General features: G+C 37.3%; 3 protein-coding genes and 1 long non-coding RNA gene across 4 annotated transcripts; 2 read left to right on the top strand and 2 right to left on the bottom strand.

Annotated features, from left to right (window-relative positions):
* Positions 1-5,386: 5,386 nt before the first annotated feature.
* On the bottom strand, positions 5,387-5,896 carry LOC149655822 (ATP-dependent DNA helicase PIF1-like). Its single transcript, XM_089845046.1, has one exon. It carries the CDS (start codon positions 5,894-5,896, stop codon positions 5,387-5,389), a length of 510 nt encoding a protein of 169 aa, XP_089701172.1.
* Positions 5,897-6,083: 187 nt separating this feature from the next.
* Positions 6,084-6,755, bottom strand: LOC149655821 (uncharacterized). The gene has a single exon (XM_089845045.1). It carries the CDS (start codon positions 6,753-6,755, stop codon positions 6,084-6,086), a length of 672 nt encoding a protein of 223 aa, XP_089701171.1.
* A 7,927-nt stretch (positions 6,756-14,682) lies between these two features.
* Positions 14,683-17,005, top strand: LOC149655820 (uncharacterized). The gene is made up of 3 exons (XR_016370403.1): positions 14,683-14,824; positions 15,019-15,296; positions 16,470-17,005. It is a non-coding gene; the product is annotated as an uncharacterized LOC149655820 (long non-coding RNA).
* A 14,131-nt stretch (positions 17,006-31,136) lies between these two features.
* LOC149655819 (uncharacterized) lies at positions 31,137-32,717 on the top strand. The gene is made up of 3 exons (XM_089845044.1): positions 31,137-31,220; positions 32,140-32,420; positions 32,474-32,717. Exons 2-3 carry the CDS (start codon positions 32,245-32,247, stop codon positions 32,715-32,717), a joined length of 420 nt encoding a protein of 139 aa, XP_089701170.1. The 5' UTR covers positions 31,137-31,220; positions 32,140-32,244.
* The last annotated feature ends 28,231 nt before the right edge of the window (positions 32,718-60,948 follow it).

The following is a 60,948-nucleotide window of genomic DNA, read 5'->3' as shown; positions in this document are numbered from 1 at the left end:
ATAAAATTAAGAGGGTATGCAATATTGCACGTCGCACTCAAGAATTGTCCAAGAAACCTTCGAAAATCTAGGCAACTTTGGTTTTGTTCTATCAGTAGTGGTCCCGTCTCGGACACATTCTCAACTATTTCAGTTTTCAATGTACATTGGACATTTGAAAAATATTTGAATGTTATATAAAATTAAGAGGGTATGCAATAAGTAGTAGGGACTATACAGATTCGCAGAGATCCAAGATGGCCGCCACCCCAAGATGGCGGCCAGACCCTCATCCTCCAGACTCAAACCAAACTTCCAACCAAAGATTAGGCTAAAATCTTACCTGACCAACCCTGCCTTCCACAGTGCTATGCCTATTTAGGAGGATTTTTACACATTTAAGAGCTTGGGGTCCTTTGAAAAATATGGTAAAATTATTCGTAGCATCAACTATTACGATCCGATAATGGGGAGCTAAATAATTTTGAAATTTTTGAATATCTTCTAGAGTAACGAAACCTCCGGCTTTTCGGTGCAAGACTTTCGCAGTATTACCTTGAAGGGTGCTATTGCGTTTCAGTTTGTTAAAATTGTCCTGGTTAAAGGGCTGACCTTGCTTATTTTGTTTATAAAAATTGCGATCGGCCAACTCTTTACCCAGAACTAAACTCCGAGCAAAACAGAGATTATCATTATTCTCCATAAAAATAAATTGGTTATTTTGTTTAACGAAATAATCCAAATTAACCAAAGTTCTATTTTTAATGGATTTATAATAAGTCCCTATATTTGCATCCAAGTTTAGAAAAATTATGTCAAACTGAAAATCTTCGCCATTAAAGACAAAGTCCCGACTAGATTGCGTCACTCTATAGATGGTGCGCATAATTCGCTTACTAGTGAATTTGTCAATTTTTATAAATTTAATATTTACGGGGGTCGTCAATCCGGGGGAGCTTAAAACAAATCGAACTCGATTATACCCGGGGTTCTCGGTTACTAATTTGCGTATAACTTCATCGAGAATTTTTCGAAAAATTCGAAAAAAGTCTCGCGTTGGAATGTCTTCCAGATTTTTGAAAGCTATACGCAAATCGATTTGTTTACAGTGCCACTTGCGACTCGTTTTGTCTATTTGCCGCTCAATTGTGTAGTACCGGTTTACCTGCGCGTGTTCCTCCTCCCTTTCGCTACCCTCCGAGTCGCTGCCGCTGCTGCTCCTGCTCATTTTTTAAATCTCTATCAGAAAATAAAACAATTAGAAAAAAGCTTGGTTTTCAGATTTATTGTTAAATAGATACGTACTTTGCTGGGCGGCTGCTGCGTGGCCTCAGCGTCACCCTTTACGTCTTCCACCAAGCGGTGGAATGCGTTCAGCAACTTAACGCCGTCCCGGCTTTTAGCGTCAATGACTCGCTTGAGTCGTTTATGGGAACACTCCCAGAGCTTGTCAGCCTGGGCGTCCTCAATGTCTTTGAATTTGTAGACGCTAACGTCTACAAAATAATCCCCCTTTCGCGCTGGTATTTTGGTTTCAAAGTACTGGCCGTCGCTCCTCAGCCGGTACGACCCCTCAATTCCGTGGATTCCGACGACGTGCTTTTGCAGCACCTCCTGGACGAACGTCTCGTCGTCGGAATCGATCAGCACTTCTACAGGTTCCGGTTTTAAGAACTGATGTATTTTGTGGTGGCCGCTACTGGATCCTTGTCGAGCACCGGGAGACGTTGGCGGTGAATCAATAAGTGACTGGGAGAGGGACTGTGATTCCTGATACTTGTTCATTGTTGATAGTTCGATTGTGAAAATCCAATGCCCATGCTCGAGCTTTTATACCAAAATCTCAGGGCCATTTTTTTTAGAATACAGGCCCAGACATGGTTTTTTTATAACACAACCTGATTCTATTCTTATTAAGAGTTTTAAAAAATATAATTATGTCTGATACGCTATTTTTTAATTTAACCTAAAATACATTTTTTTATTGCGGAGTTGATACTAAAGATTAAAGAGGACATTAATATATCTATCTATATAAAAAATAACCTATATAGTTTAATATTAATATACATTTATTTAGATTTAAATCATGTTAAAAAACAATTTCCGTCCCTCCCAAAGTAATTACTTTTAACCTTCACTAATAAATTGTTTTTCTTATATAAAGCGATCTCGTGAGAATTATTCAAATTTAATTACTCGAAACACGAATAAAAAAACTTTTGCATACGAATAATATTTGTCCCCTCAGGCATCTATCAAAGTAACTCCTTTTTAACCTTCGCTAAAGGGGTTTTTTATATAACACGATCTCGTTTGAATTATTTAAAACACGCCTAGACAACGTTTTTGCATACGAAAAAAAACTTAGACCTCGGAGAGATTTTGTAATTTTATGCCTATATATCTAATTAACTTTTTGCTATTTATTGAATTTTAAGAATCTTGAAAGTATTGGCTAGACACTATTAGATTTGACCTCGCTAATTTAGTATATAAGCCCGTGTTTCAAAATGAAAGTTATCAGTTGTTTTCTAAAGACTTCAACAGTACCTCTTTAAAATGTCTTTTTCCAACGCCTCTCGTTTGCCCTGCCTGCCTGTCATCAAAATCCATCCGGCAGCGCTTACTCCCCATCGTGCCACTCCCCAGTCGGCCGGACTGGACTTATATTGTCCAGTCGATACCGTAATTGACCCTCACGGTATCAAAATTGTGTCGACTGGGTTAGGCGTTATGCTGCCGGCGGACAGCTACGGCCGCATTGTTGGCCGTAGCAGCTTGACGTCCCAAGGGCTGTTAGTCGCCGAGGGGACGATAGGTATGTTTATTAATAATGCCCAAAAATATAATATTTCTTAACAATAATAGACGCCGACTATCGGGGACCCCTAAAAGTGGTCATTGCCAACGTCGGTGACACCGCCTACACTGTTCGGCGTGGCGATAGAGTCGCCCAATTGATAGTTACGCCGGTTATATTGCTAAGACCGGTGGAAGCGGCGGTAAATATTTTCAAGTTTTTTAATTTGGGTTTTTAAGTTGTTTCTAGAGTCTGACCCCTACGTCACGCGGCAGTGGGGGGTTTGGCTCAACTGGTGTTTAGTCTTTTTAAATGGTGGTGGGGTTATTTTTTTGTGTAAATATTTGTTATTTTATATTTTATTGTATATATTGTATGTTATTAAAATTTTTTATTCGTATATTTGTTATTCTTTTCAGACTTATAATAATAGGCTTATTTTCTAACTCCGCCTTAATTAACCTATCCAATGAAATTATCTCTTTACTTACTCGCTGCCTAATAAGCCAAGTAGGGACCAATTAAAACTGCCGCCTAACTCGCTAGTATGTTACATATAGCACGTACTAGCTATTTAAATATCATTTGCTATCATAGCTTTCCCAATATGCTGTGCCTCATTTTCTTTTTTGTTTACGGGTTAATAGTCAACGTTTTGTTAACTCTTTACGAAATTGAGCGGCGAAGCAGAAAACAATTGTAAAATAAACCGAAACGTCCCTCCACTGAAAACCCTTCCGAGTCAAATAACGATACGAGGTCAACGTGAAAAATGAACTCATTAAAACATGTTTGTTTATCCCTGCTGGTTGTTGACTATTTTGTAGTATATATTTTGTATTTGTTTATTACGCATATCTGTACCTCTTATAAAGAGTAAATATCTGATGTCTTAAAATCTGTGTTTTATTAACTTTAGGCCTACAGAGAGCTGGTTCGGGCCAGCAGGCAAAGGATGACGTCAAGGTTGAATATAGCTTTTAGTTTTGGTTTAAGTTAAGAAGATGATGTCATGAAACTAACAGGCAGGAGCTCGGGCTAGTCCGGACTTGTCTGAAAAGTTTGGTTTGAGTTTGGAGGATGAGGGCTTGGCAGCCATCTTGGGGTGGCGGCCATCTTGGATCTCTACATATCTAGGTAGTCCCTACTACTGACAATAAGGGTTTCACGCAATAAATCATCCCGCTCCCCGATTTCAAAATTCAAAGAAATCGAGGGAAATTTTTAAGAAGCAAAAGCAAGTAAATACCGACGTTATATATAGAATGGTGTTTATTATTAGAATTTACGTGTATTTCTCCTCAAATCGAGAAGAATTTTAAAAGAACGTCCGAGCGGGCGAGAGTTCTAGAAGCGCGTTTTGGAAATGTTTTAGTTTCTTCTTAGCTACAAGGTATCGATGGGACTAATACTTTTACCTGAGTAGCAGTGGTAGTAGTAGTAGTATTAGTAATTTAGTAACGGGCGTTGGTGATATTTAGTTCTCTTTGCCAAGCAGTCATTGAAAAATTATTCCCTCTGACCGGTATATTATAGGATATTTTATTAGAAGTATATTAATTGTAGTAGGGATAGCGAGAGTACGTAAACGATGTGGCTTAATTATTGGCTAGACCATCTTGATTACTTAAAACTAGACGCGCCAACAAACTGTCATGAATAGAAGTAGCGTAAAACCTAGGCCCAAGGGTTGGGATTTATTTGTAGCATGAATCGAAGCAGACTACGTATTTTGTAATTTCAAAACAGCTGGAAATTAGCTTTCTTATAATCTTTAAAAGGAAAGACACTATAAACACTATATTACATAGACAAACTAAAATACAACTTAAGCCTTGGCCGTAAAGAACGTCGAAAAGCTTACTTTAAATGATATAAAAACTTCTATTAACTGTAATTATTTACCTGAATTACTTTTCTAGACGAAAATTCGACCTGATAACGACGTATTTCTTATTAAGGTGGCTACAGTTATTTAGAAAATACATATAAAGGTGCTCAAGCTCGGATGAAATACCTATTAATTTGTTAGCGTCCACTGCTAAGAAATTAGGAAAATCAGCAAGAAAGACAACATTTGCCATATGTCAACGTAACTTGTTAGCACCCACAAACCTAGGCCCTCTAGTTGTCAACGAGAACGAAATGTAGAATTAGGTTTAAGCGTGCTATAAGGTTAGGCTGACTTCTGACCCAAAAGTAATTTTTTGACGTACTATGTTAATTAGTTAAATTACAAAAATTAGAATTCATTAATTAAAAATCGAAACAGGTAAGTTTCCCATTTAATAAATGCTTGTTAATTTAGAAGTATTCCGAAAACTAACTTCGCTATACTTTTTCCGTATGGCCTATGACAATTTCGTTAAAAAAACGAAAAAATTTTAATGCTTTTTCTATGGGACGCTAACCCTAAAAACTGTGAATTATCCTTTAATATTACGGAATGGTGTCATGTCTAATCTTTTTATTTGGTCTTTCTTTTGCCGTTTCATCAGGTCGCTCTCCTTCACCTTCTAAAATACTCTTCGACGTCGGCCTTTTTGTACCTCTCTTTGCTTCCGATCCCACAATTTCTATAAGCGGTAGATCAGGTCTGTGTTTTTAACGCAGCCTGTTATACTCCACGATGGCCCGTCCTTCTGCTATAATTTTATTCGGGTCTAATTGCAAGAGATGTAGACCGGCCAATGAAGTTACTCGCGATAAAGCAACGTATGCCATGCCGGTTCCAAATAAACTTGATCCCAAATCCATTATTGCGCATTTTAAACTCATTCCCTGGCTTTTGTGAATAGTAATGGCGTATGCCAAGATTACGGGGAACTGCGTTCGTTTCACGTATAAATTGGTCATTAGCAAGAACTTGACGCTCATTTTCTCGACTAGAAAGTCGGGCTTATTTTTGTCGTCGTTTGGTTCCCGATCTACTCTGATCCGGATACCAATGATGTTACCAGGCTCGTTCTTTTGGAATCCCGTTATAACGGCCATGGTGCCGTAAATAACACCTTCTTCGAAATATATGTTTCTCCTAACCATTATTCGAGATCCAACGCATAGATACAGCTTGCTCTCAAGACCTCCGGTTCTAGACGGCTCATTGTCTAACATTTTGAGTCTCCTGACAATGTTTTTGGTAATTTTTTGTCGTAATCAACGAGTTTGTCTTCGCATTCAACGCATTCAACTTTTTGTCGGCTTTCTTCGAGCATTTTTATGTTCAATTTATCGCACATGGCCAATTTCGGCATCAAACAGATGGGTTGAAATCCTTCTTTAACCAGCTTAACGTAAAGATTCATAGCCACCTCAATTTTGTTCCCTCCGGAACTAGTCTACTTTCTAAGGTTGAAACATCATCTTTTGTAACAGTTCCAATTCTAATTCGGTTAAGTAGGTCGCCATAAACTCTGTCGTCGGCCTGACGTACGTTTTGCGTTAGTTCATCGTATTGGAAATACTTCCAAAGATCAGTGCCACCAATGGTATTAAATCTTAGTCTCGCTTCCTGGGAAGTGACTTTTAAAAACGCGGGATTACCCTGTACAGGCGGCAATTGGAAGAAATCTCCAAAAACGAGAATGCAAACGACACCGCCGAAAGGCTTGTTCATTTCCCAAAATTCATTTAACCTCAAATGAACGTAAGTAAGTAAGACCGAAGACACCATAGAGATCTCATCGACTATCAAGAGTTTCAAATTTCCCAGAGTTTGTTTCATAATGGAAATATTTTCAGAATTGAGGGAATGGTATTCTGTGGTACGCCCATGTTCTACTGGCAACATAAGTAATCTATGCAACGTTACGCCGTTGACATTTAGAGCAGCCAAGCCCGTGGGAGCGGCGATCGCGACACTACCGGCATTTTTAAAGTGGCGTCTAACGGCGTTGGTGATCGCGCCACCCGGACAAGACACAAAATGGCAAAAATTTTCATTTTGCCCTCCCTCTTGGGTGAAGTGATCCATGACTTTGATCAGTGTTGAGCATACCTGTCCACCATCGCTTGGGCTCAGCTCAGCTCACGTTATTTTATAGAAATTGACAACGAGCTCACCTCAAGCTCAAAATTGAAACAATGTTTCCTTAGAGCTCAATGTGAGCTCAAGCTCAGTTAGTTTTTATAAATGAGCTCGCCTCGGGCTCGGGTTCATTTCGCATAATTTTGATGGGCTAAGCTCGAGCTCAAGCTCTCTCTAATATCTTTCGTGGGCTCAGCTCGGGCTCAAAATCGATAGAATTTAAGGCTCACCTCGAGCTTGGGCTCATTCAATTTAGTAAGCTCAAGCTCTAGCTTGGTCTCATATTTCCGGAGAATATTTCTTCCAAACAGTGTAGATGTTGAAATAAATAATTTTGCAACTATTTTTACGCGATAAATGCAAAACTACAATACATATTTACTATCCAAATGACTTGCACTACATTTGTATTAAAAAAATTTCAAAACTTCATCTACCCATGAGTTACGCTAGTTTCTGTTGGCACTGAATACGGCGCTGAGCCAAGCTGAGCGCAGTCTCAAAACAGTGAGCGCCCTTTTAAAATGATTGGTCTCATAGTTTTCAGTTGGCCTCGCTCGAGCTCAGGAAAGCCAAAACATTTGTAAGAGAGCTCAGCGCAAGCTCTCGTTAATTTTACAGTTGAACCTGGGCTCAGCTCAAGGCTCACTTTGTTTGTGACGTATTGTGAGCCCGGACTCAAGCTCAGAAAACTTTTTCATAAACTTTCGGGCTCGGCTCGGGCTCGTGACTTTATCAATTACTTCGAAGAGCCTCGCTCAATTCGCGCTCGGGCTCGCTAAATTGAGGTGAGCGCGGACAGCTATGGTGTTGAGTAACGCAACTTAGTCTAGTGTCGTGCCCTCGTAATCAATTTCCATAGCGGCTTCGACATCGTGCATCGCATTTTCCGTTTCAACGACGATTTCTTACCCTTGAAGGGCATTTTCATCGTCATAGCTTTCTGCATCAGAAATAGTTGAAGTCTCTTTAGCTTTTTCGGAGGCTTTGCGCTTATTTTCAACTTCTTTGGAAACCGAAAATTTCTCATGGTATTCTCTCATGGGTTTTAGCGTCGTTAATGAGCTTTTGAAAGCTTCAGCGAAGGTTGCAAATTCGCCCAATAACTCAGTTTCGTTTCGCCATGGTTTGAACAGAATTAGTAGAGCGTGGCAGTACTTTTCTGGTTCCTCTATTGGGACGTGAACGTAATGTTCTATTATGTAGGGCTTAATCCTCTTTCTCATTCCTTCTTTACATGGTGGCAGAACTGTACCAACAAGCGCAGCGTTACCACCAGTTGGTTTTGATTGGATTGCTGTTTCATTATCATCAAAAGCTTGAGCATGTAGTAAATTTATATCTTCATGTACTGTTAGTAAAAGTTTAGAATTTGAGCTTTCTAGAAGGTCTTTATCTAAACTTGTTCCATGAATTGGTATTGAATGTGGTTTCAGTAACATCCTTTTTTCCCTTTAGTAACGATAACATCATCTTGAATAAAATGTTTTGAACAAATAACGGACACTTTGTTCGGTCTCCACTCTTTACCACGATTTGTAGCCAAAATCCACATTTTAATTAGATCATCATTACCTTTACATTGGAGAAAACTTAGCCAAATACCCCAGTCGCCCAATAGGGCACTTTTTGTTAGGGTTTACAGTACCTTTCGGGAATAAATGTAAACTGTAGGAACCGTCTTGGGCTAGATTGTCACTACAACTTGAACATCCAAGAACCACGCATCGTTTATTATATGGCATCGTAAATAGATTCTGAAGAGATGCTTATTACTCGCAAGTCGCAACAGGTAGTTTAGTTTTGAAAATACTCAAACCGACTAAACTTTATATTAAGCTCAAGATTAACGTTACGAATAGAGTTTTAGAAATCATATAGTGAAAATCATTTTTAAAATAACAATCATGCCGAAATTATACTCTTTATGCCTCCTTTACTAAAGTAAAGGAGGTAGTGATTCCTTCTAAGAGATCAGATAAACATATTTTTTTAACACCTTTTCCTCGAGATGTCGCTTTAAACAGAACAAACTTCCTATACCGCCACTTTTAAAATTATGTAGTTGTGATTGTTTGCTGCCATATAAATAAAGAAATATTGTAAACCTGTCTGTTAACTGTTGTTCTTTCAATTATCTTATATTTTTGTTTTAAAACCACTGGAAAAGCTATATTAATGAAGAAAGTAGATTTACCGTATTCCCCGGTTTTATTCGCTGCGTTTAGCTACGTCCACCATAAAAGCGCTTTAGGTTACCGGTTACGTAGAACGATTGCAATCTGGTACTAAACCGAGAACTTGGTAGTGGTTGCTGAACGCACTTAGAATTTTCAAACAAGGAGACGCTACAAAGTAAGCGGATTTATTTTTAAACTTACTACCATAGAATATGATTATAAATGGAAAATTTATTAAAAATTAGGTTTATTTTGTGATTAATTACTTATTTAGCAGCCTTTAGAGCACTTATGGGTTATAATTTCACTTTGAATTTTTTTTTAAAACGTCTTTTTCAAAATATATAGGTTAAGCCTCGGTTAATGAGCGTTGCCTTCTTTCATGGCAGCAGCTAAGGCTCAGGGGTAATAGAAAGCAGGCAGTGCTTGCCGGTTGGCTAATAGTGAAAAAAGTTTTAAAAGTACAGTACAGGCCCGTAATTAAGATAAACGTGTTTTCGATTACTACAAGAAATAATAATTCCACTTCACCCCATTTCTCCGGCCTGATTTTCAATCCCTTTAATATTTTTCACTCTTAAAATCAGCTAGGCCTACAATTAATATGAAAAAAGTCCGTAAGTGAAAGAAAGATTAGTACCATAATAATGAGGGTCTTTATTTCAAATTGTAGTTAAAAAATGGACCAATTTTTCAATATTGGCGAAAACTGCAACGTAACTGTACACATAAATGCTGGAGAACTGGGAGATGGCGTATTAAACGCGATGGCATATTAAACGCCATAGGTGGGGCTCTTGCCCCCAGATGACGCGGTGCTTTTGCCCCAAGAGGACGCGGGGCTGTTGCCCCGAGAGGGCGCGGGGGTTTTGCCCAGAGAGGGCGCGGAGCTTTGGCCCCAAGAGGGGGCCGCATTTTTAGAGGCCGTGGACGCGGTGGAAACGGCCGCAGAGGCCGGGTTAACGGTGGAGGAGGTCGTAGCGGTCGCAACGCCAGGGGCAGGCGTTGTAATAATTGTGGCGCGCAACTGCTGGAGCCGCGTTCGTGGTATAAAACTCATTTACTACTTAAAAGTGAAAATGTACAAAGTTTTATTCAATTTTGGTAAAAGGAGACCAAGGAGGCAAACAAAATTCGATGGCGGGGGTTGGGCCTGTCCCTCCCCAAGGCGCCGGAGTGGTGCCGACCCCGCCTCATGGTGCTGGAGTCCTTGTAATGCGCGACTGGTGGAACCGCGTTCGTGGTATAAAACTCATTTAATACTTAAAAGTGAAAATTTACAAAGTATTATTCAATTTTGGTAGAAGCGGAGTAAGGAGGCCAACAAAATTCGTTATCGGAGGTTGGGCCTGTCCCTCCTCAAGGCGCTGGGGAGGAGACGGCCCAACCTCAAGGCGCTGATCATGAGCGTACCTCGCCAAAACGCGTCGAAGAGGAGGAGGAGGAGGAGGACGACATGTCCATGGAGGAGCTTGATGCTGCAATCTAGTTGTAAGTTGTATGTTCCAAAAAGGGTGGTAGGACCGAACAAAAGTCGGTTAGTTTGCTTTAGACCCAATTTAGAGTCGAAGTTATTCTATGAGATTTTGCTGTCCAGGTCACCTTTTAAAAATGATAATTTTAGATTTTCACAGACGACCCCTTAATAAAAATAAATTAGCATTTATTTAATTCAGTCATAAATGGTGTCAAAAATGTCATAAAGCATCTTCGACTTTAAATGGCCAATAGAGCCAACTGTAGTCTGGGTGTACCACCCTTTTTGGTACACCCTGTATAGCCGGTTTCCTGCTTACTCTTCTGCGCGGTTGCAGTTCTTCAAAAATATTTTGCATGTCATAACAATTGACTAAAGGGCTAGCGTCTATCTCACACAATAAAACTTGCAGCTATTTATATCTGTCATAAAATTGCTTGCTGACTCGCGACATTGACATTAACCCTTTAAGGAATAATTATCACTTGTTGTAACGAGCTAAAATATTTAAAGAATTGGACCCAGGTCCCTTCATCATTATAATTTTAAACCATTTCCTTACAGGATTGAAAAAAAACAAGATTAATCATTTTTTTTCAAGTGTGTTTTTATTAATGTATAATTTTTTTATTATTTATTATATTAATAATATAATTTTTTTTCCTAAATAGTAAATGCATTTTTTTTCCAAAATACATTTTTTTTGCCTAATTACAATATTTTTCTAATTATAAATTTTTTAAATACCAAATTTTTTCTCAAATAATATTTAAATTTTTTTTAATAAAATAGTTATTTCAAAAATTGAGCTGATTTCTTTCCTTGCTTAATCCTTTCGTATCTTAAATGGTAACGTTGAAAGAACTGCGCTAATGTAAACAGCACTGCCATGTTCAAAACTTAATGAACTTTGTTGCAGTTTTTCCGTAGATTTCTGTTGTTGAATTTTTGATACAGTGAGAACTTTCTTGCAGTTTTTCCGTAGATATCTGTTGTTGAATTTTTGATACGGTGAAACACCATCGTTGCGTTGATTTTAGCTTATAAAATTAGTCTCAATAAATAATATTATTTCCGACAAGTTGCATTCAATTTTTATCATATTCTGTGCTAAATTTCAGTAACATAAAGAGCATCTTTAAAATATGTTAATTAAATGATGTGATTCTTTAGTTTGGCTTGACTACTAGTAATTAAATTAAGTACCTAAACAATTCATAGCAATTTAGACGAATTAACAAACGGCAATGTGGAGTGTGGAACTAGCAAACAACGTAATCCTCTGTATCCCCTGAGGTAACGTTGGTAAAATTTAGCGCTCATGTAAACTTGGAAATTATTTGACTAATTAAATTACATAACGGCCCTGTTAAGTGAATCGGTTACAAACTAACAACACTGTTACTTATATTTATGAATTAAACAATCCACTGTTGATAACAAATAGTTCATAAATTCATAACGTAACATCACATACTAACTGGATCAATAGGATAAAAAATTTTTTAACGAATGATGTGGTCTTCTACAACGGCTGAGTTTCAGGAATTATATCACACGCCTTCACAATTAGTAGCGTTTTAGTGAGATTAACAAATAATTAAACCATGTATACCTCATATGTAAATGTTGAACCAACTGCGCTTATGCAAAGCAGCAAACACCACTCTTTTACTGCCGCAAGGAAAACACACATTTTGTCACCTTTCCAGTAGTATTTTGAAGTTCTCGAAAGTTTCACAGGGTGAAAAGAACTATCTTTATTTCAACGTCTTAATAAATAATGAAACTGTTTATACCTGTCCTCAAATGAGAATGTTGAATTAACTGTGCTAACGTAAAAACCACTCTTTTAACTGCCGTAGGGAAAACACATTGAAAATTTTGTTATCTTTCCTGTAATATTTTGAAGTTCAATTCTTCACAGGGTGGAAACACTACTGTTTATTTCTAAACCATAATTATTTGGATAGATATCCCATTTTTTAGCCACATCGTATATATACGATGAGGCTATTAGTTTGTCCCGCGAGCCTGTGGTGGTGGTGGTCGTCGTCATGGTAGTAGTTTTTCGCGATTTGGAATGTGGTCAGAGTTACCCAATGAAATGGTTATGTCAGAGCTAACCGAAGAAATGGTTATTTTATGCCTTTGGCAGTATAAAAATTTTTGGTTCGTCATTGAAGGGAGGGAGAGTGAACGTGAGAGAATTGTGGTGAGGTGATATTTTTCGTTCGTGTATTTTAAAAGGATGGGGATTATAATAGCATGTTTAAGCATTGCATTTAATTGTACAGGTAAGGTTAAGCTTTGTGAATTGTCGTTTACGTTTCCTCGATATATTTAAAGCTAGAGAGAGGGAGGATTTTAGTATTGCCTTAATTTAATTGGAAGGTTTAAAACTCCCTTTAAAATTCCGGTCACCCGTCGACAATAAGGGTTTCACGCAATAAATCATCCCGCTCCCCGATTTCAAAATTCAAAGAAATCGAGGGAAATTTTTAAGAAGCAAAAGCAAGTAAATACCGACGTTTTGGTGTTTATTATTAGAATTTACGTGTATTTCTCCTCAAATCGAGAAGAATTTTAAAAGAAAGTCCGAGCGGGCGAGAGTTCTTGAAGCGCGCTTTGGAAATGTTTTAGTTTCTTCTTAGCTACAAGGTATCGATGGGACTAATACTTTTACCTGAGTAGTAGTGGTAGTGGTAGTAGTAGTAGTATTAGTAATTTAGTAACGGGCGTTGGTGATATTTAATTCTCTTTGCCAAGCAGTCATTGAAAAATTATTCCCTCTGACCGGTATATTAGGGGATATTTTATTAGAAGTATATTAATTGTAGTAGGGATAGCGAGAGTACGTAAACGATGTGGCTTAATTATTGGCTAGACCATCTTGATTACTTAAAACTAGACGCGCCAACAAACTGTCATGAATAGAAGTAGCGTAAAACCTAGGCCCAAGGGTTGGGATTTATTTGTAGCATGAATCGAAGCAGACTACGTATTTTGTAATTTCAAAACAGAGCTGGAAATTAGCTTTCTTATAATCTTTAAAAGGAAAGACACTATATTACATAGACAAACTAAAATACAACTTAAGCCTTGGCCGTAAAGAACGTCGAAAAGCTTACTTTAAATGATATAAAAACTTCTATTAACTGTAATTATTTACCTGAATTACTTTTCTAGACGAAAATTCGACCTGATAACGACGTATTTCTTATTAAGGTGGCTACAGTTATTTAGAAAATACATATAAAGGTGCTCAAGCTCGGATGAAATACCTAAGTAATTTGTTAGCGTCCACTGCTAAGAAATTAGGAAAATCAGCAAGAAAGCCAACATTTGCCATATGTCAACGTAACTTGTTAGCACCCACAAACCTAGGCCCTTCTAGTTGTCAACGAGAACGAAATGTAGAATTAGGTTTAAGCGTGCTATAAGGTTAGGCTGACTTCTGACCCAAAAGTAATTTTTTGACGTACTATGTTAATTAGTTAAATTACAAAAATTAGAATTCATTAATTAAAAATCGAAACAGGTAAGTTTCCCATTTAATAAATGCTTGTTAATTTAGAAGTATTCCGAAAACTAACTTCGCTATATTTTTCCCGTATGGCCTATGACAATTTCGTTAAAAAAACGAAAAAAATTTAATGCTTTTTCTATGGGACGCTAACCCTAAAAACTGTGAATTATCCTTTAATATTACGGAATGGTGTCATGTCTAATCTTTTTATTTGGTCTTTCTTTTGCCGTTTCATCAGGTCGCTCTCCTTCACCTTCTAAAATACTCTTCGACGTCGGCCTTTTTGTACCTCTCTTTGCTTCCGATCCCACAATTCTACAGGGCCGGTAGGCCCTTGTAGATATGACATGACATTCTTCCGTAATGTTAAAGGAAAATTCACAGTTTTTAGGGTTAGCGTCCCATAGAAAAAGGATTAAAAAATTTTCGTTTTTTTGAGGAAATTGTCATAGGCCATACGGAAAAAGTATAGCGAAGTTAGTTTTCGGAATACTTCTAAATTAATTATAGACTAATAGCACCCCATGTTATTTCCCCATAGAGCTTAATACAGTCGAAGGCAGAGGGCTGCCATTACCCTATTTTAGTTACTCTTTAAAGATTATTAAAAAGGCTGATTTCCAGCACTCATTTGTTTTGGAATCCTTTGTATAGTCTGCTCAATTTTATGCTAGAAACATAGCCTAACTGGGTTAACACTAGGCTGTTTATGCTGTATTTACCGTGTGCGCTTCCAATAAATGGCATACCTATTCAAATTATTAACGTGTTGAAATAAAGATAATGCTTTTCACCCTGTGAAAAGATCGAAAACTTCAAAATACTACTGGTAAGATGACAAAAAGTTTAATATGTTTTCCCTACTGCAGAGTCGTGATGTTTACGTTAGCGCAGCTTAACTATTTGTTACCAACAGTGTATTTTGTTAATTCATAAATATAAGTAACAGTGGTGCTGATTAATCCAGGAGGACAGTGTCGTTATGTAATTTAATCAGTGCAATAATTTCCATGTTTACATCAGCGCAGATTTTTCCAACGTAACCACGTCAGCAACGGAGGGTTACGTTGTTGGCTATCTCCACAGTTCACATTTATTTGTCTAAATTGCTATGAATTGTTTAGGTATTTAATTTAATTACGGTTATTGAAGCCAAAGTTGCTAAACTATAGAATCACATCATTCATTAACATATGTTATAGATGATCTTTATGTTACCGCAAATTTAGCACGTGGTATGATAAAAATTTAACACATTGTGTTGGCAAGAATGAAAAACTCTTCTAAACTTTACAATTAAGGTGATTTGAAACTCATTTTATAAGCTAAATCAACACTGCCAAACCTCAATCCTTCATTAATTTCAACTTAATTATGTATAATTAACGTGAATTTAAACATGAAATATACATATTTGGATGAGAACTCGAGTAACTTTGAAATAAAATACTTAATTAAGATTAAAACTGCACAAGCTGTTAGTATAGCCCCATATCTCATACTTAGTTAATTTAAATTATCTTTAAAGTACATTAATAGGCGCGAAATTCGAAAGTTTAAGGTAAAATAAGAGTCAAAACCCAATGAAAATTGCAATTAAGGTTAAGTATATATTGAAAGTCATTTATAACCTAAATGTACACTGCCGAAACACAATCCTACGTTAATTTTAAATCAATTAAATATAATTAACGTGAAATTAAACCAAAAATATTCTTTTTTGGATTAAAAGCTCAAATAACTTTTAAATAAACTGTTTAATTAAGATTAAAACTACCCAAGCCGTTGGTAAATCCCAATGTTTTCTATTTCACACATCAGTTAACTTCAACTATGTTTAAAGTACATTAATTGGCGCGAAATTCAAAAGTTTAGGGTAAAATATTGACTGTGGAAAAAATGTTAAACTGCACAAAACGTGCCAATTAGGGTAAAAAATTCCAATAAATTACACTTTTAAGCTTAATCGACTCTCCCGAACTGCGCTCAAATTAAGATTAAAACAACACAAGTTTTTCGCACAGCCACAGATGTTTCCTATTTCACTTTCGAATTAAATTTATTCATCATTAAAATACATCAAAAGCGCATTCATATTTTAGAGTAATTGCAATTAAAGTTAATATTTCATTGAAACTTGTATTATAAACTAAATCCACACTAGATAAACCGTTAAATTAAACTTAATCAAGTATAATTAATGTGAAATTAACCCAAAACACGAATGTTTTTGTAAATTCATGGATACCTTATAATTAAACTAACAAATTATAATTAAAACTACACTTATCTTTCACTCAGCCTCCATTTTCCCGTTTAATTCTTACACTTAAAAAATTTAAAATCATTTTTCCCATATTGAAAAGAGAGCCATTGAAAAGGCGCGAAATTTAAATGTTTTTTGGGGGGAGGGGGCGGGGGTACAGTTTGTGTGCCTTTTTAACAGGAGTATTGTTACAAATGTAACACTACAGACCTTGTATTTCTAATGGAACCGGCAATACCGCAACGCTGAGCCGAAAAACCAGGATGGTAATTGTTTGGACCTATCGGGTGAGGACATTGGAGCACCAAAAACATACCGCGGTGTCACTTGTTGAACGTTAAAGCGACCTTCATCACTTTAAATCCCATGACCTGCTCAATCTGGCAATCTTTGAAAACTCAACTTTGAGGTACTTCCGGTCCCTTTTCATATACAGGGTCTTCAGTGTAGGAGCTAAGTAGTAGAATTACAGTAGTTAGTCTCGTTTCCTAGCAAAATGCCAACCTATTCCAACCAGGACAAATTGGACAGGATGTTTATTTTGGGTGAAGGTCGCAGTAACGTTCAACTAAAGGCAGTGCTTTATGCCGAACGGTTTCCACACCGACAACATCCGGTGCGAAGCACCTTTTCCGACATTGGCGAGCACCTTCGTGATTTCAGTAGTGCAAGATCGTGAACGTAGAAGAGACTGTATAGTCTGTAATGAGGATATAGATTTTGACATCGTAGCACGTTTTGAAGCCAATTCATGCTAATATAGTTTATTTAAAAATTATTTCAGTTTTTATCCAGAAAAATGTATATTTTTGGTTCAATTTCACGTTAATTATACTTAATTAAGTTGAAATTAACGTAGGATTCTGTTTCGGCAGGGTCCATTTAGGTCAATAAAATGAGTTTCAACAAATAATTAACCATAATTGCATTTTTGTGGAGTTTTTGATTCTTATTTTACCCTAAAGTTAAGAATTTTGCACCTTAATGTACTGTAAAGATAATTCAAATTAATTTAAGAGTGAAATAGAAAACCTTTGGCTTTACCAACGGCTTGGGTAGTTTTAATCTTATTTAAATAGTTTATTTAAAAGTTATTTCCGTTTTTATCCAGAAAAATGTATATTTTTGGTTTAATTTCACTTTAATTATACTTAATTAAGTTCAAATTAAAGCTGGATTGTGTTTCGACAGTGTTCATTTAGGTTGTAAAAAGAGTTTGAATAAATAATTGACCTTTATTGTAATGTTTAGAGGAGTTTTTGATTATTTCAACACATTGCGTTCAATTTTTATCATACCCTTGCTAAATTTGCGGTAGCGGAAAGAACATCTATGAAATAAGTTAATGAATGATGCTATTCTATAGTTTGGCTTTTATGTCAGTAATTACATCAAATGCGTAAATAATTCATAGCAATTTAATAAACAAAGGGCAATGTGGACTGTGGAAATAGCGTGTAACCGATTGGCGAACAGCGTAACTCTGACTCCCACGTGGTTACGTTGGAAAATTCTCCGCTGATGTAAACATGAAAATTATTTCACTAATAAAATTACATAACGACACTGTCCTCCTGTATTAACCAGCACCACTGTTTCTTCTATTTATGGATTAAACAATCCACTGTTGGTAACAAATAGTTTAAAAAATGATTACGTAACATCATTAGGATTAAAAATTGTTTTAACGAATGATGATGCGTTGGTTGAGTTTCAGGACACACACCTTCAAATTAGTAGAATTTTAGTGAGATTAACAAATAATGAAACCGTGTATACCTCATATGGGAATGTTCAATTAAATAAACACCACTCGTTGAAAACACATTAAACTTTTTGTCATCATTCCAGTAGTATTTTGAAGTTTTCTAACTTTTGACAAGGTGAAAACACTCTATTTTAAGAATCAACACGTAAAGAAATTGAATAGATATATCATTTTTACTTCAAATTGGAAGGGCCCCGTAAATCCGGTAAAATCTAGGATATGTTTCTAGCAGGAAACGAAGCAGACGACAGACAACAGAATTCCAAAAAAGGAGCTGGAAATTTGCTTTTTTATTTTTGCACACGCCATCTAGTGGCGGAGAAAAAATGTTAGTCTCTATACGGGACAATTGACGAGGGAGAAGCCACTCTGTAATAAAGTCTTTCTGAGGGTGTAAGATGGGAAGCGTATTACGCCGTTTAACGCGGAAATACACTCGGGATTACTTTTTATAGTTTTATTTCAATATTAGAACGGATTAAAGGCATATCTCCCGAATTTACGGCAATAAAACCACCAAAAAGGTAATACCGGGGGAATACGCCAGTGCCTGATCCCTCGAATGGCGTCGTGCGTTTCTAGTTGTCGAGGGGAAAGCCGCTCCGTAATAAAGTCTATCTGAGCGTGTACGATGGGAAGCGTATTACGCTAGTTGCCTGATCCCTCGAATGCCGAGCGCTCTCGCGGGGTGCGGGTTAGTAACCTCGTATTGGCGCGGCTCTTGAGACCGCGCGCGTTATCAGGGGTATCGTAAATTATGTACGTAGGGAACCTCGTATTTTTAGCTTAAGATGATACTGAGAATAAACGAAGGAGAGCTCTCTGGTCTAAACACGCCAGATTTTACGGTAGACCGGGAGTATGTACGCGGGACGACAGCAATGCTATAAGCCTTTGCTTAACTGAATTTATTCAGGTAGTATTTATGAAATATTAATGAAAAGACGCAGTAATTGGCCCGATTAGTGAAATCAATTGTCGGTAAGTGTATACAAATGGCCAATTGAGCTAAGTTCCTATATAGAAACTAGTTCAAATAAAACGAAAATTATCAAATCTTGACTGAATTTCCTACTTAGATTTAAATATCAATTTTTCAAGCTAAGTATAATTTTTGTAGACACTGCGATTATTTGTGTTATTTACTAAACATTGAGATTAATGTTTAGAGCTCGGCATTATCTATCCATTATCCACAAATTGGTGGATAACCGATTATTTATAAACAAAGTTGTGGATTATAATACGATTTAGCATGTGAGTTATATGGATAATTTTCGAGTATGGATGAAGATAAAATAACTTGGATAATGCCGGGCTCTAAACGTTGTGATTAATGTAACTTTAGTAAATAAATCATTAATAATGATTTATTTACTAAACATTGTTATTAAGGCTTAGTTTAGAGCCGAATATCAAATCTTAACTGAATCTCCTACTTAGATTTAAATGTCAATTTTTCAAGCTAAGTTTAAGCCCTGAAAATTTAATGACAAGTGTGTTACAATCGATTATATCCAAAAATGGTTAAAAATGTTCATAGTTAATTAGTTTTATAAAAAAAAAATATTTTAGTACTTTCACTCCCTTTTCAAGATTAAACGTATTGCTTAAACATTACGCTAAGAATCTTATAATTAAACAAAATTATAGTCATAGCTCCTTAGAAAATTGCGTCAAGTGAAGTTCCGATTTAATGCTATAAACAGACTAGGATCGTTAGCCGATATCGTAAATTCACCGATGTCAATATCAAAGCTTAACTGAAACACGGATACCAATTTTTTTAACTCATTAATCTGAAATAAAAATATAATCATTCATATTTAAAAAAATATTCAGGTAGTATTTATAAAATATTAATTAAAAGACGTAGTAATTGTCTAGATTAGTAAAATCCATTATCGGTAAGTGTACTCTTACAAATGGCCTTTTGATTAAAGTTCCTTTATAGAAACTAGTTCAAAAGAAACGAAAATTTTATTTATATTTCTCCTTTAATGTCACAAAACGTTAACATTTCTATTTTGGAATAGAAAAACTTCGGGAATTATGCAAAGAAGCTGCCAATTTTGGTGTCAGAAAATAATAAAATTCATCTTCTTTTGAAACTTAACCTGAGAAATTTAAATTAAAGAATAGCTTGATATATTTTCCAGTGGATAATTGTTTGATATTGATATTTTAGTTTCATTGATTTTAAATAAATTGTTTCTGACATCGGTTAATTTACGATATTTACCAATTGATCATCACTAATAGTCTAAATAATTTCAATTAAACGGTTCAAAACCTTCAGGAAAAGCTTAGTTTTATAATGGATAAAATTCTAATTTTAAAGCTACATAAGTAACATAATAACCATAAGTATGACAATTAGCCAAAACTAACTAAAAACCTATTTTCGGACCTTTTACGTCATCATAAGTTCGCGCCCAGCACAGAGACCCCTAGCGGTGGAAAATGAAGCGACTTCCGCCCATATCGAAAATCCGGTTCAGAGGTTTAAACAGACGCCATTGAGATTTGAGTCAACGGTCCTAAGCCTTGGTTATATAGTTGATTTGTATTGACTTTTACCGACTTTAGCGCGGCCAGATTACGAAGTTGAAAGTTGCACTGGGTAAATTTAGCTACCGAATATTTAGACTTCAAAAGGCTTATCATTTTTGGTGCTGAAATATCCGACTTGTGGCAATCTTAAAGTCGATTATACAAACACCGCGACCGCGCGAGCTTGTGCAATAAATAGCAGACGAGCTATTTCCGACACAAATACGTTCAAGGAGATGGTTTATTGTGATTGGCTAAAATTGTAGAACTATGTCATTCGCCAAAGACCAGCATGAAGTACCCGACGGAGTTGCAAGTCCTGGCCTGATGTAAGTGAGAGTGTCAGTGTTGATTATAGGTTTCATTTTGAAATTTGCATTATTACAATAGGAAGAGTCATACTTATGTTTATTATGTTACTTATGAAAGTAATAAATTAATTTATCGTAGGTAATTAATTCACTGCTTAAGGGTAATTTATGCTGAAATAAAATTATGCAATGAAAGAGGAAGTGACGTACATTTGGGTAAGTGTTTCGCGGGAGATTCAAATGTCGATTTGGATTTGGGTTAGAGAATAACCAACCCTAATGTTTACATTTGGATTTGGGTATTTAATCATATAAATTTTTAGAGAATTGTGTCCCTGGATACATTTCAAGTGTTCTGCTTATTTCCGCTCTCGCGAATTTCCAGGATGCTCAAAGTATTTGACTTATTTCCGCCTCAATTCAACCTTTTCTAGCTGTGATTTATTTCGTCGGTTTTATTTTAAGCAGGGACGGAAATAAGAAAACTTTGAGACACTTATAGGGGTCACTGCCTCACTGGACCAATGTCTTATAAATTGATTGGGTGTGACCAGCTTGTTCTACTTTCGAGGATCCTTGGTTTTCGATGACTGCGGTGAATTTGCACTGAGAACGGTCTCCGGAAAATATTGGAATGTTGATTTGTGGTATCTTTGGGTGAATTTTTGGTGCTGGTCCTCGTGGGCTGATGCCGGTGACTACGGTCAATCCACTGTACAGTTTGACGCCGTTGAGTTTGGTTGCGTTCCGTTGATTTGTTGTAGGGTAGCGAAATCTATTGTTTTAGTTCTTTTTTGGGGAGAGCTAGTTGAGTTAAAATAACCGGACTGAAAACTGTTATGATAACTATCGGGACAATTCTCGTGGCCTTATACAGGAATTGAGGATAGATGCAAACGTCAGAAAAAACTGTTTAATTAAAATAGTCTAATACAAAAATATCCTTGTTTTCCAGGAGGTTGGTTGTTAATTTTCTGCTACGGCAGAGAGAGGTCTATTTGTTAGGACCTTTCGAGTCGCTGTTAAGGCGTGGTCTGATTTATTTTGGGTTGTTTTTCAAAAAACTCGCTCCTTGGGCTGGTGAAAGAGGCCCAAACAGGTGTAGTCAAAGGGACTTTCTTCCACTAGCTTACGGAGGGGCTTTTCTAGGGTTTTTAACCCTGTCGTTCTCTTTCGAAAATACTTTCGGTTCTAAAATGCATGAATTGAGCATGAATTTAAAATTTTACAAAGGAATATTTTACAAGAGTTGAACTTATACATGAATATTGTAGAGATGGGCCGATACCAGTTTAAACCGATACCGATATGATCCGATACTTGGGAAACCGATACGTACCGATACCGATATTTTACCCGATCCTTCGATTAAACCGATATCAAACCGATACCGATATGGTATCGGTATCGGCCCATCTCTATTGATGATTCTCGATCCAATTTCGGTACTTGAAACTATAAAACTGGCCTATCATACGAAAAACCCATTTTAGACACCAGTTACGTTATCCAAAAATAGATGAAAAACTGTGCTGTCTCAGAGTTTAGGTCTTATGGCGTCATCTACTCTCAACATAAGTATTTATTTTCTTCAAAAAATATCGGGTAGAAATATCGGTTCATTTTTAACCGATACCGATATATCGGTTAAGGCCAAATATCGGTACCGATACCGATATGGTATCGGTATCGGCCCATCTCTAGAATATTGAAAGAAAGTAACGTGAAATTTTTACAGAATAACAAAAAATAAATACATAAAAACAAGATTATTTACAATCGCGTAATAAATTTTTTACAAACCCCAAAGCTTAGTGATTTAGCATACATATATTACCATGATATTACAAAAGATAACTTTATCTTACATGTTGCGATCGTACCATATGAATTTGTATCGTCATCCATCATTACTAAATATACATCGCTACAACAATCTTGTTTAAAGTTACAACCAAAACGCTCGCGGTTGAAGGCCGCCATTACACAAACACTGGCCCATGGCTTACAAGATATCTTCAGAGAAGCTCTGAATATGACCTTTAGCGGATGATTTAGTTTTAAATCGCTAAAAAAGCTGCCTCTTTCTGTTTTTGGGTGAACATGCCGTTTACATTAGTCCAAGTATCAGGGGTAATTATGGTACTTATGGTAATACAATGAACACTTTCCTAACATAGGAAGGAGATTTTTCTATATGTCCATCGATGCTTACCCTGCATCGTTATAATGTCTTTCCTACTTCGCACCCATTTTTGATTGAGAGAATGCAAATATTATTCGGAACTAATAAATCAAACGGAAATAATATATATTCTGTTATTGACATATGGGTAAATTAACTTTACTAATCTCTAAATAAAATTGTAAAATTAGTTGTAAGAGCTAATAAGGTCACGAAATTTCGTAGATTAGACATATTAATATTTTACCTGGAATTTGGTACCCATAATTAAAAGCATCGAAAATCATAATTGATCTTTTATTAATGTAGATAATTGTGGTTCTCTGTGGCCTGGCACTGCTGATTTACATAGCAGGGAAACTGAGCTCCAAATGCGGAAAAATGAAATCGGAACTTTCTCTCATGTTTTTGTTCCAATGCCTTTTGGGAACGAGTAAATCCTTTAATAGGAAGTATTCGTCCGTTGTAAAATTTTAACCGTCTCTTCTCTAAAGGTCCCCAAGGGTTGAAGTGCGAAGGAGTCACTCGGTTTCTTTCTGTAGTTTGGAGTCTGTCTTCTTTCGTAGTATTGGTTTTTGTGTCTTCGGAAATGACATCGCAGTTTTCGAACAAATGGGAAGCCCTTCCTTTCGACAACATACACGATATATTTCACTTTCCGGAGGCAGATCCTTTTTTGATGAAAGGCGGCTCAATTTATAGTTTTATTCAGGTAATTTTCCGTGACTGTGAAAGCAGTTCGGAAATGGCGAACACGTTTGCTCCGATACGCAAACTGCGAACGCGGTCACGTGGGTGTAACAACGGACAGACACAAAGACAGATAGACTCACACACAGACACGGCCGTTACAGAACCTCTCCTGGACTACGTCACACGGAGAGGTAAAAACCCAAGATAACTCCCTTCTAAAAGTCTATGACAACACCATACGCTTACCACTAATTCCAAAGCGAAAAATATTGTAGAGAAGTGTCAGTATGTTTTTTACCTCTCCGCGAGTGACGATGACGTTATGGGGAGGTATTAAACTGGACGTATCGGGGTGTCTGTGCCTGTCATCCCGTTTGCAGTTGGCAAATGGAGCAAACGTGTTCACAATATCCGGACCGCGTTCGCAGTTCACAGATAGCAATATTTACTTCTACTCCATTATCATCCTTAGTGTTAAGATGTACGCGGTGATCGCGGATCAGATTAAAGGGGGGGCGAGGGGGCACTGGCCCCCGGGCGCAAGGGTTTTTAAACAATTCCCCCTATCAACACTTACTGTTCATTTTTTCTCGGCTTAAGGGCTTAAGGGGGCGCACATTATCTCGGCCCCCGGTGCAAAATCTGGGAGCACGGCAGTGCTCCCAGCCAAGTCGAGCACTGACATCCTTTTCTCGAAGCAACTCGTGGCACTTTTAAGCCCATTGTAACTTCGTGATGGCTACAGGTAAAAGTCTGAAATTTTGCTTGCCGCGAGGACTGTCAATCCTAGCTATAGTTTCCAAATTTCAAGTTCCTACCCTATATACTTTTCGAAATATCGAAGGTGAAATCTACCTTATTTTGTCACTCACTCACTCACTCACCGATCATCAAAATTCTAAGGTACTTCTAGGGTAGATAGAAACTTAAAATTCAGGATTTAGTTTTCATTTATTTTATAAAGCACAGAAAAATTAAAACATCCCGAAATTTTTATAAAATTGTTCTTTAGTTCTTTATTTTAAAACTAGATGGCGCTGCCGTCTTTTCAACAGAAATAGTGTGTGTTCTTGATGAAAGGACGTAATGGTCCAAAGTTAACCGAAAGTTAAATATATATTAAAGCTAATAAGAGTAGTAGTTTAAAATAAATGTGTCGTAACTGATGCTATATTCTTATATTAGGATATCGCGTACAATCTTTATTACATATTCTCTGCGGGTCGAAAGGGGTAATTCAGCGTAAATAAGGACAAACGTTAGCGATTATATTGGCAAACGAAGTACCACGAGAGGGTCTTGTTTTAATATAACTACCGAGGGTCTACAAAAAGAAGTGAGATCCTATGAAAAACCTTAACATGTACAAAAATGGGCCAAGCCTCGCCTCGTGACCTCTCCGCCGTAAAACGTTCTGAGATCCCATGTAGAGCCAAGTCTGCCTTTTGTTCTCATTCAATCGCCAATTGAACAATTATGTTATAAATTAAGTCCTTTTCCAAATTAATAACCAATATTCTTTGACTCTATCATTATTATACATCTTTGTTCGTATCAAAAATATCGTGACTTGGCAATCGCAGGTAAGTAATATTAAAAGGAAGTCGAGGGGATATTCATTAAATCGTTGCTGATTTTAAAATAATCGAAGGGATATTCACTAAATCGTTGCCTATTTTAAAATAATCGAAGGGGATGACCTGCGCTTGCCAAGTCACGATATTTTTGATACGAACAAAGATGTATAATAATGATAGAGTCAAAGAATATTGGTTATTAATTTGGAAAAGGACTTAATTTATAACATAATTGTTCAATTGGCGATTGAATGAGAACAAAAGGCAGACTTGGCTCTACATGGGATCTCAGAACGTTTTACGGCGGAGAGGTCACGAGGCGAGGCTTGGCCCATTTTTGTACATGTTAATGTTTTTCATAGGATTGCTTAATCCGGTAATGGGTGAACGGCTAGGGTTACGAGAAACGTCTAGCCTCCCAATGGCAGGGCTTCCTCCAAATATTCACGCAATTGCACTTTTTAGCCATATCGTAGTATACGATAGGCTCTTAGTTTGACCCGAGCCGTAGTAGTAGTGGCCGGGGTTGTCGCTTTCGTTATCGTCAGATTTTAGCTTAAAAGGATCTTTATATTACCACAACCCACCCATTGGGGTAACTGGGCTCGGTTAGAGATTTAATTTTAATTAAATTTTTTTCAGGTCTGACCCGGGAATAGACAGACATTCTAACACTGAACCACAGAGACTTGATAGAAACCCCGATTTTTTTATCGTTTATTTTTATCTCTAAAATGTCGGGGTGATGTGGGGTGGGGTACCTCTTAATCTGTGGGGTCGGATACTTTTGAATTTTTATCTGTGGGGTCGGATACTTATGAATTTGTATGTTTGGGGTTTTTATAGTTATTTTCTTTTTTATTATGTGCTAATTAAATAGATAACGATTTTTCCCGTTTCCTACCGCGCTCCTCATGTGTTTCGTTCTCGTTCGGTAGCTATCGCCACCTATGTTATGTTTGACTGGAACGTTTTGGCGGTTAATTCAAATGTAGGTTTAGATAGAGCCTGTAAACTCATCGACGGGATTATCACTAAATCTATCTGTTCTTCGATTCGGCGGAATATTAGAATTACAGCATAAGTAAATTTATACGGTTATTCACTGTTTAGAGTAGGGAATCGAGGGGCTATTCACTCTGATTTTATGCACGGTAAATCATTTAGGCATTGTAAAAGATAGCGCTATTCACTCATTAGGGTAAGGTATAGAGGGGTTATCCACTCATTATGGTAGGGTATAGAGGGTCTATTCACTCGTACGATATGGCTACTATTACGAGCCCTTGGGCCGTCTTGTTCTTATCCCTTATGGATAATCGGTTCACTTGTATACCCTAAATTTCGAAAAATTTATAAAGAGCAGAAGTCCTTTAAATTGGCCTTGGCTAATTTAATGGACTTCTGTGAAGAGGCATATGCTAGAATTTAATTGTCAAAAAAAACTAGGTTTTAAAATATTTTAGGAAAGATCGTTTTTATAAGAATAATTTGTGTACATTTTAAGGTACTTTCCTTTTAACATTATTAGTTAATGTAAATATGAAGTATTAAATTCATTGGAAAGATCAATTTAATAAGATTTATTAGTGGATATTTTGATAGATTTCACCATGGGGGACGAAATATAATGAATTTTTATTACCCCCTTGTTTCGGACATGAAGTTTTTGAAGCAAACTTCGAAAATTATTTTTTAAGTACTTCAGGCAACCGTTCTAATATTTTCCTTGGTTTTAACTCTAATCGACTTAACGCACATGGAAAAATAAGGTAATTAAATTAAAGTCGACGTTCCATTTAAAATGCGAATGCTATAATCTTGGGAATAATACGGTAATTTAATATGAATTTTTTGAAAAAGATTTAAAAGCTGATGACTTCACCTAAAGTCCAGTCGTTAAAATGTTCTCTCAACCGCAAGTCGGAAAGTAAAGTTATAATTACCATTAACACGTACGGACTATTACCTTTAATTACTAAAGTTAAATATAAATTTTTAAAAGATTAAGATTTTCAGTATATTTCATCAAACTAAAGCGATTAGAAAATGTGTTCTCTCCATTTCCTGGTCTTTTTCACAAAAACGTTTCATTTACTTCATTTAATTTTTAAAGTTCTTGAGTATAACGGATCTTTACCTTTTTTGACAAGGGACGTTAAGCGATAAAGTACAACCATTAAAAATAATGGCTTAACTTTAATGATGGTTTCTTGAGGCTGAATATAATTAAATTCAATGTAAACATGAAAATGCACCAGCTATAAACTACTGAAAATTGTGGTAGATAAAAATGAACTATACATCACCTCGCGGAAATAAGGTCTTAATTACTTTAATTATAATATAAACTCTGGCGTTTTATTTATAAAATTTTCGAAAACACAAGTCTTAAAATACTGGCTGTTTTTCGAACGTAAACATATTTAATTACACTTGATTATGAAACCAGTTATTTTACACTGAGAATTTAACTTCAACCTTTGCTGCGCGGTTCCTCATATGCGCCGTGTCCTGTATGTCAAGACGTAGGTCTAGCTCAGAGTCTCTATCTTACGCATTTAGAGCAGTAATATATACTTTCGCTCGAGAAAAAATACACCAAGCCACAAACATAGACAGGAGTTCTTCAGTTCCGCATAATGATATTCAAGAAAGCAAATCACACTTGACTCACGCCCGTCTTTACTATTCTAATTTATTCAAAATGAACCACGTCCGGATGGGAGTAGTTGAGGTAAGGAAATTTAGACATCAATTTTTAAGGTTATATCTCATTGTCTTTCAACGCAATTCAACGCTTAAAGGGAGGGTTGAATAGGAAAATCAAGTGATATTTTCTAATTATAAGACCAATATGAACAGGAAATACCTTTGGGTGATTTGAAAATTCAAATTAGTTTGAGATATCATGTATGATTTTAAATAGGCCCCTCCTACCAATCGCGTAACGCCCTGCTTTCTGGTTAACAAAATTCTCGAGGCAAGCTCTTTTCGAATGAAATTTAGCACGACATTTGATAAAATTTGCGCGCGACGTCACAATCGTGGCGCGAGATATTGAGCGTGCTATGAGAATTTTGTTAACAAGAAGGCAGGACTTAACGCGATTGGACAGAGGGGCTTATTTAAAATTATATGTGAAATCTCAAACTAATTTGAATTTCAAAAACACCCGGGGGATGATGGATATTTCGCTATGCAGATTGGTCTTATGATTAGTAGAAGAAATGATAAAAACCCTCACTTTAAAAACGGAGATTCTTCATTGAAGTTTCACTTATCTTACTTCGTATGTCTAAATTTGGCTTCTTTTTTCAAAGGAAACTGTGGGTTTTGAGATCTCCGATAGTGTGTACTCTTCCATACTAGAGTTTTACACGAAGAGGTTTAACGTCAGGTAGGTCTGTCACATTTCCTCTCAACGAGTCGTCAAAATAATACGAGAACTTTCTTTGAAGCAATAGTGTGGTGGAGATACCATTAAATGATCTCGTTGGAATAAGAAGAGGGAGTGATTTGCCAGAGGTAATTTGATAATTACACACCCGCACAACAGCTCGCGCGACGCTGCACGTGAGGCATTACTAACACTTGCCTGTTATATTTGAACGTGGATTCGTGGAAGAATGCTGTTTCCAGGTAGCCAGGCGCTTGATAAAACTACTTTCCCGAAAAATCAAACGGAGCTTAGTCTTGTGTTCACTGAACTCTTGGAACAATGTTCCAAAATGATATTTACTGAAAACAAATAATTGACATCAGGAATGAATGGAGGGGAGTTGGAGTGGCTAAGGTCAAATCATAATAGGCGTGAAATGATCTAGGAAACATCTTGCGTGGCTTATTTTATGATAGCTACGTCATAGACTGACGAAATACGACTATTTCCCGCTTAAATATTTTCATTGGCTGCCAAAAAAGTAAAATTCTTCCGCTAACTCCACCCTCTATCCGCTCGGTGCCTAGTTTGAAACGACTAGACATTTATCCGCCTTCAGGAGATGGATAAGCAGACGATGGGGGAGGAGCTACACTTTTCAAAAAAAGTAAATTATGCCTCGCCATATGTTTCCACCATCAAGGGAACACAGGGGGCCCCTTTAGCCATTCCAACCCCCCTCCATACAATCCTTTTGATATTGATTAAAAAATTCACGGTTAGAAGCAAACTTTATTAAACTCTATATTGAAAATGAGCCACCTTGAGATTTTTTCGAGTTTCCTTAGATTAGTCTAGAGAGAATTTATCATAGGGAATGGAAACTGAGGAATATTATGTAGCTCAAAAATCACGTGATCAACAAAACTGGCCAGGTCTATTTCCGGTACTATTTTTTGTGGCCCCTCCCTCAAGGGTGGGTCTAGAATGTTGCGGGAGGGTCTAGAAGAGATGGACACTATCTTTTTAGGGAAAGGGAAACGTCTGACTTAAAATAACTCCAATGGCACCAGTCGCACTTGAAATCGCGAACCCTTATTGGGTAATCGTACAACCAACAGGGATTGAGGGCAAACTTTAAAATTAAAGGAGAGTCATGTGACCAGAAATTTACTTGGCCAGTTTTAGCGTCGCAGCCTACTTGTTTGAGCTACAGTACATTGTATTTAGCACCGTCAAGGGCAAGAGCTTCTACCTTCCTATTATAAATTCACTCTGATTAGTCACAACGAATCCAAATGGCCCCTGTTCTTAAGGGCTACCCAACCTTCGAGTTGGTAAGTTTGTTGTCTTTAGTAGCATACTCCATAGCGCTAACAGGAAAGGTCCATGCAATGTATGAACGAAACTCTACCCCGGATACGGAGTGTTTGGTAACTCAGAAACGTTTTCCCCTTGGTTTTAGCAAAAAGAAAGTCTGTTTGACGACTTATTACCCACAATGCTACTCCAGAATAGAAACTTACCCCTTTCAAGTCCCAACTATGTGGTACCATCTTATATTCAGATTTTGTGAAGTAATTAAATGACGAGGCAAGGAGTAATTTATTTCAAAGTAGATTATGGTTATTCACCTAAAAAGTAACGTAAAGCGGTTATAAGTTGGCGAACTGATCAGCGACCGGTTTCCAGGCAAGTTAAGGTGCTAGACTGTTTGTTTGATTGTCTCTCCGTTTTAAAGAGATTCCATGAATCTCTCTTCACAAAAATCAAGATATATTAGTAAAAGAATTGAGATGTGGCTTTGTTTCGTTTTTGACAGTCAATAGACGTGCTGTCTTTTCCGTTGCAAGCCGATAATTTGTATTCTCCCGCGATGAAATGTCGCATCACTAGCGTTTATGAATCGGTATCAACCTTTATCCTTTCTTCAATCCCGAAGATGACGAAGAAACCATCTCTGTCCTTCCTCAACATGGAAGGAGAAGTAATATGAAATTGCTCCGAAGATTTTCACAACATATACTGCAAGTTTTTTTCCAACATTAACTATAGTTCACGCTATCTTGGCTTTCAAGTCTATTGGCAGTGGCAATTGTCATGGCTTTAGCCACGCCCAATATACAAGGTGGTCAACCGTTCATCCTTACTTTCTTCGAAATGATTTGGAAAAATTTACTCCTTTTTTTCTACGAGCGTAAGTAATTTCTTAAATTTAAGAGGTGCAATGTATCATATCTGGGACTCGATTTGTATTTCGTGATTACAGCGTACGCCCGCGTTGAAAAAGCGATCACGTGGCGCGTGACAGCGATATCATGGTTGATAGCGACCACTTTCATTATCTTCGAAATATCAGGGAAGCTGAAGTCGGATTTCACAGAGAAAGATTATGATACTGTGGACACCATCGCCCAACTCCTAAAACAGGATTTTAAAAATGTCTGGTTTTGGGCCGGTACTGATGAATTCGCTTCTTTCAGAAATAAGGTAAGTGCGTAATTACATATATTGATTGTACAATAGCTATTTTTTCTTATTAAGAGAATCCCGTCACAGATTTTCTATTTATACTCAATCCGAACTCGTGTAATCATAAGAATATCAAACCACCCGTAAGCGTGAATCGGCGGGAGATTGGTTACAGGCATTGTCTAGGTAAAACTCGGGAGAGAAGTCTTCCTGGTGGCACAAAAGGGAAACTTTATTCAAATCGCGCAAGGGATGCTACCGGAAGCTTGGGAATAAATACAAGGATTAATATATATCTTAAACTTACCTATTATAAGCTCTACCTCTATTAATACTTGTAATCATAACAAACATTGTCGTCTGCTAGTGGGGCTAAAACGAGGATTTTGAAGTTCGCGTAATAAAGGCATGCGCCAACCTACACTTTTATCTTTTGTACTTATCCTTTTCATAAGAAACCAGTTGTACTGTGTACACATATCACTTAAAAATTCGAGATAATTTACTGTTCCTAATCTTAAACAAACAACTTAAGTCTTAAAAACCCGTACTAAACCAATTACCGCTGCCATTTATTGCAGAAGCAGACGACTGCTTAGATTTCCGGGTTATAAGGTGGTAGGGGGAATCGGGAAGGAGAGAATTGCTTCGTTTTCCCTCTAGGTGGCGAAGAACCTCAAATTTCTCTCTGGCGCCCTTGTACAATGGTGATTACCCGTGGTCTTATTAAGAATTCACGCTTGCGGCTGGTTTTATATGCTTATGATGTAATTTTTACGCGTTTTTGTTGTACAATTTCGATTAAACTTAATTTCAAACTACAAGATATATAATAATTTCTAATTTCTGGCCCTTTGTGGGTTGGAAAAAGTGTATAATAGCCCTTGTTTCTATATTATTGAATGATTGAAATAATTCTAAAAATTCATTACTGTAGGTCAACGTGTCCATCCCAGAAAGTTCTATACTCCCTGTTGAAAACGTGATTTTAGGAGACGAGTTCGTCAACGTCTCGGATAACGTCGGTGACAAGAGGAAGTTCATGGTAGTTGGGACAATGATGACTCAGTTTCTTCTGCTCGAAAATCGAAGAATGGAAAACAAAATACAGTACGCGAACAAATACTACTTCTCGCCGTCTATTGAGGATAACCTTTTAGTCTTTGCTGTTTCCTACAATTTCTCGCAATCAAACCTCATGGAGATGGCCAATCAAATGTAAGAACATACACAAAAAACAAAAGATGATTTTGCAACTTTTTTCGTTACAGGATACAGACTTGCAACGAAAACGACCTCTTTTTCCGCCATTTCTACAAAGCGCGATATTCGATGGATCTCATCAAATGGAAAGAGCCACCGGACGATTTTTCAACGATATCCGTTAAGGAAGTCGAAAGCCTTCTTTCTCTGTACCACATGGGAAACGTCATTACCTTAATGGCTCTGATACTCGAGAAGACCTTATCACTTCTGCTGTTTGTCAAGAACTCGAGGAAACCGAGAATAATCTAGCAACAACGCTCACATAGAGTTTATATTCTTAAATCGATAATTTGTATTAAAAACAGTGACGGTAACTTTCAAACACTACAATTAGAGTAAATATGTTGTGGAGACAAGGAGATGATTTGATTGAATTTTGTATTTATATTGCTTTAACTTAAAACGAAATAATTTAATTTTGTTCTTATAAATGCTTTTAATTAAAACGATATAATTTGTACATTTAAATGTTTTTACTTAAAACGAAATAATTTAAAGTTTAATGCTTTTATTTTAAACGAAATAATTTAAAGTTAAATGCTTTTATTTTAAACGAAATAATTTAAAGTTAAATGCTTTTATTTTAAACGAAATAATTTAAAGTTAAATGCTTTTATTTTAAACGAAATAATTTAAAGTTGTACATATAAATAGTATTACTTAAATCGAAATAATTAAATTTTGAACATATAAATGCTTTTATTTGAAACTAAATAAATTAATCTTGTACATATATATACTTTTACTTAAAATGAAATAATTTAATATTTTACATATAAATGCTTTTACTTAAAATGAAATAGTTAAATTTTGAACATATAAATGCTATTACTTAAAACGAAATAATTTAAATTTGTATAAATAAACGCTTTTACTGAAACACGAAAAAATTTTGTGCAAATAAATGCTTTTACTTAAAACGAAATATTTAATTTTGTACGAATGGATTTATTTAAAATGAAATAATTTAATTTTCTAATTATAAATGCTTTTACTTAAAATGAAATTACTCAATAAGGTATGACTCAGAAAATTACAAACTCTATGAAGGGAGGGTGGAAAGAAAAATCTATTTTTTCTCTAAATTTTTGTACTAGCTATAAAATCTATCATTACATAGAACATCCATGAAGTATCCGCATTTTTTTTTAAATCTAAACAAATTGAGATTTCATTACTAAATTGGAAATTGCACCGTAGACTAATCGTGTAACTGTAACACCCTGATTTCTAGTTGACTAAGATTCTGTGTCACAGTCTATGTCGAGCAAAAAACGTGGAAAAAAATGTATACGTCCGATTCCTTTGTCAAATTCGGTTTCTCACAAGATTCCCGTGGTCATTGGATACCATAATTTACATTATTCAAGCACTGCAGTGATTGCCTTGAATCGATTCTCACAACTTGATTGTAAACCTGACTCCCTGACTGTCCAACCCTTCGGATAAACGTTGTGCGCGGCATAATATCGTGCATGTAGGTTCGAAAATTACGGTAATTTTGTAAAGTGATAAATTACGCCGTAATTTACGCGGTAAATAAGGTAATTTACCAAAATTCAAAAATAAGTAATATTGGTCGTTCATAAGTTAAATAACGCTAAATAATGACAAATACCACTTAAACCGCGACTTGAACTCGAGGCGCTTGAACTTAGCTATAATACTTTTTATAGCATTTCCTTTTCCCACGCTTGTATGACTTACTCAAGTACGTATGCGCGGGTAGAGGAATAATTTCCAGTGAAGCACGATTTAAAACATAGAGCTTTTAAACCATTTTCTAAGCGAAAGAAAAAAGAATTCGGTGGTAAATTACAACAGTAATTACCGTTTTCGTAATTTGCCAGAGAGTATCGTAAATTACCCTCGAAATTACCATAGTAATTTACTGATTTAGAACCCTTTGTGAGCACCACTGAAATTTTGTTTGCGAGATTGCTCGTAGGTGAAGCGTTTAAACGAGTAAATTGTTCTGTTTTTAAAATCATTCAGAGATATTTCTTGGATGTTTTACAAATAATCAGTAGATGTATCGACAAAAATCACTTGGTTTTACTTGTCACTCTACCTTCAATGAATGTGTTTATTTATGACAATGATGTTTTAAAACTTACTTTTATCTCTTCTTCGTCATCGGTTACTTTGTTAGCCATTAGTTATGAAAAAACTCGGATGTTTCCCGAAAAAATTCCAATAAATAAATAGTAACTAAAGACGCAGAGCAACCGAAAGCAAGTATGGATAGCGAATAATATGCCGCTGACGTCGGGCGCCAGAATGTCCCTCTCAGCGGATCACGTGACGTCTGGTTGCTGGCAGAAGCGCGTGAGAAAGAGATCGGTCTGTGCCGTTATAATACCTCCACCCTCTCTTTCTTTAGCTATCGACTTTCTATACGTGCGACTCAAAACCCGAATTGAAAATAGTGGTTGAAGAAGAAATTTCTCGGAGATTTCCAGCTAGGTTCTTCCAAATAAATAAATAAATAAAAAAATAAAAAATAAAAAAAAACCTGCAAACTTATTCGTATTCTTTGATTAACTTGATAAGCTGTTTTGCTTGACCGCAAACATTAAATGTAAAATACGAAAGAACCTTAAATTTCGCAAAGTTAACATAGCACTGGTATATGTATTGTGTTAATTAGATGGAATGTTCATTCATTCCAATCCAAACCTAGCTACGCAATCTTTAAGAAACGAAAGGATGGAAAAAATAAATTTCATATGTTAGGGACTTCACGAGACTTCAATAGATTTCAAACGAAATTTCAGTAGACTTCAAGACATTTTTAACTGATTTCCTTAGACTTCAAAAGATTTTTCAAGGACTTCATTTGATTGCAAGAGATTTCCAATGGACTTCATTAGACTTCAAGAGATCTCGAAGGGATTACTTATGACTTCGCAGGACTTCAAGAGATTTCCAAGGAACTTCGTATGACTTCAAGGGATTCTCTAGTGACTTCCTAAGACTTCAAGGGATTCTTTAGTGACTTCCTACGACTTCAAGGGATTATCTAGTGACTTCCTATGACTTCAAGGGATTATCTAGTGACTTCCTAAGACTTTCGAGATTTCAATAAAATATTGAGATTTATAGAGACTTCAAAAATTATTTATGGACTTCAATCGTGATTTCCAAAATTTTGTACACCTGATTTCACAAGTGGTTTCCCCCTCGTTTCATTGGATGATTTGTTAAATGAAATGTGTTAATAGTCAATACAACTTATGGTCAAAGTCACTTAAGATTTGTAATATAACAAGGTGCCAAGATAGGCCCTTTAGTCATTTACTCATACTGGTATTAATAAAATCCTACTTTTATATTCAGACGTGTCATGTCATGTAAAGGCTCGTTTACATGTGCGCAAGAAATGGAAAAAGTCGAAGCGTAAAGCTGAGAGATGAAGCGTATTGGGGTTTGCGTTCCCTAAGCGTACCGTTTACAAACATGCGAGAACTTTTTAAGTCGCGCTTGTTGCTCATAGATGAAGCGGGTGTTCGGAATAAGCTCCGATCTGCCGCCGTAGAATCTTCAGCTCGTGTTTGCTTGTCGCAAAGAGTCACGTGATTTTCCAAGCCAATAATAGCCAAGGACCAAATATCGTTTGATATTTTTGCGTTTGTTTAAATAGGCCTAGGCACCACCATTGAGAATGTCTTTAAATGAAAGAAAAGAACAAGATAAAATTTTTGAAATACGTGTAATCACATTGCCTTAACCTTTCAAGCTAGACAATTAAATCAAAATTATTCTCAAGCTCAAGTAGAGAAAATATACGCACCTTGACAAATTATATCAAGTAACGTTCTAAAAGACGAAAATAGCCTTCTTTGTTTCTATTTCTCCATATAGGATGTACCCACCAACGACGTTCTATCCTAATTTTCTGTTTTTTTGTTTTTTTGTTATAAATGTCGTATGTTTTTCAAAAGCAATATTTTCTTTTTAAGCAGAAGCAAACTAACGATAGTCGACGCCATTTTAGTTGTTTACCTCCGACTGAAAGGCAACTCTGCAATCTAGGCTCATGCTACCGCCCAGCTCGTATGTAAACGAAGGAGCGGGTTGAGCAGCGGGAACAAATGCTTTTGGCAGACGCGATTTCTTTAGGCGCGAGAAAAAGATTCGACTTTCAACTTCTACTCTCCGCTTTAGGCTTAATTCTCGCTCACATGTAAACGAGCCTTTACTGTTTTCTGTGCTTTAGTGGTAAAGCAAATATATAAATTACCTTACCATCTTGTTTTATACCCCCAATTTTTCCCCACTAGTCAGTGACTACTAAGAAAAGTTGGGTTAGGGGGCTCACTAGTCAGGCTGACTACTAAAAAAAATATCCGTTTGTAGAGCCCTGCCCCCACCTACGGCACCGTAGTCCTCCCAGCTCCCTCAGCAACTAGGTAGGGTCGCCCATCATCATTGCCAATCCATCTCACCTCCCTTATCCCTGGTAGTAGGTTTGGGAACTTTCCTCGTATAGCTCTTTAAATAAATTTCTCTCTTCGTGGTTTCCCCCCGAACACGAGAGAAGATGGGATTGGGGAAACTTTGATAGAAGATTTCTGGTCTGTCCATGGCCCATCCGATCACGCGCTTCATGAGGCAAGCTGCTCGAGTCGCGTCGCGCCCAGCCCCAGCGTGGAAAAAAAGACGGTGGCACAGGGCAAAAGACCAGTTCAAATATTGCCTGAACCAGTTTATAAATTAAATCGGAGGGGGGTCAGTGGTCCACGGGACCACTAAGAAATTTCAAGGGTAACCAGAGTTCGGACATTATCTCAACTATTTTAGTTATCCACTTCTAAAGTTTGGTCATGGGCCAGTTTATTTATTCCAGGCCAGGGGGGTTGCTGGCCCAATGTCCAGTTTAAAAAAATCCTTAATTCCTACCCTGGTCGCGCCAAGCCAAAAATTAAGTTAATAACGGGTTCTTCTTTGGGAAACCGATGAAATCTTATAATTTTTATTTGAAAATGAGTAATTTTGCAATCGCGAATGCAACAAGTATTTCCGCTAACACGATTGCACGACTTAAGTCTTGTGCTTGAAGTTTACATATTTCCCGTATTTCTTCAATATCATACTCCAGATTGAGTAGCAGACGACGGGTTCTTCAAGAGCACAAAGATAAATATGTTGTCTATTCCGCCGCGAAGCTGAGTATCCAGCCCTAGCGTAAGATCCTTACTCCTACCACAAAGAGAATAATAAACATCAAGGTCCTACTTCCGGCTTTTAGCCGTAGTCTCTAGATCTGTAAGTTGTGACGATGAGATCTTTTACATTCCCTACCGAGTTCGCGTGAATTAAGAGAAGAAAATCTAAAATCTTGGCCACAACCATGGACGAAAAAATACTGAAGGACAGATGGCAGAGGGAGAAAGTTGAAAAATTCTTGTTAATTCGCCTTCTAGCGGCAGATAGTAGCAAACCGGATAGTGGGGGCATATGGGGTAATCAACGTTCTAAAGAGGGAAGCATCTTACGTCTTATTTTGTCTAGATGGCACTAGCTTTTTCCGGGATTTGACTCGGTATTTCACACAAATTCCCCTCCATTTTGGGGCTGAAAAGGAGAAGAAAGCTTAACAAGGGTTATTTAGTCGCTTAGTATCATAGTATGGGACTCTATGGGCTGCTGTCGGTCCTTCAGTATTGCTTTGTCCATGCCACGACCGAGAACGAGCTTATGAAGAAGCGCCCCGCAGCGGTGGAGAGTGAAGTAACATAGGCGTGGCTAATTTTAGTCTGAGAAAAGCACGTGGACTAGAGTGGGATATAGACCGAGTGGGGAAAGGTAAAGCTCCGCCCATTCCAACAGCAACATGTAGATGGCGGGAAAATCTACACTTTGGCGCGAAATTTAAAATGCTTCGTTTTACAACATTTGAGAAGCTATAAATGATGTTAGTTCAAATCTTAATAAATAGGTGAATATTTGTGTTAAAATATAGATTTTAAAATGTATTTCCCACCATGTTTTAAACACAACATACACATTGTTTATTACTAAACAATAAAAGTAAATATGTTTAAGTTCATGAGTATTGAAATACCAAAAGTCCAAAGGCCTTTCGTAGAGAAAGTAGGTTACAGATCTCAAAAATACCTTTCACCGCACATTTTATGAAGTTCCTCGAGCAGAGGACTAATAATCGACTGTTTTAATGGCATTGGTTTGATCCTATCAGTCACGAGTTTTGCTCAGCCAATCGCGATCACGAGAAACTACGACATTGGAAAGTAGTTCGCGGGGTCACTAAACTAGGCTGCTTCAAAAGCTTTCGAACGAAATTTGTCTCGAATATAGAAGGAAATCAACCGTAAATGCGAAGTTTTCACTAAGCCTTGGACGAAAGACAAACTATATATTCAATTTAATTCCATTTGTGCTGGAGATAATTACAAGGTGATTTAAGCAAGCCTGTCATTTATCACAGCGTAAGTTCTAATTGTCCTTTTAAGGAGATAGACATTTAAATATTCAGACAATGAGAGAGCAATCCTCGAATGACGTCATTGGCTTTCACCAAATCCAGAGGAACTATTTTTTGAAGGCGCAAGAATATTATTTCTTTCGTGTTCCTGTGAAAAAGATAGGCGGGTTGCCGTATCTTTTGTCTCCACGCTTGGAGGGGAGAATTTTTGGGGCGCTGTAAATCTCAAAAGCGGACTAAATTCACAAGATACTTTTTCTACGAAGTCCTATGGACTTTTGGAAATACTAAATGTATAATTATGGGAGCAGTTTGTCTCTAAGACTTAAAATTTATTATTTCTTAAATAAATATGGGTTGTAAATGCCCATTTTCGAGTTTCAGAAACACAGAAATGAATGTATATTTCCCAAATGATACCAACGTTAGGAAATTTATCAGTGGACCGAGCAATGATGGCTTAAAAGGAAAGTACCGGCACTTCCGTCTTTGCATGGTAATGTCTTGTTCTATCAATGAAAGAATAATAGATTTCTAATAACCAATTCGTTTGAATGTTGCTCCAAACCCATCCGCACAGCAACTCAAACTAAAGATTTGGGTACTATATTCGACGCTAAGTTACATTTTGTTGGCACGTCACCAAGACTATTAGCTTATGTCGTCGTTCCTTAGAGATTTCGTTTAAGTTTTGTCATCAGTTGAAATCTCTGCGTCATTTCCACATCTTATTTTTAAGTCTAGTTCGTTCCAGGTTGCTGTTTGGTTGGGTTGCCTGGGGTAGCTGTAGCCAAAAAAAGTACAAGCAATACAGCGTAATTTTTTAGAGTTCAGTCATATATTCTTTTTACCTAAAGATACTTTAATTATGGACAATTATTGACAATCCTTGATCTCCTCAAAATTAATGACTGAATCATGTTACTTTTATTCACAAGTTACTTCATAACATTCTCCCGCTCTCGACTCTATTAAATGCTCGTTAACTTTTCTGTTCCTAAACATTTTCGCAGCCCAAAATACATTTTAGAATCGCAGTATAACAATTAGGATGCAAATGCAATTCCTTAACTGGCGTTTTTGATCTTTTTTTGAACATCGTATCTGATGTACATAAAATAATTCGACTGTAACTTATTGAAGGTTAATGAATGTTAAAAGAAGAGAGAGAAAAAAAACCACTGGTTTACTTCTTTCTTTTTTCCAATTTAATTTTGTACCACTACCGACGCTATATACGCTGTATATAGCGTCGGTAGTGTTTGTACGCGTGACTATTCTATGACTGCTGGCTTTAATTTATAAGGAAGAGTTTTTGGTTCGATATAACATTTGTTGTATCGTATTAACTGTTTTGAAACAATTCCACAGAACTACAATTCGGCCACTCATTAGATGGTTTAAATTTCAAAGTTTATTTTATAAAAAATAAAGTTGCCAAGGGTGGTTTTCATTTCAATAAAAATAATCAGTCATTTTGACGAAAAAGTCGAAATTTTTCCTTAGGATTAACGTGGGAAAATATTTTACAGATAACCATTTTGTGGAAGCCGTAATGCAATAACTATACGTTTGTTTGACTTGAAAATGGTTTTAAACGAATGCCTGAAATTTTGATTTTCCGCTTTCTAATTTTCATTGATTAAATATAAGTTTAAGTATGTTTAATTTCAAATTTTCAAAACCATTCCAATCTGCGATATTTTAGCATGGATAAGAGTCAGTTTATGATGTTAGCACGGTTATGGCTATTTCGTCCAATTTTCTTGTGGTTAAAAAACAAGGGGACCTAAGCTTGTGTTAGCTAACAAGTTAAGTTGGAATAGGACCCCACGCATATATACCACACACATACAGTTACCAACTGCCTTAGAGATTAAAAAAGATAACCTACGACTGGTAATTAATCTTGATTACCGACGACTGCTAATTAAGCTAGATTACCGACGACTGGTATTTAAGCTAGATAACCTACGACTGGTAATTAAGCTAGATTACCGACGACTGGTAATTAAGCCAGATTACCGACGACTGGTAATTAAGCCAGATTACCGACGACTGGTAATTAAGCCAGATTACCTACGACTGGTATTTAAGCCAGATTACCTACGACTGGTATTTAAGCCAGATTACCGACGATTGGTAATTAAGCCAGAAGCTAGATTACCGACGACTGGTAATTAAGCCAGATTACAGATGACTGGTAATTGAACTTGATAAGTATATGGCATGTGTTGGTGCTCAGGTGTATGGAATCTTTTTGTGGTAAAACTATGTACACCATCCTCTGTATTTGCATGTGAAAATGACGGGAAAGCAATTTGAGTTTGACCGGACGTTCATTGTCAAGTCAAAAAGTCAGGAATGACAGTTTTATAATAGATGTATGGTTAGTTCAAACGCGTTAACTAATGTATGCACAATGCCCTAATACTTTTACTCTCCCAAGGTTTCTGAACAATTTGAATTTATATTAAGACTGAAGTAACAGATATTATTTAAAACCTTCATTGTGGACAAAGACGGGAAAGTGTATAAGATAACTGTAGAAAATGAATTGCAGATATTAAAATTTTCACTTTTGAAGACATGATCATAAACCATCGACTATTTTAAAAAATTCTTATCTTATTTTTTTTCACCAAAATTAGTCAAAACATTTTGTCATGAAACATGTGCATCATTTTAAAAGTAGTACGCGGGTACATTTTGTTTTATATCAAAAATTTACAATTATTTTTGAGTATTCGGTCCTATAAGGAGAATACAAGTTGGGAAAACCAAAATATTACCTCTCCGTGTCGAGAAGATTATATAAACTTAAGTATCCAATGAAAACGTCGACCTATTTGCCCTCATCCTTTCCCGCGCTTTGCGCTTCCGTATTTCATTCTTACTCTCAACATTATCTTCCTCCATTTTACATACAAAAATCAAATACTCACAAAAAGAAGCGGCAAAAACCTGCTGGCTCTTTACAACCACTTAATTTGACTTAATATCCAATTTCCAACAACAATAATATACCGGTAGTTTAATTGACAACCTACTAGCATCGAAATTCTCATTAAGAATGGCTACCGCGGATAAAAAAGGGCAATTTTCAACTAGGTGGGCGTTATCTCATTAGATTTGAAAAATATCATCATGCCTAACCGTTTGGATTTTTTTAAAGCAATCTTAGCACCAAAAAATATTTTTCGATACAAAATAAATGTTTTATATTCTTATTAAGAATAAAACAAGAGGATAAAAAAGGTCTGTCCTCTCGTAATTTTTTAAGCTTTTGTCATGATTACTCTATACAACAGTAACAAGGAGTATAAACCCATTAGTGGAAGCAGTATTTTTTTCCGAAACAATCTCGCTTATGTTTATCCTCTCTAGACTTCGCTAAAAACGTATTACTCCTACGTAAAATATTAATAGACAGGCAAGGATTCATACCATTAAAGGGGCGCAATATTATCCATATTTTCATTTCATATACAGAGAAAAGAAATTATTATGTTTCTGAGAGGAGCTTCCCATTTTTGTTGTTGTTTTGAAAAATATATCGCAATGCACGGGCCTTGATAGATATAGGAGGCAATGAAGGAAATATTTCGCATGCACGAGCCTTGGTAGATATAGGAGGTAATGATAATCTCTCTCTTTGCACGAGAGGTTTATCTTTAATATTTAAATAAATATAATTATTTTTAATTATTTTAATCTTCAATAATTAACATTAATAATAGTTAAATCGTTTAAAATAAAGTTATACCTATTATCTTCTCAAACTTTGCTAATATTGACGTTTAAAGTGAAGGGTACCCCTCTTGCCCGCTTTCTTCAAATTTAGGGGTATATATAGGATTCGTTTCCATTATAATAGTAAGGAAAAAAGCGCAATTGCGAAAACCTTTGGTGGCCGATCCCACCTTAGGGAGGCTAGACGTTTCTCGTAACCCTAGCTGATCGCCGCGTATATCCTAAAACCAAACGATGATAATGGAGTAGAAGCCAATGATACAGATTGGTGTGTGTGGAATAGACGGAAGACCAGTGGATGGTGGTGTTAGAAGCCAGTGTAAGTGCAGACTGGTGTCAATGTGGGATTGACAAAGAACAGAAAATGGTGGTGATTAGAAGCCAGTAAGAACAGACTGGTGTCCGTGTGGGATGGACGAAGACCAGAAGATGGTGGTGATTAGAAGCCAAGATGGTGGTGACTAGAAGCCAGTAAGAACTCAACACAGGTGGTGTGAGAACTCAAGTAGAGGAGCCATTTCCGTGACTGTGAAAGCAGTTCGGAAATGGCGAACACGTTTGCTCCGATACGCAAACTGCGAACGCGGTCACGTGGGTGTAACAACGGACAGACAGACAGACAGACAGACACATAGACAGACAGACACGGCCGTTACAGAACCTCTCCTGGACTACGTCACACGGAGAGGTAAAAATAGTCAGAAAATGAGTGAACAAAAAACTGTGTGAAAACTTGACAAATCGTAGTCGTTATTTTGAAAGTTTTAAAAGTATCAAATTAACGTGATGTATAGCTCCCAAAATATCTTTTGAACATTAATAACTTCATCACAATCAAAAGGCCTTTGTAATTTTCTGCTTGGCAATATTTCCAATTTTAAAATATAACAAGTTGGGAAACCAAAATAAACCTCTCCGAGCCGAGACGAATTTACTTTCCAAACACCGGTCCGCCAGCCAATGAGACAAACCGGAAATACATAGTTCTAATCGGCGAGATATTGCCATGATCATTTGTAAAGTTTACAGTGTTTAATAATTTCCTGCGTATCATCAATAATTCTAATGAGGACCTAATATCTATCACTTAAATGTGTATTTAACTTTCGGCTCACTCTGAACCGTTAAGACCTCCTATAAGAGGACATGAAACAAGGTCAATTCTGGTTAAAATCTAGGTTATCTTATCTCATAGACCCAGTCGTTTGAACACGTAAGGAGAGACGAAGTATTAACATCCTTATTATTTAATGAAGCTAAAAGTTACGTTTACACTATATATAAATGTACTAAAGATGAATTAAAAAGTAAACACCAAATTTTAAATGTTAATATCAAAAGATGTTCTTGGAATATTGAGATTAAACAGAGCTTTATACCTACACAACTACTAAATGAATCGTAATGCCGAAAAATATTTAAGTATTTCCATTTAATATTCTGCAAAAAGAAAATGTTATCGTTTTGTAAGAGATCTTTTCATCCTACTCGCTTTATATTAACTTTGATATGCGTATAGTGTTTCGATTCAGATGCAATCTTCATTACTCGTTCTATATTAACTCTCACTTGTGTCAGTACATAGAAATAAGTTTATCTTAAATAATTAATTAAATATAAATGATATTAACTATTTTAATCGCCAGTAAATTACTCAAAAAATAGTTAAATCGTTTAAAATAAAGTTGTTCCTATTATCTTTCGAAACTTTGCTAATATTGACGTTTAAAGTGAAGGGTACCCCTCTTGCCCGCTTTCTTCAAATTTTGGGGTATATATACGATTTGTTTCCATTATAATAATAGATAAAAACGCACTCGCGTGAACCGATGGTGGAAGCCCTGCCATTGGGAGGCTAGACGTTTCTCGTAACCCTAGCCGCTCGCCGCGTACATCTTAAACCTAATGACGCTGATGGAGTAGAAGCCAATGTTACAGATTGGTGTCTATGTGGTATAGACGAAAGACCAGTAGATGGTGGTGTTAGAAGCCAATGTTGCAGATTGGTGTCTATGTGGTATAGACGAAAGACGAAGAACAGAAGATGGTGGTGCTTGGAAGCCAGCAAGTACTGGCTAGTGTCCATGTGGGATGGACAAAGACTAGCAGATTGTGGTCCTTAGATGCCAGTTAGTAAAGACTGGTGTTGGTAGATGAATGGCCAAATTTCCGTGAACCGCGAACGCGTTCCGGAAATCGGGTATTTGTTTGCTCCGATTTGTAAACTGCGAACGCGGTCACGTGGGGTCTGACAGACAGACAGACACACACACACATACACGGCCGGTGTAATACCTCTCCGTGACGTCATCGTCACTCGGAGAGGTAAAAATTGGAGTATTTGAACTAAAACCTAGTATTAAAAAACTTGAAGATACCATTTTTTTCTGGAACAACTATATAGAGCAAAATACTTGTGTAAATAATGTAGAAAAATATTTTGAGTTTAATGAAAATTTAATAAAAAAACTAAGATAATCGATGTTTCATGATCATGTCTTCAAAAGTGAAAATTTTAATATCTGGACTTCAGGCAATTCATTTTCTACACTTATCTTTTACACTTTCCCGTCTTTGTCTGCAATGACAGTTTTTATTAATTATAATATGCCTTTTCCAAAAAATTACTGTTTACAATTATCTACTTCCGAAATAAAATAACCTTTCTCGAATTATTTTTTATCCTTATATGAGAATTGTAAACTGATGCAGCCTGAAGAATAGTACAATATTTAAGTGTACTTTTTAAAAAAATTCATAAACGCGATCCGTTAGTAGGTCACATTACTGATTAAATGATCACAGAAAAAGGTAGTTTTTGAAACCAACGAATGCAACTGTATTGTTAAGAAATGCGCAAAACTCAACCCAAATACTGCTATTACAATAACAACTCTTATCTTTAGAGTTCTTTATCAATATCGGCAAATTGCATTGAGTTCCTGCATTTTTTGTCTCATTACTGACACAAACGCCATGATTTAATGCTAAATTGTTAAAACATAAACATTCACTACTAAAACACTCCCTTGGTGAAAAAGCAGCCGACGACTCGAGGTCGAGGAGCCGTACGAGCGGGATTTTTTTTTCGACAAGGGAGAGCGCAACATTCGGATTTTTTCCCGTGCTGGCGAAATGAGAAGAAATCGCTGGAAACATTACGCCTACGGAGCCTAAGTAACGTATAGGGAGCTAAAATATTAATAACTCATGATATAATTGAACCAAAGTTTCTATTTTTAAAATCCATTGAAAACTCATGAAAACTCAGTTTCGATATATCTATAATTTTGTCTTGTCGAGCTTGTTCGCGCGTTTGATGACATCACTATGACGTGCGGAAAAAGAGGCGCGGGAATCCTATACGCGTCTCGAGCTTCTCGCCAGTCTAAAATCTGCGTCTGATAGGCTACGTTCAGTAACTGGAAATCGGAACAAGTTGGGAAACCAAAATAAACCTCTCCGAGCCGAGACGAATTTACTTTCCAAACACAGTTCCGCAAGCCAATGAGGCAAACCGGAAATACATAGTTCTAATCGGCGAGATATTGCCATGATCATTTAGTTTAAAGCGTTTTAATAATTTCCCGCGTATCCACAATAAATCTAATGAGGACCTAATATCTATCACTTAAATGTGTATTTAACTTCCGGCTCAATCTGAACCGTTAAGACCTCCTATAAGAGGACATGAAACAAGGTCAATTATGGTTAAGATCTAGGTTATCTTATCTCATAGACCCAGTCGTTTCAACACGTATGGAGAGATGAAGAATTAACATCCTTATTATTTAATGAAGCTAAAAGTTACGTTTACACTATATATAAATGTAGTAAAGATGAATTAAAAAGTAAACACCAAATTTTAAATGTTAATATCAAAAGATGTTCTTGGAATATTGAGATGAAACAGAGCTTTATATCTACACAACTACTAAAAGAATCGTAATGCCGAAAAATATTTAAGTATTTCCATTTAATGTTCTGCAAAAAGAAAATGTTATCGTTTTCTAAGAGATCTTTTCACCCTACTCGCTTTATATTAACTTTGATATGCGTGTACTGTTTCGATTCGGATGCAATCTTCATTACTCGTTCTATATTAACTCTCACTTGTGTCAGTACATAGAAATAAGTTTATCTTAAATAATTAATTAAATATAAATTATATTAATTATTTTAATCGCCAGTAAATAACTTTAAAAATAGTTAAATCGTTTAAAATAAAGTTGTTCCTATTTTCTTTCGAAACTTTGCTAATATTGACGTTTAAAGTGAAGGGTACCCCTCTTGCCCGCTTTCTTCAAATTTTGGGGTATATATACGATTCGTTTCCATTATAATAATAGATAAAAACGCATTCGCGTGAACCTTTGGTGGAAGCCCTGCCATTGGGAGGCTAGACGTTTCTCGTAACCCTAGCCGATCGCCGCGTATATCTTAAAACCAAATAATAGATAAAAACGCATTCGCGTGAACCGATGGTGGAAGCCCTGCCATTGGGAGGCTTGACGTTTCTCGTAACCCTAGCCGCTCGCCGCGTATATCTTGATACCAAACGATGACGGTGGAAAAGAAGTCAGAATGTACTGACCGGTGTCCATGTGGAATGGACAAAAGACCTGAAGATGGTGGTGCATAGAAGCTGGTGTCAATGTGGAATTGACGAAGAACAGAAGATGGTGGTGCATAGAAGCTGGTGTCAATGTGAAATTGACGAAGAACAGAAGATGGTAGTGGATAGAAGCTGGTGTCAATGTGGAATTGACGAAGAACAGAAGTTGGTGGTGCTTGGAAACAAGCACGTCCAGACTAGTGTCCATGCAGATTGTGGTCCTTAGAAGCCAGTTAGTAAAGACTGGTGTTGGTAGATGAATGACCAAATTTCCGTGAACCGTGAACGCGTTCCGGAAATCGGGTATTTGTTTGCTCCGATTTGTAAACTGCGAACGCGGTCACGTGGGGTCTGACAGACAGACACACACAGACAGACACGGCCGGTGTAATACCTCTCACGTGACATACGTCACTCGGAGAGGTAAAAAGCCGTTACCGCTACCGATGTGATTTTATCCGAGCGCTACGTCAGAGTGACGTCAGACGTCACTGAACGATTTTTCTCTCTCTGTTGCGTTTGATGATAGTTTCCATGATGGCGTCTGCTAGAGATCTTGGATTGAGTCGAAAACGAAAACTTAACTGTTATTTTTGTTATTAAATGAACTATCTAACGACGATGAAACGGAATTAATTTTAATTCCAGTTGATTTGAAAAGATCTAAAAAGAAAAATGTGTTATTGTTTCGCTAGTGGCTTTGGACTGGATTGTTCGCCATGGCGAACTTCAATTAATGACGTCATAAATCCGATTCGCATCGAAAAAACCTGCTCTTCCAGCCGCTACGATCGGTGTCCCATCGATGCGTAGCGTGACGTAGAAACCGGAAGTGCGAAAAACCGTACAGTAAAAAAATCGGTCTCCGATGCGCGCAGCACTGCGTACGCTAGCAGTTACTGAACGTAGCCATAGTGGAGAGAGTGCCACCATCTCACGTGAAAAAATATATCTGTGACCTCAAACTACTGGAAACGTTTTAGCCTTTCATAAAAAGTGGATTTCAAATAATTTCATATGAAGCATTTTCAAATGCATTTTGCGGCCAAATAACCAGAGATCGGAGAATTAAGAGCTTGCTATTTTTGAATTCACAGAAATTATTACTATCTTTTGTTACATAAATCTGAGGTTTTCCCTTTAAGAAATGAATGATATCGCTTTCTGAGAATTCAATGAGCAGTAAGCAACTTATGTTCCACTCTTTTATACAAAATTCAATTTCTTACCGAAATTATATTCTTTCGCGGACGTCACTCACCTCAAATTTCCAGTTAATTATACTACTCCACCTATGAGCGCAAGAGTCAACTTAACTAGAAACTTTTAGGGAAATTTTGAAATAGTTATAAATTATTCTCTCGTGTCACATGAAAGCCAGCCAGGGTCAGACTATTACATTTGAAGCTCTAATGAGCACCAAAGTAGAAATCAGCTTCAGGGTGGTTTTAAAATCATAGTCTTCTGATTGAGTCAATAACAATTCCAAATGTATACTCACATCGAATGTGTTTTCAGATGTTCAAACATCATACCGCCATCCATTTCTCTTGCCTTTAAAAAAATACAAAACATTAAACTAAATCAAAATAGACACTTCATACACAATCATTTTGCTATCCCCCATTGGACCGAATTCCCAGACGTTAATTCCCAATGTTTTAGAAACTACCGGAACGGCGGATTTGGAATCAATGGGATGATCATATAATCCCACTGATCCGAGTGCAGAATATTTGATTTCGAATCAATGAGATTTATGTACTAATCCTATTGGTCTGATATGAATGCTCTTCACCACATTATGACATCTTGTATGATGTTGTTCCTTATGAGCAGGATCAACGTTTAGGGTTAGACCAGGAACGGAAGTAAACCAAAAGTTACTTTGTTCTGTATTTCAGTTCTGTCAGGTTAGGTTAGTCTAAATGTCAGATTCCAGTCTCTTTTAGCCTAAATGTGATTTCGGCACAGTGGGAGGGAATCGACATTTTCAGGCCTATCTACAATTACACATAAACGGATATATCTGTCACATTCATTAAATGTCGCCATAACTTTGAATTCACGGTGGGTGTGAAGAACGAAGGACCTTAATAAGGAAATAAAAACTATCAAAATTTATTAATTCTAATTGCTGTCACGTTCTTATACCGACTATAGTTTTTACTCGGTGTGGTTATGTAATAACCAACGGACTAATACGCTAATACCCAGTTATTTAATTACTTAGTATAAATAGTGCACGCGATTTCATGGGTATTAAAGACGAAAAGGGGACTAGTTAAAGTGACCTCTTTGGTAGTTCAAAAATCGTGGCACGAAAACGGTTATGAAGTTCAGAATAAAGCTCGGGTTCTAAAAGGAATCGTGGAACGTATCTTATAAGAGTTTGTAAAAGTGTAGAATCATTTTTAAACTCGTCCTACACCTGTATGTATGTTTAAGCCTGAATTAACGCTAACTATAAAAAGGAAAAACTCGGACAAGGATAATTGTATATTTTCAATTAAGTTATGCCCTTAAATTTTTATGAGCAATTATTATTAATTAGTTACACTTCTCTTCACTAGATAGAGCATGAGCCGGCCCAAGGAGACAAAATATTCCAATTAAAACTATTACTTTTATACCAGGTAGCGCCATTGAAATTAAAAACAAACTAGGAAATCTAAAAGCATATAGGAGAACATAAAAGCACTCTCCTTTATAAAGTTGAATATCTTAAAAAGTTAAAATTGGCACACACTATCTTTATAAAATTGAATTATTTTATTAAACTATACCAGAAACTATCTAGTTTGTACCAGGAAACACCTTGGAAGTTAGTGACATAATCAATAAAACCTTGGAAGAAACAGGGAAATGACTTACAAATTTTTAATAACATTCAGCATCACTTTAAAATATGAATATCTTGAAACTAGCACGCACAATCTAGATTAAATTCAAATATGCATAAAGCGTATAAATAACCACCAGAAACTATGTAGTTGATACCAGAATCCGTATGATTCTACTGAATCGTTATAGGTTTGGAGATTTCGGCTCCTTCCCTCTCGTCTTCAAGAAAATACGCCCTGCAAACCTAATCGATCATTAATTATTTAACTCGCAAAAATTTGGGAATCATCTCAAGACTTAATTGGGACACGTGAATCATCTCAAGCCTTATTTGGGACACGCGAATCATCTCAAGCCTTATTGGGGACCCGCGAATCATCTCAAGCCTTATTGGGGACCCGCGAATCATCTCAAGCCTTATTCGGGACACGTGAATCATCTCAAGCCTTATTTGGGACACGCGAATCATCTCAAGACTTAATTGGGAGACGTGAAACATCTCAAGACTTAAATGGCACACGTGAATCATCTCAAAACCTAATTGGGACACGTGAATAATCTCAAGACTTAATTGGTATTATAACACACTTGAAATAGGTTACAATAGACTATTGATAACGTTTATCATAGAATCATTTACATAGTATGCATGAGTTCTTTTTTGCACATCATTCAACCGTGCTTATTGTTAATCAATTATTAAATTACCTTATATTATGTCCTCTTGATAAAAAGAAGTGAAGCTGTGGCGACTGGTTAATTACACAGCACTTGTTAAATCACAGAAAATTAGATTGTTTGTCAATTATACCACTCGCGTAAACGCTCTAGAATTACAAAAATAAACACCTAAAATGTTTCGCTTTGTCCTAACTCTTCGTTTGTTAAACGACGCTGCTTTCGGGAATTAAACACAAAATATACGGATAGATGACAGGCCACGAAAGAGCTTCACCACTAGTTCGTGTAATGTTTCAGCGCGCTATGGCGAAAACCGTGGGTCAGAAAAAGAGCAGTATTCGATTAACGTTCCTATACTTGAAAAGGTAAAGCTTTGTTGAATAATTTTGCGTGACCGAAAAACGTTTCTTTTTCTTCTTTTTTGCCCTGCAATTAAGAGTTATTTCAAAAGAAGTTAAACTCTTGAGTTTTGCTTTATTCAAGGCAATTGCGTGATATAAATCTTTTCTGGGAACCTTTCCCAAAAGTTTATATTTCAATTATAACGTCATAAAGAGCAACTTCGAAAGAACTTTATTTAGTCAAGCGAGCAGCGAGCGAGTTTTTATACGCGAGAAATGAGTTTGTTTTTTACGCAAATAACTTATTGATATCGTTGTTTTGGTCCTAATTCATTCTCAATCTCAATATTAGAAATAATTTGATATCATATTGTGTCGGGGGTAATTTCTACACTTTGAAGACGCTCCCTCGAAATCATCTAATCTGACACCAGAAATATGTGTTCCGGAATTCGAAATATCAAATAAAATAGAAATGAGGCGAAACATCATAAACAAGAAGGCCCAAAGGCTGGACCCTGATAGTTGCCACATCGTTATATATTTGATTAGCACATAAATAAAAATAAAATAAATATAAAGACCAAAAGACACAAATTCAGAAGTATCCGACCCCACAAATAGTGTGCTCCGTCATTCCTGACCCATAGAGAAAAATTAGAGGTGTGCGGTTAACCGTTTCAATCGAATAATTCGATCGAATACCGAACCGAATAATTCGACTCGGTATTCGATAAGCCCATTTTCACTATTCGATTCGAATATCGAATACCGAACTGACTATTTGGTTAAAGTTCGACTACCATAAATTTAGGTCCTTGGCACTAGAGAGACCCACCTTATTTAAAAAAAGATCATCCCAATTTTATTTGTCTCCCATCAAAAACTACCAGTAAGTGCATAGGAAAATTTTAAGAAATACTTGACCACCAATGAGGAGAGGTATTTTGAAATTTAGGAGCTTAAAAATGTTCTTCTCCTTGCTTTGTATTGACTATTGGTGAATATTAGGATTACTACCCGATTAACCGCGAATAGTTGGCCTAGTATTCGCGAATATTAGGGTTAAATATTCGCGGTTACTAGGCTTAACTATTCGCGATTAATCTGGAAGGAAAAAAATTACCAAGGCCCAACTATTCGGTATTCGATTTGAAATAAACTATTCGATTCGGTATTTGATAAGGAAAATATTTTGGTATTCGATAACCAGTTCGATACCCAAAAAAGTGGTATTCGCACACCCCTAAGAAAAATTAAACGAAGAAAACTCGCCATTTCTGTCACGCCCTCGTGGTACAGTGGTAGTGCGTCTCACTTCATTGCGCGTGCAACCAGGCTGCAATTAAGATACATTTTAACTAAAATAAATTCTCTAACCGAGCTCAGTTCCTCCTATGGGTGGTTTGTGGTACTAAAGCGAAAACTGCGGCCACAACAACAACTACAACTAGGCTAGGCCTACTTCAAGTATTACGGCTCGGGTCAAACTAGCCTATCATATACTACGATGTGTCTAAAAAGATAGGGTACGCAGTTATCTTTAGGTTTGAAGCTTGAATTAATTTCAATTTGCTTAACTTAACTAAAGAGTTTCAATAAAGAGCTTAAAATATGCTTCGATTAATAGTGATAATAGTTTAAATGATCATCCACGCTAGCAGATTTAAGGAGTACTACTTGCTGCATTAAAAACATTGTAGAAGTCGGTGTCGTAATGAAGCTCAATCTGTTGGCTGAGATATGTGAAGTCAAACGCCTATAAACAAAATATCAAAAATCAGAACCACACACTTTTAATGATATTAAAACAGTTACTGTCTTACTGACGTCCATCCTAATAGCCTATCATCTACACGGATCGATCTAGTTTGGCCTATTATTGATCTACAATGAATCATCTTGTTTGGCCTATTATTGATCAACAACGATTCATCTAGTTTGGCCATATTATTGATCCACAACGAATTATCAAGTTTGGCCTATTATTGATCAACAACGATTCATCTAGTTCGGCCTATGATTGTTCTATTTTGACCTATTATTGATCTACAATCATTGTTCTAGTTTGGAATATTATTGATCTACAATGACTTACCTAGTTTGGCCTATTATTGATCTACAATGATTCAACTAGTTTGGCCTATTATTGATCTACAATGATTCACCTAGTTTGGCCTATTATTGATCAAAAGCGATTCATCTAGTTCGGCCTATGATTGTTCTATTTTGGCCTATTATTGATCTACAATGATTGTTCTAGTTTGGAATATTATTGATCTACAATGACTCACCTAGTTTGGCAGAGAATATGCAGCCATTATACCGTACAAGATGGCGGCCACTCAAGGGGGAGGAGTCGGGTTTTCCCGATCTCTCTCTCTTTACCTGTCAAGATTTGATTGATTGCTTGTATGGGCTTATAACAAAAGATGGTTTTGTAGGAATAAAGACCATAATATAAAGTAAAAAAGTTATTTTATTTTCTTTAAAAGTATAGGTTCTAATATTAAGGATATTTTTTCAATTTTCATTTTAAAATGCATTTGATTTATTCTAAAATAATTCCTTCTATCTTCGTAAGGAAGAAGATAAATTTTAATATTATTTTTAAATCTTACGTAAGGAATTAAGCCTTTCTTTGATATACAACGCGTTAAGTTGTTTTCTAACGTAGAGTTCCAAAACTAATCTTTCGAGATCTTTAGTTTTGACTTTAAAGGTGTGATAAAGTTCTTCCGGGTTTTCTTGAGGTTTTTCCGGTGGATTTTCCTCAGTCTTGACTTTTATATTTTTGGTGTACGTCTCTGTTTCATCAATGGTAAAGGGTATATTTTTAGTAGGCCTACCTCTGATAAAATTACATTTAGGGAAATGTTTTAAATGTTCTTCGTAAGGATTATCGGTCGGTTTCCATGCTAGCAAAATCCTGTTGCATTCGAAACATTGTACTAGATCATCGGTATGTAACGAATAAAACCCCGCTCTGCTTAAAGCTTTTTTATAGTTTTCATCTTGAGGCCAGGAGTAAAAAGAATGATATCTTTGCAGCTCGGAGTTCATGATGCTGAATGAAAATTCTTATAGGAATATCTGAGTTATATCCCCCTAAATTTACTACCCCCTCCTTTTTTTACCTCTCCGAGTGACGTATGTCACGGAGAGGTTCTGTAACGATCGTGTGTGTCTGTGTGTCTGTCTGTGTGTGTGTCTGTGTGTCTGTTGTTACACCCACGTGACCGCGTTCGCAGTTTCCAAATCGGAGCAAACGTGTTCGCCATTTCCGAACTGCTTTCACAGTCACGGAAATGGCTACTCTACTTGAGTTCTCACACCACCATCTTCTGGTCTTTGTCCATCCCACACGGACACCAGTCTGTACTTACTGGCTTCTAATCACCACCAACTTATGGCCTTCGTCCATCCCACATGGACACCAGTCTGTACTTACTGGCTTCTAATCACCACCAACTTATGGCCTTCGTCATCCCAAATGGACACCAGTCTGTACATACTGACTTCTAACCACCACCATCTTCTGGTCATTGTCTTTCCCACATGGACACCAGTCTGTACTTATTGGCTTCTAACACCACCATCTTCTGTTCATTGTCCATCACACATGGACACCAGTCTGTACACCTGGCTTCTACACCACCATGTTCTGGTCTATGTTTTTGTCCATTCCACATGGACACCAGTCTGCACACCTGGCTTCTACTCCATCGTCATTGTTGGGTTTAAGACATTCGCGGCGATGAGCTAGGGTTACGAGAAACGTCTAGCCTCCCTAGGGTGGGTTGTCCACGATAGGTTTTGGCAATTGCGGTTGTTCTTGCTTTTAACTGTAGTTCGACACCCTTATATACTACCTATTTGATTAAGGCGAAGCAACCGGCGTATGCTTCACTTCAAACGCCAATATTAGTCAAGTCTCTCAAGAATGTTTAATTGTTCTTTTTTTAAAACGATGTAACGTTCAATAAGGCGAATAACTAACGAAGAAAATATTAAATATTAATTATATTTATCTTATTATTTAAGATAATCTTGTTTCTCAATTCAAAATTAATACGGAAAGAGTTAAAAAGCAGTCTATGTTTTTGTTTGTGTGTGTCCGTCCGTTGTTACAGTAGTGCGCTGCGTTAGAAGTTCGTTTTGTTTTGATGTGTAAAGGAATCCTACAGAACCATAATATTCCCTTTATCCTTAATATAAAGTGAATATGTGGAAATATTTTTCGTAATTATTATGCATTTAGTAGTTTTGTAGCTTTAAAGCTCTATTTCATTTTGATATTCCAAAGAATTTTTTTAATATTATTATTTAAAATGGATGTTTATATATTACTTAAGCTATACTACATCTGTTTATAGCATAATCCTTTCTTAAGTGAATACAAGCACAACGCTACTATGTTGGTCAAATGAACTTTTATTTGTCAAAAGGCCTAGTGAACCGAAAACTAAAAGCTTGGGTTTGTTTTTCGTTTCTGTTATGCAGAGACATTAACGGTTCAGAGTGAGCCGAAAGTTAAATACACTTTTAAATAAATAGGCTTAGATTTTAAAATCTATGGTGGAAATCTGGGCCGCGTTCAGCAGAGCCCAGTGCTGTTAGCAGTGTTCTGCATAACGGGATTCTGTTTTTGAATTTTGACGTCACGGTGCTTAGCGCTGAGCTAGCGCGGTCTTCAAAGAAAATAGTCGGCTCTTTGGATAACGTGACGTAAAACGCGTAGTTCTCAGCTTGGCGAAAAAACCATGGAGGAATTAATACAAATAGCTATATGGGACTATAGCTATTTAAATGGCGTGCTTTGTATACTGCTTTAATATTTCATAAATTTTAACTTAAGAAACATTTCCATATCTGGGTAAATAAGTTTGTAAGTAGTCGTCTTGACTCGGAGAGGTAATATTTTGGTTTTCCCAACTTGTTTACTTTCCCCCCCTTTAATATATGAAATAAAAGAAAACAGTATTAAAAAAAGGTGACATTTATTTTTTAAAAATACAAAAGAGATTACAAAGAGTATTTGTTAACAAAAGGATTAAGTTAATCTTTACGGGCGCGCTTCAACATGTTTGTAACAATGACGTCATTTTTCAACCGATCTCGTCCAAACTGTCTCATGAATGATTTGTGGCTCTTTCTTTTTGTTCTTTGTATTATATACATAATACAATATAGTCCGCATGTCGAATATGACAAGTTTTGAAGTCTTCTTTTGTTAAACGACCATTTCCTTGAATTTCTTTTAACAAATTCTTTAATCGAGGGGAGAAAGTTCCCTAAAGCCAAGGAATCAAAGTAATAACCCCTTCTGTTTCCATCAAAGTAAACGGATACCCAGTGGGATCCGTCTTCATAGTGATTGTCTAAATTTATTATAATGGATGAAGGAAACTTGTCAATTTTTTCGGGTAATAAATCACTTGGGTAAACACCTAGGAAATGTGGCGTGAATCGTAGAAAGCGTCTTATCTGATCGGCGTTCATTATTTGTTTAACAAACGATTGACACGTTTCTATTTTTATCTATTTGTAACATAGCCTGGAATTCGGCTAATACGATACAACTAAGTGTAGTGGGTGTGGGTTTTTCAAATCCCAATTCTAATCTTAATTGTCCTTGCTTCGTGGGACTCCAATGATCTGAATGACTCGCGTAACCGTCATGTGTTAAGTCTAAACAGTATATGGCGTAACCCGAGGCAAAGTCGTCCATAGAGATGTTGTTCCCCTTGTCATTGTAGTGGGAGTTTGACCCCGAAAATAAAGTGTAATAGCTTCGGACAAATTGCTTTTTACTGAAGTTGGGTCTCAAGGCTCTGGATGGGTATTGTTCGGAATTGATGAATGCTGCTAGATGATTGACATTCCAATGTCCAAAGTCGAAAGGGTTACTATCCAATGTTCCATTGTAAGCAAGGATTTATTTACCCCAATCTCTCAGAAGAGAAGCCTTGAGACTCTTACATGATCATCCCCTATCTGCCCATAGAGGAAAATACAAAACAAGAGAAAAAGTAGGACACAGATATTGGTGGCCTGATCTTGACAAAGACGTCACACAATACGTCAGAGAATGCGTCCTTTGCCAACAATACAAGATCAGTAACCGTAGAACACCTGGTCTTATGATATCTACAGTTCCGACTGGACCATTCGACAAAATAGGAGTCGACATCATGGGACCCTTTCCGATCAGCAGAAGAGGATACCGATTTCTTCTTGTCTTTACGGATTACATGACCAAATTCGTGGAATTAGTCCCATTAAAAAGAATAACAGCCGACGCATGCGCCCTCGCATTGAAGAACTTTGTATGTCGATGGGGAGCACCGAAACAAATTCTAAGCGACAGAGGAACTCAGTTTGTGTCCTCCCTATGGCGTAACACGTGTAAATTATTCAACATTGGACCAATTCACACATCGCCGTATCACCCTCAGTCGAACATCACGGAGCGGGTGAACCGAGTCCTTGGAGAAACCATCTCCATATATGTTGAAAATAATCACAGAACGTGGGATGAAACACTGAACGCTCTTGCGTTCGCGATAAACTCAGCGCCCCACGAAACGACCAAAAGATCTCCCTTTTATTTAAACATGGGACGAGAACCGAGACTCCCATGGGACATCGACATAGGGATGCCCATAGAGGAATTTGAAGATCGTTCGGAGACCCTGAAGACCTTAAAGGATCAGTGGAAATTAACTAAGACTTTCTCCAAATTCGCTCAAGCCAAACAGAAAAAATACTATGACCTCAGAAGAGAAAATCTAGAATTCGACATTGGGACAATCGTTTGGAAATTGACTCACCCCCTATCAAATGCTAACTTGGGACGAATGGCCAAACTATGTCCGAAGTGGACAGGTCCCTACAAAATCATCGAGAAGAGGAGCCCACTAGTCTATGTCCTAGAAGACATGATCTCGGGACAAAAGACCGGCCCAATTAATATGTCGCAACTCAAATTGTACCAAACTCCTGAAGTACCGTTAGAGGGAATCGAAGGGACGCCTTCTCCAGGAGAAGAGTTGGGACAACCAGCCGAAATTGACACAACCACTGAAGACCCTATTCAGAGAAATGAAAACCAACAATCCGAAGCAGTTACCTCCCCACGGAGACCCAGAGCGCAAACTCCAGAGAGAGTGCCGCCTCAACAGACACCAGAGGAAATCTCCCCCGAAGGAATCATTCAGGAAATTGACAATACTGTCCCGAAGGAACCTTTTCCTCCAGTAGAAGACACCCACACGCCGCCTCCGGAAGGAACACGTCCCTCAAGAAGTACCACAGGAAAGACCTCACCCTTCCTCTGAATCTTTCGAGGAAGTTGTTGAGATGATCGGACCTTTCCGATTTGTGGACAAGATACCGAAAACGAGATCGGAAGAAGTCCGACCAACGTAAGAAGTCCGACCAACGTAAGAAGTCCGACCAACGTAAGAAGTCCGACCAACGTAAGAAGTCCGACCAACGGAAGAAGTCCGACCAACGGAAGAAGTCCGACCAACGGCAGAAATCCGACCCACGGACGAAAGTCAAATGAATATAGTCAACCCAGAAGTGATACATCAGGAACCCACACCACTGACCTCTGATCCTAAAGTTCCAGTGGCATCTTCAAGACCAGAAAGAGAAAAGAGAGACCACCCGACTACAACAACAACTGAAGACGTTAAACCTAAGAAAAAGATTCTTCGAAAATTAAGTACTTCAACGGATGTCTACAGAATAACAGAACCGGAACAGGAAAAGAGAGGTCTTACAACCCCTTTGTCCATCGCGCAGGAACCAACTCCAAGACCTAAGCGGAACACGGCGAGTAGCAGTATCTCAACTGACGAGCCAGAGATCCCCGATCTCCGCAAAAGAAGTCACCCGACTACCACGTCTTCCGTCAGGAGAAGGAAAAAGAAACCGTTGCGAAAAGTATCTAGCAGAAACGTTACGACATCAAAAGAATCGTCCCTCTCGCGTCCCCAAGCAGAAAGACGAAGAGAACTGCGTCTGCCAGACCAACTCAGTTCGTCTTCAGAAGATATAGACCAGAAGGTAGACAGACAACAACGAAGAAAGCGCATGAGAGCTACGACGACAAGCTCGTCGACAAAACCTTTGAAGAAGACGCCGAAACTCCATACCCTATCAACTAGTCCCGAAGGCGAACCCCCTCGACCGACAAACGAAGAAATTTTGACATCGCCGTCAGCCGCGAGCCAAAACCCTTTAGTTCCCCTGGATGAACTGTCAGAACCGTACAACCCGGCAAAGTAGATCTAGATATATACTATTATCCACCGGGAGGAAAGAAGCGCAGGAAACGCTCGACAAATGAAGTGGCTCAGTACCTACGCATTAACAACATTACGGACTTAGACCCGATAGACTTCTGTTTTAAGCTCAAACCTATTGCAAAACCACCTTGGGAAAGGGTTCGACTAGCTCACCCGAGGCGGTTGGCGCCCACAGCTGTTTAATCAGAACAACGTGTTCCTACCATTGCGATTCGTCACGCTCGATCCCAATGGGAACCCTTCTTATATCCCTATGGGACTCTTTTCTAATTCTTTTCTTTTTAGATGGCTACTCCTCCGCTGTATTGGAGATTGGCTCCTCGAAGACAACGAGGCCGGATGTCCACAGTCGCACCTGAGGATTTCCTATTACGTCCAATCCCCAGAGAGCATCCAATTGTTTCATTCCCTGTCGCCCACTCGTTCGGCCCACTTTCCCGCGAGGAAGAACCGACGCCCGCCGAACAAGTCCGTCCTCCTCGGATCGCGCCTCCGGTTCCGGAACCAGACATACTGATTCTACACGACGAAAACGAGGATCTGGGACACGACCTTCAGCAAGACCCCGTTCGCCCTGACCCAAGGTTGTTGCCCAGGATCCCGAAAATTTTCCCCCTCTCGCTGACGTCCCACAACAGGACCCGCCTATAGTGGACGCCCCACGACCCCTCACGCCTGAACTAGTGCAAGAACCTGAGCCCGAGCAGGAACCGATATCAGACCTCGTCGACGCAGATGTCCCACGACCGCCAAATCCATTTCCGCTCAGATCTCAGGCCTACCGGGATTACGAGGACTATGGCCCCCTTCCCATCCCACAGGACAGGCTGTACCAATTTGATGAATATGATAAACTGTTCCTCGAGGAGTTACCATATCTCCAGGAACCTCCGAAAGATCGGGACCAGTTCCCAGTTGCTTGGGAGGGGATCCCCAACGGTATCGCCATCCGCCTTTATCCGATTCATCCGGACGGGTATCCAATTTTGCGCCGTCCAAGCGCGACTTACGTATGCCAGGCATGCGCCGCAGTCGGGCGCCATTTTTCTTCGCTCTGCCCACGCAAGTTCATACTCCGGGACCGACATCATGGAAACATGAAAACACGAATACACCCCGATTGAACATTCGCCTTATATCCATTACGTGCCTTTTTTTTATTTCCCCGCTATCCTTTTCTCTTTTCTTTTCCTATTTCCCTGCTTTCTTCTCCGTCTTCTCCTTCTTTTCCGAGGGGGTGCATGCAGCGGCCTCACCTCTGAAGCCGTTGCAGACGATGATGGAGGGCTGAGCACCCTGGTCCACTTTTGGGATTATGTTCAGCCCCCATCATCTAAGCTCCTCCTCCTTTCCTATCCCATCCAAAAAACCCCTGTTCCCAAACTCAAACCGAGACGAGAAGGAACGCCGGTTTGTTGTAATAAGTTAGTTCACTTTTTGTTTCCGAACAGTAAGTTCGCTTTTGTTTTCTGCGGGTTAG

This window comes from Phalangium opilio, unplaced genomic scaffold (genome assembly GCF_054372755.1).
Source record: "Phalangium opilio isolate 3A_F unplaced genomic scaffold, DU_Popi_V2 ptg000078l_1, whole genome shotgun sequence".
Taxonomy (NCBI): domain Eukaryota; kingdom Metazoa; phylum Arthropoda; class Arachnida; order Opiliones; family Phalangiidae; genus Phalangium; species Phalangium opilio.
Note: the sequence above shows the minus strand (reverse complement) of the source record. Positions and strands in the feature narration are given on the sequence as shown.

Bases quoted from the DNA above. Each gene is read 5' to 3' on its own strand.
- LOC149655822 (XM_089845046.1), bottom strand. From the start codon at position 5,896: ATGTTAGACAATGAGCCGTCTAGAACCGGAGGTCTTGAGAGCAAGCTG.
- LOC149655819 (XM_089845044.1), top strand. From the start codon at position 32,245: ATGGTAGTTGGGACAATGATGACTCAGTTTCTTCTGCTCGAAAATCGA. The intron at 32,421-32,473 runs GTAAGAACATAC...TTTTCGTTACAG, and splicing joins ATGGAGATGGCCAATCAAAT to GATACAGACTTGCAACGAAA.
- LOC149655821 (XM_089845045.1), bottom strand. From the start codon at position 6,755: ATGGATCACTTCACCCAAGAGGGAGGGCAAAATGAAAATTTTTGCCAT.